The sequence below is a fragment of the Gymnodraco acuticeps genome, unplaced genomic scaffold, assembly GCF_902827175.1.
Source record: "Gymnodraco acuticeps unplaced genomic scaffold, fGymAcu1.1, whole genome shotgun sequence".
In the NCBI taxonomy this organism is placed as follows: domain Eukaryota; kingdom Metazoa; phylum Chordata; class Actinopteri; order Perciformes; family Bathydraconidae; genus Gymnodraco; species Gymnodraco acuticeps.
The window spans coordinates 113,957-184,369 of NW_022991953.1; the positions used below are offsets into that span (position 1 = coordinate 113,957).

Here is a 70,413-nt window from a genome sequence, read left to right on the forward strand (position 1 = left end):
ATGGCTTTAAACACTTACCCCCTGTAGGCGTAACCCTATGGCTTTAAACACTTACCCCCTGTAGGCGTAACCCTATGGCTTTAAACACTTACCCCCTGTAGACCTAACCCTATGGCTTCAAACACTTACCCCCTCTAGACCTAACCCTATGGCTTTAAACACTTACCCCCTGTAGACCTAACCCTATGGCTTCAAACACTTACCCCCTGTAGACCTAACCCTATGGCTTTTGATTGATTGATTGATTGATTGATTGATTGAAAAGTTTATTAACAGCTTGTATATTGGGTACAGTACAGTACAGCTCAAAACATACAATTGTTAAGGGGATGCAGACCAGAGAAAGACTTTCGTCTTGTTTACATCAGGGTCCCCCATTTCCAATTCATCATGTCATTTAAGACTTATAAGACATATTTGACATACAGATGGCTTATTTACAATTTACATACAGGTGGTTTTTTTACATACAGATTGCTTGTTTACAATTTTCATTTTAGATTTCGTTCTAATACATCCTAACCGGACATTTAAGACATACCAAGTCTACAGATATACAGTTAGTAACAGAGTCTAAAATGCGAGTATATACATAGATGGGGGGGGGGGGAAGCTGTCCATTGAACGACAGGTTGAGATTTGTACCATTACCGGGGCCAGTTTTGCAATGCTCTCCCCCGAAGGTGCTCTTTAAGAGAGGTTTTGAAGGTAAGTATAGTTTTACTTTCCTTTACAGTTGTGGGAAGAGCGTTCCACCTTGATGTGGCATAATTGCGAAACGTGTATTCCCCCTTTTTTGTGCCAAATCTGGGTTTCACATGATTTGTGGAGCTCCCTCTGGTGTTATGATCATGGTATTCCTTGACCTTTGGGAAGAATTTTGACATGTACATGGGTACCATAGAGTTGTAGTGGATCTTGTAGACCAGGCCCATTGCAAGTAGCTGTACTCTGTCGTCTACTCTAAGCCATCCTAGGTTGTCAAAGTGGGCAGAGGTGAGGTGGGTTCTAGATGAAAGGTCAAGCAGTAGTCTGACCAGTTTATTTTGCGATGCTTGAAGTTTTATTTTTAGCGCCTTGGAGGTGCTATGGTACCATGACGTGCAAGCATAGTCATAGTACCCTTGAATGAGTGCTCCTGCCAGAGTTTTCAGGGTGTTTTTGTTTACCAGAGAGGAGATCCGGTATAGGAATCTAGTTCTTTGATTGACTTTTTTTATTACATTGGATGCCATTTTGTCACAGGAGAGGTTTGCCTCAAGAATAGATCCTAGGTATGTAATTTACTTCTTACTTGTGACAATAATGTCGCCCACTGCAACTGAGAAGTCGTCGGATTTGCTGAGATTATGTTTCGAACCGAAGAGAATGGACTCTGTTTTACCCAGGTGTAATGATAATTTATTATCGGCGAGCCAGGTGCAGATTCTTTAAACACTTACCCCCTGTAGACCTAACCCTATGGCTTCAAACACTTACCCCCTGTAGACCTAACCCTATGGCTTCAAACACTTACCCCCTGTAGACCTAACCCTATGGCTTTAAACACTTACCCCCTGTAGACCTAACCCTATGGCTTTAAACACTTACCCCCTGTAGACCTAACCCTATGGCTTCAAACACTTACCCCCTGTAGACCTAACCCTATGGCTTTAAACACTTACCCCCTGTAGACCTAACCCTATGGCTTTAAACACTTACCCCCTGTAGACCTAACCCTATGGCTTTAAACACTTACCCCCTGTAGGCGTAACCCTATAACGGAATTCCAGCACAGATTCTTTACCATGAATTGCATTGCAGTGAAAAGGCTAAGATCGTTTTATATCCACCTAAAATACAAATAAATACTATATTTTCAACTTGAGAGTCATCATAGTTAATCAAATCATATTATTTTTGATTAACATGATCACATTGTTTAATTTATTGACAACAGAAGTACATTTATACATACAGAGTTTTGTTGAAAACTGTGAGAGGTCAGATTATATTGAATTAAATATTGGAATCGCCAGCAGGAGACATGGATTAGGATATTTTAGGAAGGTTTTTATTGATTTCTTTAAAGTTTGTTACCATAGTTGGGATTCATTGTTAATGTTTACTACAGCTACAAATCTCAGCTGGTCCGTACTCAGTATATTGATTTACAGTGAAGCTTTTCATCAAGGCAATATCACAACTCAGCTGGACCGGGGAACATGAATGTGTTGCGTTGATGTAAGTGCATAGTTTCAGTCTCTGCTCGAGCTCGGGCCACCATTTCAAAATGGTGAAAATTAAGTTCCATTCACTACCATGTTTAGGAGTGTTGACAAAAATATTGCAGAGACAAATATCTCAAAACTCTGCTTGGAATGATACCACTGGGTTTAAATTGTTTCAAATGTTCATAATCAAACTGATTTTTGTTTTTAGGGAAACAAGTTACAGCCTTGACAGATCAAAGTGTATTGTGGTTCTTTAACCCCGTCAACCCTGCTGCTGCTACTTCCTCCTGACTGTGCACTTAGCAGCTCACTTTGGTTCTGTTTTTTTCAGTTCCACATTCTTAAACAGCAAAACCCAACACTCACAGACAGATGTGTCATTTCAAAAATACTTTTTATTCAAACATTTGTACAGCACCACGGGCACTATGTACTGTATGCAATGCCAATAAATGTTATTGACAAACAGCAGATCAAATCGGTTTCAATAAATAATGCAATAAATCATATATAACATACAGCACGAATACTGTTGTAAATTAACACATAAACAAATAAATAAATACATAAATAGAATAATAAAGATAATAATAATAAATAAATTAATAAATATTGTTATGTTAAATAAATACAGTTAAAATCTTCTTCTGTCAGCTTGTTGTGACACAATAAATATGCAACAGAGCATTGCAGTACAGCAAAAGGTACTGGCACTAAGACAGGTACATAGTACATAACATGACAGCCCCATAGATATCTATGGTGCAACATTACAGCTATTGTGTTTACTGCTACAGTAACACAGCTCGGTTTTCTGACAAAGGACTTGCTAACGGTTTGGAAGTAAAGTATTTTCTAAAAGTCTGTTTAGTGCAGTGTAGACCTTTGCACATTGAACAGTGGACTTGGATTGAGGTGAGGCAGTGGGCTCAGCCTCATAGTGGAGCCCCCATCAAGGCCAGAGTCTAGAGCATACGTTCCCTAGCTGCCCTCAGGCCACACCTCACAATTGAAACATTCCGAAGAAAGTGTCCCCGTTTCCATCCTCCAGATCGGGCAAAGTCTTCTCTTCCGTCAACGTCCTAAGTCGGTCCCCTTTCCTGAGGTTGAACACAGCCCCCACGTTCACAGTGGAGTACCACCGCCCCTCCTCATCCGGATCACTGCTGGGTTTCATTTGGCAGGCGGTGCGGAGAGAGTGCAGGATGGTCTGGTAGGAATCCTCGTCGTCTTTCCCAAAAGTGTCTGACCAGCGCTGCACGATGTGACTCAGGTGGACCAGGGGCTGTGGGAGGCCTTCTTCAGCATCGCTGCTGAGGCAGTTGACGTGGAAAGACGCTTGGCTGTATACGAAGTAGAGGCCATGTCGAGGAATCACAATTTCATTTCTTTTGAGTTTCAGACCTCCTTGAGAGTGGGTCTGGTCACCATCGTCCTTCCATTCAATGGAGTTCATCCTGGAAGAGTTGTGATGTCCTAATGAAGTATGAAGAGATTGTGATGGATACGTCAAAGGTTTGAAATATCTTACAACAAGGACACAGGATCAAAAATAATGCATTAGAAATGTTTCTTTGAGAAAACTCAGGACACTTAATAACCCTTATTTTTATTAATTATATTAAGTCACATGAAAACCTTGTTTTGCTCGTGAGCCCTACTACATACTGTCCGAAAAAACAAGACTGAGAGTTTGTGACTCTGCAGACCGTTTACATGCATAAAAACCTTCATAACACACAAGGGGACGGGTAATAACCGGAAAAGCATGACATGGGACCTTTAAAGAACCTTCCTGAAAAAGGCCATTCAACTTCAAGAAACCCAATAACTTTCCCATATCCCCCAAAAGCTTCTCAAAGTTCTCAAGAACCTTCTGTATAAGTTCTAGAGTTTGATCCAGATGCCCTAGAACTTCCTTTAGTACCACAAATTCTAACCCTCGTGTATCAAAGGCCAATGGTGATACAACTACTTGACTAAGAAAACCAAAAGTAAAAATTCTACACAAAGATGATTATTTTGAAAAGGATTCATATAAATTCAAAAACATTTACCGACTAAATGAATGGCCGCTTTCTCGTTTGGAAGTTGCCTCAATGCATGGCGGAGATCTGGAAAAAGGAAAAGACAGAGGTTTAGAAACGTTTTACTTTCAGAATAAGGGTCTCAACAAGATTCAACTGTCCTTTAGTTTAACCAGCAGCTAAAGAAAAACTATGAGAGCCGCTTATTTCAGTTGTTATGTTAACAATTTTCATGTAAATAATGGAATAAAATACATATAGAATAGATTAAAATATAAACATTAAATATATGCATAACAACATGAAAAAAATATATATCAATAGTATCTAACAAATATACAATAAAAAAAATGCTGAATAAATGTGAGTACTAGATAGTATCACAGACCAATCTACTAGAAAAACAGAAGCATATATTTGCTATCTAGTATGCTGCTATCTATGACATCTTCTAGTATCGAACTTTTGAGAGAATTAAGGGAACTCACCAAAAGTGTTTTCATCTTGTCCTGGGCCCTGGATAGAGAGATAGAGAGACTGTTAGGGAACTGTTGGGTGACGGTGAGTTTCTGTCAGAGACATCCTGCACTTCATTAAATCAGAAGTTAATATAATCCATGTGCACCCACCTTGGACTGCCTGTTGAAGAGCAGCACGGCGGCGGCAGTTGAAGCGAGGCAGAGTGTGAACACCATCAGGGCCGTGGTGAGCTTCGACCACGGCTTCACCGATTGGCTCCTGGATCCTGGTTCTACTGTTGCTTCCAGCATTACTTTGCATTCACCTTCCATTGTTGTAAAGCTATTCAAGTCAAACTGAGCTCTTAGAAACCTTATCGAGAGTGTTCTTGCTTTCTACTGTTGCTCTGGCCCGTTGGCTCCTTTTAAAGGGCTACAGGGAAACTCCAGTGATGTCACAGTTTGTGAGTGGAGATTTCTGAATGAGGAAGAGAGAGCTAGGGAAGATTTAACACACTCCTACACACAAAGCATCAATATGACTGCTTTATCCCATTAGCACAGAAACACTAATACCTGTAGATACCTCTTTCACATCTCAGTGCACACACACTCACGTGTCAACAGATACTCACACACAGACAGGGATACACACATATTAAGCCATGCTCTCAAGTACACTAATTGTCTGGCAGAACACTTGTTATGCCAGACAATTACAAACACTACAGAAAAACATGAACATCATCTACAAAGACTACTGTATTACATTTAAAATGTACACGTACGCCGATCATACCACATCTGATGCAGAGTGTTTACGCATGTTGTGGTGTGCTGGTCATCTCTATGTGGGTCAGATATGGAAACGGTGTTGAGGTGCAGGGTAAAGCCAAAGACACATCATTCTGTTATTCATCAAGATATCTGCGGTTTGTGTCAGAATTGCCAAAAATGGGTCGGAATATTAATAAAGGATATTGCACTAGCAGGATGTACACAACTTTAACTGACGTGTCATTGTGAATATCTAAGTTGCATTGTGTCACTTCCCTTTTGTTTAAATATAGACATGGTTGTAATACAACTTTTAATAGTCATGGGTTCATCAAAAAACAAATACAATGTTAAAGAAGGAACATGTATTACTCTGCCCTTCCCATATCAAGTTTTGGATACATTGGTACATTTTATTGATATTAAAGAACTGTATATAGCTGACAAAAACTGTGATTGCAGAATCTTTTTCCCCCTAAATGCTCACATTGTAGCTATACTGGAGTTGTAGATCTTTAAAATGTCAGATTCTTTCTGAGCACTTTAAAAACGACTTTTCCATTATGCCATAACAAGAGATGTTAGTATTTACAGTACCATGTGTATTCAGGGAACTGACTGGCATGAAGGTCCTTGTGGGACAATACTATGATGATGCTGGAAAAATAGATTTGTTATTATCTGTAATTATCGTCCAGCCAATCACAGTTTGCTTTTTGAGTCTTCGCTCCTTGACCCCATACTATGAGGAGTCTGGCGTTGTATCAAAGGGAGTATACATTTGGTCAGGTTAACCTAAATCCCCTCTTACTCTTCGGCATTAGCCAACTTTTTGTGGTTAATATTAGTATTCTTTCCCCTTCCATATAAATGGAGAGAATATATGTGTGTTTAATATATGTGTGTGTATTTCTTTAAAACAATATTGCTTTATAACTTTTTTTCAACAAATGAACCCTTTCCCCGCAGAGATAGAGATATAGTCCATGTGAAAAAAAGAAATACAGCACACTGTCAAAAATGATATCCCTGACCCTAACCCTAATATAAAAGGAATATATTTATATAAAAAAAATACCTTTTATAAAGCTATAGGCACATTTATTTTGAAGTTGACAGAGGACTTAAGATCACCTGAAAGAATCAGTCAGTAACACCCAATCCCCTCTCAGCTGGAGCGGTCAGATTGAGATAATAACTGCAGGTTAGAAATTGTGGAAGTGTAGGGTTAGGGTCTGTAGAGAGTTAGGGTTAGGATTAGCTCGAGCAAAACTATTAGACCCAGACATCTGCTCCACAATATCCCCTCAGTGTGAAGTTGGATTGACTTCTTAAACCATGCAAATACACCCCCAAAGGTATCGAATCAAGTGTGTATCTCTTTTTGGTTTCAAATGGATCAAAAATGGTAATCTGTTGGCAGAAATTCCAGATTTGGAGCACCGCCAGTAGTCTAATCAGTAGCTCCCTGGCCCTGGGCCTATCTGTCCACATGTTTCATTGAAAGCTGTTTTTTCCAAGCCAGGAGCACTCATGGGAAAGATAATGCCAGAAGAAAATGTGTTTCAATTTCATTCGTCACAGTGTATGAAGATAAAGTTGCGCAAGATAGCAGTATTCGTGTCTTTCGTGAGTGTATGTGCTTGTATCACAAGCTTCATATCGACCATGACCACGGTATGAGACTGATTGAGATCACTGATGGTAGACCAGATAAGACGAAGCTGTGTCATTCTAAATATATCTGAAACTGACTACAGACAGACAGAACTAATGTCTCATAATACCACATTGCATAGGGAAACTCTGATAACTACAGCAAGGTCAATAGGGCACAATTGTACACGTTTATTTTATATTTCAATGTTAGCCTTTGTTTCTAAAAATAAGCTAGACTTTGCAGTTTGTTTAAAACCTCTTTGATCACGTGACTTGTATTTATTGCAAAGTCTCAATTACTGTCAATGTTATTATTACTGACAGGAATAACCCAACAACAAGGGTATGGGGGGGCCACAGCTTAATTCTTGGCCCATGGCCCCCAATTGGGATATATTTTCCAATTATGGAAAGATAAAGTCACCGCGTGATAGAAAGAAACCTGACAGATTAGTCGATTTATGTTGTGTCGTAACGTAGATAAAATGTATCATGAAACATTCTTATAATCAACTATCAATGAGGGCATTCTTAATGCCCTCATTGACTACATGCATTTACTACATGCATAAATGTGTTGGTTCCATCATTTTAAATGAAGTAGCGCAAAGTAACTCCATGCTGGTTATTTCAATACATTTCTGTCACTATATAATTTTACTCCACCACATTTTAGAAACGAACGTTGTACTTTTTCACTCCCATACTGTACGAAACCCTTTTCGAACCCAATCCATCTTGCAGCAACTCACAGTGCGTCCCAATACTGTTGCCTACTTTGATGGCATCATTATCCACAGTGAGACATGGGGACAAGGTGGGGGCCGTGCTCGAGTCCCTGAGGAGGGTGGGACTCACAGCCAACTTGAAGAAGTGTGCAATTGGGCAGAGGGAGGTACAGTATCTGGGGTATCACTTGAGAAAAGAGCAAGTGGGGCTCCAGGTAAAGTAGTAAAGTAATACTCTCTCCAGTGCAGGTTAGCTCTGAGTGTTAGCGATGCTTGCTAATGTAAACAAAGACCATATTACGGCCAAAACACGTCGTGCATTGTTTCTGATACAGCAACGTTTCTGATAGTGCTGTGGGTGTAAAGCCCACATCTCAGTAATGTCGTCATGACCGCAGCAAATCTGGATCAGCTCCGTTGACCTCCCCCGTTTTTAGAGATGTGGGTATGGAGGAAAAGAGAGAGGGTTTTATTTTCTGATACTTTGTGAGTCTCCTGTCACTCCGGTGACACATATTATAAAGGACATAAAAAAGTGCATTTTGCATAAAAGGTAACCTTTTAGAAGGTTAAACAACTGTGGGGAGCCACTACTCTTCACCCTTAATGTTTCTCTCTCTTTTGTTTTGCATACCAATGCCTTGAACAGGCTCCGTGTTTTCCCAGGAATTCAAGGTAGTCAGCCACCCTCTACTGTAAATCATCAGTAAGCTGGCTCAGCGAAAAGTTGCAAAGAGTCACTAGTAATATGTTGGGGGGTCAGCGCCCTGGGTTACTACCTCCTGTGGTGGCCTTTTACCCTCTGGTGGAACCACGCCCTGCTTCATTGCCCCCCCCCGCTGCATAAAGGATGCCAATACCCTGATCACTCATTGGTATCTGAGGGGTGTCAGCTTGGGGCCCATGAGATCCCGTGGGCCCCCAGTGGCTTGTCGAAATGAGAGAGAGAGAGGAGTCCAGACAGCTAATCAGAATCAAGGCATATGTCAGATAATAAAGGCGTGATGTTAACCTGGTTCTGGTCTCAGTGGGCTGGGTCCTCAGCAGGACGTATTTGGCCATGGAACGACCCCCCAGAAGCTGGGGGCTTGTGTTGTGTTCTATTTTTGTTTGACTTTTCGAGTTGAAGCCACAGGCTTTTTGGGGAAATGAAACCTTTACTTTAAACTTTTCTCTTCTCCTTCTGTCATTTCTAACTTGAGTTTCAGCAAGAAGATATATTAGTCTGTTTAACTGTAATCTTATATTTTTCTTTACTCCAATAACTGTATTCTCACCCAACCTGAGGGAAAAGCAGCTTCACATCTAATCGAACAAAGAAATCCTTAGAAATAGCCACTCATACACACTAGCTAGAGTATTTTTCACATTTACTGATGGTAAAATAAAGAAAGGGGAAACTTCTAGCTAGAGAGAATTACTTTTCCAACGAGGGAAGGAAGTGAGAAAGAGAATGTTCCCTCCTCTTTATTTGGTCTACATCCCACTTTCATTTTCATAAACTTAAGTTTTGCATTTTTGTATTTAAAAGAATCCCCACTGTGGCAGAACATCACTCTTGATTCTGTTTCTGTTTCTAAATCTATCACAAGAGACAAATTCCCTTTATCTATAAAAAACGTGATACTCTCCCCAAAGCCACAAAGAAAAACACAGAGTCTTTTTGTAGATTGGCTCATCGCTCAGCTTCCTCTTTACAAGATGAGAGCTCAGATCTCTATATCTCTCGCATATCTGTGTCCTTGGGCAAGACACTTCACCTGAACTTGCTCCTGTGGGTATTGTCCACAGTACCTGACCATATGATATGTGTAATGTGTAATGTGTATTTGTAAAGCGCTTTGAGCATCTGGAAAAGCGCTATAATAAATGTAAGGAATTATTAGGAATTATTATCTTTATTCTTTTGTTCAAATACAACACAGAACGCAACAGCTCAGACATGACATGACAAGTAAGTTGCATAGGTAGGAGTAAGAAATGAATCTTACTACGATCCTCAACCTCTACCATGCTGTACCTGTGGGAGAAAGGCAACGACATACAGAAATTGAAATGACAATAATTATTCAAAATGAATAAAAAATACAGATGAATGTTTAAAACGGTAACAAGTTGACAGGAAAAAATAAGTACATAGAAGCGAAAGGCTGAAGGATGAAACCCTCGCAGTATGGAAGATGACAGTTTGGGTCCAATATAGTCCAAGTAAGTCCATGAGATGTATTTGTTAGGGATATACTCCATTACAGGATTATGCCACAATTTATTTGGTCCAAAACATCAGAACATTTTTCGTAGTGGCAAAAGTCACAACGTTAAATAGCCTCTAGCCTCTAGTTCTTTCACAATACCAGACCAGTAGCACTGTAGCTTCATAAATGACCAGAACCAGTGAATAAGATCGCCAGTGTCAGAGTTTCATTTATTTCAGAGCGGAGCAGCATACATATTCATTTTGTTTTTGAAAGCAGGTGATATATGTGTGCGATGTAGGATTCTAAATGGTTGACAGTTTAATAAGTCATAAAACAATTTAATAAGTTATTAAACTGAAGAAATAATGATTTTCAGGCAGCACCAACTGGAACGACACCGCGCTGCTGGCTGAGAACAGCCTGGAGGATTACTGTATCCCATCTGGCCTGGGCCTTGTGTTCCCACTTCCAGACAGTATTTCCTTGAAGGCATGTGTGTTGCACTCTGTTGAAAACACAAAAAGAGACAGTAGTTGTGTGAAGAAAGAGAGAGCTTCAGAGAAAATGTCAAAACTTGGCTGCTATCACCTCAACAAACGCTGCGTTGACTCGGCATGATTTTCCTGTTGTCGATAACAAAAATGTGAAAAATCAGAATGGGGACCTGCTTTGTGTCCTCATATGAAGATCCAACCCAGTCTCACGGCATTTAGTGTTATAGTCACGAAATTAATTTAATCTATTGATTCGTGTTCACCAACATGATTTTCGCATTTATTTTGTGTCACACATCCATCCATCCATCCATCTTCTTCCGCTTATCCGTGGTCGGGTCGCGGGGGTAGCAGTTCCAGCAGAGAGCCCCAAACTTTCTTTTCCCTGGCGACATCAACCAGCTCTGACTGGGGGATCCCAAGGCGCTCCCAGGCCAGAGAAGAGATATAATCCCTCCACCTGGTCCTAGGTCTACCCCTTGGTCTCTTCCCAGCTGGACGTGCCTGGAACACCTCCCTAGGGAGGCGCCCAGGTGGCATCCTAACTAGGTGCCCGAACCACCTCAACTGGCTCCTTTCGACGCGAAGGAGGAGCGGCTCAACTCCGAGTCCCTCCCTGATGACCGAACTTCTCACCTTATCCCTAAGGGAGACACCAGCCACCCTGCGGAGAAAACCCATCTCGGCCGCTTGTATCCGCGATCTCGTTCTTTCGGTCATGACCCATCCTTCATGACCATAGGTGAGGGTAGGAACGAAAATGGCCCGGTAGACAGAGAGCTTTGCCTTCTGGCTCAGCTCCCTTTTCGTCACAACGGTGCGGTAAAGCGACTGCAGTACCGCTCCCGCTGCTCCGATTCTCCGGCCCATCTCACGCTCCATTGTTCCCTCACTCGAGAACAAGACCCCGAGATACTTGAACTCCTTCACTTGGGGTAAGGACTCATTCCCTACTTGAAGTGGACAGTCCATCGGTTTCCTGCTGAGAACCATGGCCTCAGATTTGGAGGTGCTGACACACAGAACGATTTTAAAAGCAATGTATTTCTATTGGTAGTATGTTTCGTGCCTGCACCACGTCTTTTTGTCCGGTCGGGTCTTGGAAGACCGGAAGCTGTGGGGTTCATATAAACATGTTCTTACACAATATCTTACCCTAAGCTTAACCCTAACCCTTTTATTTAAAATAGTATAATGTCAGAGTTTTTTTGCCGTCCGCGAGGAAAATAAATGGCTCAGAGCCTCAGAATACTGACATCTGTATTTTTTTAAATCTTTCAAATCATTTATATTCAAAATGTCATTTTTACTTTTGAATATTTCAGTACAAAGGATGTATGGAGTAATTTAAGTGATATATGTGTATACACATATAAATCATTAGTCAAAACAGGGCTACATTTGATTGAATTACAAAAGGTATATTTCGCAGATAAACCTAGTAACCCCGCCCCCTTAATAATAAAACGGCTCTTTTGAACGGCTCTCGCAAAGGAACGGAGCCATAAGATCCGGCTCCCTTCAAAGAGCCATAATTCCCATCACTAACAAATAAAGACGGCTCATTTTAATTCTCCCCAAATATATTGAGGCTGAACCTTTCATTTTGGGGGCCCCTTGGTGGCCGCGGGGGCCCCATGCATCTGCATAGTACGCCTATAGGAAAAAACAGCCCTGTTTTCACTCATGGCTTTCCCTTTAGCTTACCTTCTTAAGCTACAGGTAATAACTCAAATCCAGCCTATGGTCAGTCTCACAATGTGTCACATGTGGCCATAATGCCTCAAACACCTGCAGCTTTTCTTACATTCTATAGTAAACAAGCAGTGAATTACTATGCTTGGGGAGAAACTGATTACATGGAATGGGATTACTTTATCAGAATACAAAAAAAAGGTACCTGTACATTACATTAAAAAAAGACGTAAACAGATTACTGATACATTTAAAACAAATTGGGGATTACTAGTAGGATTACAATAACTCGAATAGGGGGAAATACAATACAACGATGTCAACCACAAGAAGGGTGCATGTGTGGAGGAAGGATGTAGGAGGATGATTTTGTGAAGATATCAGAGGTTGTTTGAGGACAGCAGAGGGAAACCCCCATCTTATTCCTTCTTGGTTTTTCAGTTTTTATCCCCTGAATAGTGAGAACAATTTCACCAAATATCACTAAAATGACTGTTATCAGTAATACAAATAGATAATGTCTGTACACTTCAGGACCAGTCGTACTTTGTGTGTGTTATATGTGTGAGTACAGTCTGGGAGTTGAACGTGTGATTGTGTTGCTATGGGTGGCGACCGTTTTGAACTTCACACGAGAAAGATACATGTAAAAAACCCTCCACATTCACACTTACTCATACTCTCAGGAAAACATCTACATTTCCCATTACTCAAAATGCTCTTAATTTAAAATAGCTCCAGAAGTCTGAAGTCAGTTCAAGAAGATCCTAGATGACTGCTGCAAATGTTTTGTAGTATTTATACAAATTATATTTGGTCATGACAACTGATTAGTTAGCCAAAGCAATATATATAGTTCACCATTACTTTATCTTTATTGTTTTTGTGTATTTATTGCAAACAACCAGAATAAATCCTGCATTGATTGTGTTTATCACTTGTTTTGCAGTTTGCCTTTTTAATTTGTATCTCGGAGGAACCACTTCTATCAGTGGCAGAAATTCTCTCTCTTATTTGGTTTTCATTTCAGCCAATTACATTTTCTCTATTTAATATCTATACATCTTCAATGGAGAAGGGAAAAGGTGTGTGGAGGCTGGGCTAGAGGGCTACTTTAAAAATGTATTCCGTTACAATTATTAGTTACCTGTAAAAAGGGTAATCAGAGGGTAATACCTAATCTGACTATCAGAATACACGTAATGTAACCTGATCACTGTATGTTACTTTAAGATTACTTCAATATCAAATGCAATGTAAATGAATAAAAGAGAAAATAAATATCAATAAGATGTTTTTTACTTCTGTGTATTATGTAAGGCAGAACAGAACAATGTGACTTTACAAAGAAGAAACCATTATAAATCCTATTCTGCTTTTTGGGGGTTTTCTCTTCCCTGGAGTGTGTTAGGTTTAGTGCATGTAAATGGTCTGCAAAGGCTAACATCCTGAAATCCTTTCTGGCCTCAAACAGTTTCTCTTCCACACACTTACGTATATATTTATGGGAAAAGCTGCCTTTCACTCAGCAGAGTCCGGCAGCAGCCTGTACACCAACACTGAAACACTTGAGCACATACTACAGGTTAAAAAAGCAGAAATAAAACCTGAGCTGACAGAAAATGCTCCGTTTTAGTTTAACACACACAGTTAAGCTCACACACACTATTTTATGAACATACAGGTTCACCTGCTGAATTAAAAACAGAACAAATGAAGCAAAGACAGTGAAAACCATGAAGCAGATTCAGGCAGTAGAAGTATAGAGATAACATCCTTTAAAACAAACACTATATGATCTGTTTAGTTTGACTAACATTGTAATCCTGCTAGTAATCTCCATTTGTAGAAATGTCACAGTAATCTGACACAATTCTATAACTGTAAGGGAATACAGTTCATTTGTTTTAAATCCTGTTTGCGTATGTGTAAACATGTAATCTATTACTCCCCAAGCCTGTAAACCTTTCTTTTCTTGTTGTTCCTTTAGTATCTGTTGGTATGTTACTTGGTAATTAAAAAGCAAATACAATATGTTTTTACCTTATATTCAGGGCCGTCCCTCCCACAGGCCGATCATGCAGACTGCATGGGGCCTCACCCTGCGGAGGGGGCCTCAACTTGCGGAGGGGGCCTCAACTTGCGGAGGGGGCCTCAAGAGGCGCACCTATGCGCTTATGCGGCGCAATTAGTGTGGCGCTCCACTAGCACCCCCCCTCCCTCGACGCTTGCGAAACAGAGGGCCTCATCACATAACTTTGAGTGGGGCCTCATGTTGGCCAGGGACGGCCCTGCTTATATTTCATATTTTCATGATATCAGATATAACAAATATGGAATAGGCCAGATGAAGGGTAAATCATCATCTGATGTGATTAATGTTGGTTAATGTTTTGTGCGATTAAATGTTACTCACACACTTCTCTGTAAGTGTGTGTTGTTCTTTACACACCTTAAGGGTTATTCTTAGAATTATGGTATACTATATATTTATATTGGCTCATGGCTCTGTGCAGTCCAATTCTTATCCTATTTTATTCTGAATTGTGTATTGACCTGGCTTTGTGCACAAGGCACTGTCATGTTGAAACAGGATGGGTAAAAAAACACTTAATGTTGACACAACTTTAAAAAAATACCATTGTCAAAAATATAATTTGATGCTGTAGCAATAACATTTAATTTCAATTTAGCTAAGAAGATTAGCCAAAACTATGACCTGAGCTGGCCCTGATCAACAGTGTGTCTACCAGTGATGGAATGTAAATAAGCACATTTACATAAGTACTGTCAATTCAGGTACTCAAAATACTACCTTGTACTTTTACTCCACTACATTTTGTATGGATATATTGTATGTTTTGTATTACTTCACAGATTCGGATTATTAATTACAATTTTTTTTAAATATCATTATTTAAAAACTGAAATTGGCTTAACCCTGTCATCATTTAAAAAGCCCTTACATGTATATGTTAGCCATAAAAACACAATCATAAAATATTCTAAAACAATATAATACTTTCAAAAGAGCCATTGTGCATAATGGGTACTTTTACTTTTGATACATTGAGTACATTTAGCTGATAATACTTCTGTACTTTGATTTAGGTGACATTTTGAATTCAGGACTTTTACTTGTAAATATTTAAGTTAAGGATTTGAGTACCTCTTCCACCTCTAGTGTCTACATGTCTTTTTATTTTTCTGTAATGAGGAAAGTCATCTGATCCAAACTGAAGCAGTAAACCTACTGACCTTTTTTCAAACGGAAGTAAGAATACAAACCATTAGAGAAGTTAGCACATGTGAGATAATGTGATGTGAAGGAAACACCAGAGTTATGCAACAGTTATGGAGAATGAGGCAACGCAGGATTCCCTCACAACTTTCTACCTGCCCGGGCGAAGCTGGTGGAGGCTCCGGATGGAGGGATGGAGGGGGGGGAAGTGGAGCTTTGTAGACGAGGTTGCAACCAGGTAAAGAACCTACGTGAAACCTGTGGTGTTGTGGTTTCCTGACTCACTTCTAAAGTAAACCAACGAGCTCTGCGTATGCAGAATATGTGTTCCTGTTTGTAAGTTGCAACACACAAGCATTTTCCACCTTCACAGAGGAGGGGTTCATTAAATAACAGTTCGACCCATATTCATAAACTCACTAGATTATTGTATTAAGAAGATTAAGATGGAATGCTACCTCAAAGTCAAAGTCAACTTTATTGTCAATTCCTCTCGTTGTGTAATACAGACAGATCGAAATTCTGTTTCTCATCATCCCACAGAATCAATATATATATATATATATATATATACTATATATATTTACTATATAAAAAGTACTTAAAGGTGGGGTGGGCAGTGGCGACTGGTCATTAGGGGCAGGTGCACAGCCCCACCTAGTGTCAGCAGAAAATATTAAAAATAATGATTACAAAAAAATGCTAATTAAATATATTAAAATTAGGGCTGTCAGTCGATTAAAATATTTAATCGCGATTAATCGCATGATGTTCCATAGCTAATCGCGATTAATGGCAAATTAATCTCACATTTTGTATCTGTTCTAAATGTAACTTAGAGGAATATTTTTCAAGTTTGTAATACTCTTATCGACATATGAGTGGACAAATATGCTTTATGCTAATGTTTATTATCATTTGAACAATGACAAATATTCTCATGAATATTAAACACAACAACCTCTGAACATTACAAATATTCGCCTCAATTCAACCTGGAACCTCTCTCATACAATAATACAATACAAATGGTGTATGTGTGTGTGTGTGTGTGTGTGTGTGTGTGTGTGTGTGTGTGGGTGTGTGTGTGTGTGTGTGTGTGTGTGTGGTGTGTGTGTGTGTGTGTGTGTGTGTGTGTGTGTGTGTGTGGTGTGTGTGTGTGGTGTGTGTGTGTGTGTGTGTGTGTGTGTGTGTGTGTGTGTGTGTGTGTGTGTGTGTGTGTGTGTGTGTGTGTGTGTGTGTGTGTGTGTGAGATGGATCGTTGGAGCTATGTGCAACTCAAGGCATATGCTCGAACGGGAGCTGCCTGGACGCTGCAATCATGTTGCGCACTATCCGTGCTGAGTGTGCTGACTTTTCGTACAATGTCCCACTGTTTGGCTGCCTGCATAAAGTCAAGTGCTCGGCGCAGTTGTCGGCGAAATGTCGCTCCTCTGTTTTCATTTAAACAGCTCCTTATATCCGTTAGCGCAGCTAGCTAGCACCAGATGCTAACAACAACAATACACGTAAAGTCTCTCTCTCGCTCGCTCGGGCCACACATACACACACCCTCCCGGTCCTCCCAACAGCCGGTGAGCATGGAAGTGTGGTCTCCCACAAGCGGGCGGCAGGAGCGGGCTGTCAGCATCAGCTTGTAGATGGTATTTTAAACTCGATGCGCTCTGAAACTACGGGGTGCCCGAGGACTACCCCACTTTTAAAGTATCAAAATTACTTTCCTCTAAAACCTAGAGTTACTCCAGTTACTATACTTGTACTAAAAACTAAACTCATTGTCCTAGACCTTTATAAGTTTCATTATTTTTTAACACTGGATGAATATTAATTGAATAGTCAATATTTGTTAAGCCACTTGATGCTCCAATACGCTCTCAGGTAACAGGATCAAAACCACACTTTTAGGAAAATGATGAGGTCAAACCCCCTCAACACAATTTATTATGTATTAAATAAACTCAAGTTATTTAATAAGTTTTTAAATGAACAGCTCACAGTTTCTAAAAATGAGGTCATGAGACCAGAATATGTGGGTCACAAAAACAAAACTACGTTCTAACAGAAGCGTAAAATCCCTTTGAAGTAGAGGAGTGTGTGGATGGTTAATACCTCTGAGTTTGACATACATTACACATCAATTTGACCCATTATTACTCTCGACTACAGCTTTGACTTTATATCCCTGAAAACTAAAGCTACATCAAGAAAAAGAACAAAGGCTGAGCTTGTTGGAACACATTATACACCCATTACGGTGTATCAGTGGCGAGCCGTGACTTTTATATCTAGGCCCTCTGACCCCCCCCCCCCCCCTTCCCTCGAGAAAAAAAAGAAGAGATATTATGTCACAGCATATGCTTCAGCGGAATATCAAAACCGCGGCCCGGGGTGCAAAACGCATCAATGACAGCGACCCTCTACCACAAAAAACAACATTATTTAAACACCTATCATGACGGGGCACCCACAGCCAAGTAACAATTACAAATGAATTCAGTCGGCACGGCGGCCCACATTGAAAATAACTTAGGCCTACCTTTGATGATCAAATCACTTAAACACAAAGTCCATCCTCCTCTCCTTTTGGATGAAGCACTTGCAGGTCATTCAGCTGATCCTTTGCCACTCCAGTTTATCATTGTAACTCAATCTTGAAAATGACTCGGTTAATAATTTCGCAACGATGTCATCACTATCACTGAAGTGAGCCATCATGAACGAACTTATGCTAATTATAAATCTATCGATCATAAATCTATCGATCATAAATCTATCGATTAGATTTATGATTCGAAAATAATAAAAGTAGGGAAGACATGTGGATATTATCCGACTGAACAAAACGTGCATTTATCTAACAGGTTCGTTTTCCACAGACCTTATTTCCAGCTATTTTCTAAAATCCTATGGAGAAATCCCATTGCTTTCTGTCGAGGGAATCCGAGCGAAGCTTACTTCCGGGTTTTAGGACGCGTCACTGCACCACTTGCATAGACCTCACAGCGGGCGGAACTTGTCATAAAGTCCGCGAAAATAATGCCCGCCCATTTAGAGGGAAGATATGATTGGTCAATTGTACTGTCATTTGACATTACTCTCTCGTTGAGTTACCAGCGCCATATAGATAGAATGATGTCTATATGGCGCTGTGAGTTACTATAGCTGGCCCTCTGTGAATGTAGAGAGGGACCAACAAGCCCTCCCGTCTTCACATAACTCGCAGAGACGGCATTTAACCCTTCACATTCCAACAGAAACTGAACAGGCAGATTCGAAGGATTTATTTCTTTGGAAATATTATTTTAAATACAATTAAATCCGTTATTTTGGTAAAACTAATGAAAAATGTAACAACAAAAAAATATTTAAAAAAATATTATATATCTTAGAATATCACAGAAGGCCTAGAGGGCCCTGACGGCTCGCCACTGCGGTGTATATGTTTGAGCTGCAGTGACAATGTAAAAAGCCAATTCCTGCTCCTCGCAACTCACATAGAGCATCATTTAGTCCCGCTTCAAATTTCAAGTCACCAATGCCAAAGTAAATGCACAAATAATCAAATTATAGACATGGTAATCAAATGTGATATACTTCATACTTCCATACATGATGTATTGTGTGGAAGTTTGGGGGAACACATATAAAACAAATACACATCCTACTGTATCTTCATCCTGCAAAAAAGGGCCATACGAATTATACATAAAACTACGTACACAGAACCAACAAATAAATCAAACTAAAAACACTAAAACTACAAGACCTGGTTGACTATAAAACTATTCAAATGATGTTCAAAGACGCAAATCAACAATTACCTCATAATATCCAGGGACTTTTCACACGGAGAGAAAGCATGCACATGTTGAGAGGAAACTGCATTTTCAAAAAACCACCCGTACGAACAAATGTCAAACTTCATTGCATCTCATCAAAAGGTGTTAGTCTGTGGAATAACGATGCACTGAAATATTGTACAAGCCTATCTAAACTGAAAGTATTATTTAGGAGCCAAATCATGAATGGTTATGAACAGGACCTGTAAAATCCCATTTGTTATTTCTTGTAATTTTAAAATTAATTTATTTCTGATTGTTTTGTAAAAAATATGTCGCTGATGACGATGACCTAATATTTTATTTATAAGGAAAATGTATGCTAGAGGGGGGAGGACCAGAAAAGCTTCTTGCCCCTGTTGAACATGACAGAGACTATTGAGAATTATTATTATTATCTTTTCTTTTTTTTTGTATTATAATTTTGTTGTACTTTGTTATAATTATTATTATGAGTGAGAAAAAGAAGAAAAAAAAAGAATATATATATAATTATTATTGTTGTATGTTTTGTTTCTGACATGTTCAATAAATTGACAAAAAAAAAAAATATACATAAAAACAGAATGTTCCAGTGTTTTCTGATGGAGTTACCGTAAAACAGATTTGTTTTTTGGCCAAAGCTGACATTGTAACAGGGCTGCTTTCTGTCCCTATTTCTGCTTTACACACTGTGAAGACCACTGAGACAAATGTAACATTTGTGATATTGGGCTATATAAATAAACATTGATTGATTGATTGATTTACAGAAATAATCAACCATAGAATGTCCAAACTGACCCATCAAGAACAGTGTATACTGTAAAAACTGTTACATTCTATATTCAATATTTACTCAACATATTGGCACTCTGCATTATTGCATCACGGTTATTCTTGTTCATATGTTACAGTATCTTAATTTGGTGCTGCAATCAAACCTTCTAAAACCTAACAGTGGAAGAGGAAGTGGTACAGGAAGAATCTTGTAAACACGTGAAGAAACACAATGAATACAGTTCCTCTATTTCAGTATTTATTAAGGGTCCTATATATAATATTTCAAAATCTGACTCCATGAATTGTATTTGTTGTAATTATCAACTAAAGGAATTACCACGTGTCTTTTTCTTCTCCTATTAAAATCATATCTATCTATGTATAATATAATATGTATAATATAATAAATGTGTTATGGACAACAATATATCTGAAACATTCAAAGATAATCATACAAGTAAAACATTTTGAATGGAATAAATGTCCAACAAAAGTAAAACTGTTAGACAGACAGAGAGTGCCATCTGCTGGACATTGTACACATTACAGTAACTGTACATGATGAGCCATCTATGCCATCTGTTAAACTTCCTGAAGAAATAGTAGTAGTAGTAGTAGTAGTAGTAGTAGTAGTATATATATAGACATTTTTATTCATTGGGATAAACCCCTTGAGATGCACCATCTCGTTTTCAAGGGGGTCCCGACAATAGCAACAACTTACAGACATACATAAACAAAAAGACAAAATGCAAAACATGACACACAAGACAACCCACGTACAGTCTGTTAAGTAAAATGCAAGCAATGCACACAGTCATTACAATTTGAGACAGTCGAGCAAATCAGTTTCATCAATATCAGTTAATAACAAGTAGGCCTACAGACCAGTTGAAAGTGAGATAACAATGCATGTTTAAACCTATGGTTTAAACATAGTAGTAGTAGTAGTAGTAGTAGTAACTTGTTCCTGTTCGCGGACGACTCAGCCCTGCTGGTCTCTGACAGGAGCAGATTGCAGGTTGAAAAAACCCTCAGCTCCGAGCTCGGCAGAATCTGCACCTGGCTCGCCGATAATAAATTATCATTACACCTGGGTAAAACAGAGTCCATTCTCTTCGGTTCGAAACATAATCTCAGCAAATCCGACGACTTCTCAGTTGCAGTGGGCGACATTATTGTCACAAGTAAGAAGGAAATTACATACCTAGGATCTATTCTTGAGGCAAACCTCTCCTGTGACAAAATGGCATCCAATGTAATAAAAAAAGTCAATCAAAGAACTAGATTCCTATACCGGATCTCCTCTCTGGTAAACAAAAACACCCTGAAAACTCTGGCAGGAGCACTCATTCAAGGGTACTATGACTATGCTTGCACGTCATGGTACCATAGCACCTCCAAGGTGCTAAAAATAAAACTTCAAGCATCGCAAAATAAACTGGTCAGACTACTGCTTGACCTTTCATCTAGAACCCCACCTCACCTCTGCCCACTTTGACAACCTAGGATGGCTTAGATTAGACGACAGAGTACAGCTACTTGCAATGGGCCTGGTCTACAAGATCCACTACACCTCTATGGTACCCATGTACATGTCAAAATTATTCCCAAAGGTCAAGGAATACCATGATCATAACACCAGAGGGAGCTCCACAAATCATGTGAAACCCAGATTTGGCACAAAAAAGGGGGGAATACACGTTTCGCAATTATGCCACATCAAGGTGGAACGCTCTTCCCACAACTGTAAAGGAAAGTAAAAACTATACTTACCTTCAAAACCTCTCTTAAAGAGCACCTTCGGGGGAGAGCATTGCAAAACTGGCCCCCGGTAATGGTACAAATCTCAACCTGTCGTTCAATGGACAGCTTCCCCCCCCATCTATGTATATACTCGGCATTTTAGACTCTGTTACTAACCTGTATATCTGTAGACTTGGTATGTCTTAAATGTCCGGTTAGGATGTATTAGAACGAAATCTAAAATGAAAATTGTAAATAAGCAATCTGTATGTAAAAAACCACCTGTATGTAAATTGTAAATAAGCCATCTGTATGTCAAATATGTCTTATATGTCTTAAATGATATGATGAATTGGAAATGGGGGACCCTGATGTAAACAAGACGAAAGTCTTTCTCTGGTCTGCATCCCCTTAACAATTGTATGTTTTGAGCTGTACTGTACTGTACCCAATATACAAGCTGTTAATACACTTTTCAATCAATCAATCAATCAATCAATCAATCAATCAATCAATCAAGTAGTAGTAGTAGTAGTAGTAGTAGTATAGTAGTAGTAGTAGTAGTAGTAGTAGTAGTAGTAGTAGTAGTAGTAGTAGTAGTAGTAGTAGTAGTAGTAGTAGTAGTAGTAGTCGTAGTAGTAGTAGTAGTAGTAGTAGTAGTAGTAGTAGTAGTAGTAGTAGTAGTAGTAGTAGGGGCTGCTTATTTGCACAAGTGCCTGAGAGAATCAAACTCTCTCACGGCTTTTTATTATTAATGTATTATGAATTGATTATCTACGGTGGCCGGCAGGTGCAAACGCGGAACAACGGCCAAAAACGCATACATTAGCAGGAAACAGCTGCAAATCCTGAAATGAAAAACAAACAAATCCTGAAAACAAATACAACCAAATACGCTGCATTTACAGAAATGATGCAAACTAAATACAACACACAAACCCCGAAAACAAACGCAACAAAAAAACGCTGCAAATACCAAAACGACATGCAAAGTCCAAAGCACGTACAAATCCCAAAACACATACAAAAAAAACATTCCGGAAGTGCTCCAGGCCTCTAGGGAGCGCGCTACGTGGAACAGATTGATGTCTGACCAGACATATGGCGCGTTTCCACTGCAGGCCTCGCTCGGTTTGGTTAGGCCTTATTAGGCCCGGCTCACTTTAATGCTGCGTTTCCATTACAGTTTAGGAACTGGGGCAGTTACTATAGTAACGCAGTGTAGGCGGAGCCGTGACGTCATCTTCAATGAGAGCCCCAGAAAAACAACACAGCCGTTAGCTCTTAGCACTCGAAGCTCACAGCTCTTCATATCTGTTCAGAAACTTGACAAAAGTTAAACAAGTACAAACCACAGACTGCCTGTGTCATGGCGAATACAGTCGCTGGTTTATTTATGTCTTTATAGGCCGTTGTTGTGAGTGTGGACGGTCGGAGCATATATAACGTTAGCTTAGCCAAGCTACATTTAGAAAACACGCATTTTAAAAGGGTTTTTCGCCTGACGTCTGTCTGCAGACTTGTCAAAGCATTAATTCATGGTTTTTACTAACCGGTATCAGTATGTTGTTACTTCGGCATCATTTTGAAACTTGTATTACAATTAATTCACGGTCAAATACGTTCATCTTGTTGTAGTTGTAGCCCCCTTGCCAGCGATTCTCTCTCTAGTTTAGCATACTCAGCCCGACTCAGCCTGGTTCTTCCTGGCCCTAGAACCACGATTTAGTCGGGCCAGAAAAAAGGTGAAAAAGTAGCTCCGGGCCAAAACTAGGCCAAGTGGAAACGCAACCAAAAACGGGCCCCGCACGGCTCGGCACGCTTAAAGCGAGCTACCCGCTGCAGTGGAAACGCGCCATAGAGGGAACGAACAAGAGTGCTGCAAATTGAAGCCGGAGGAAACAAAGTTGATCGAAGTGGAAAAAGTCGATATATAAGAAGGTAAGTTTTGTTTTGATACAAAGAGCTTCATATTTACCCAGCTAGCGTTAGCTTGTTTGGTAAAAGAGTTTGCAAGTCAAGAGACAGCACTGTGCACCTAAATGTAACTCGTGACATCATATAGATATATTAGGTGCAGAGAGGAGTTGGTTTATTGTGCTTCAATGTTAATCCTAATGTGAGAGTTAAAGGACGGTCAACAATATAATGTACCTTGGTCAGTTTGGATTTATCGTGGCATTTATTCTTAATTAAAGTTAATCTATTTTTATTTCAGTCAGTCCTTTGTGTGAATGCAGGTGTGGGACATTCCAAATGTTCCAAAAGTGAGCACTCCACGAATGGACAAGTTTGCCAGGGTAAAATAAAACATTGTTAACATATTATTTTGAGCCACAAGAAGCAGAATGTTTTAACAGTACAGTAGTTTGAATATATTTGTTGTTTACCTTTATCAGACCTCTCAGGCACCCACAACCAGCGTCTGATTGGGTAAGACTAATTAAACATGTAATTATACCATGTAGGTTTGAATTTCTGAACATGAAATCAATAAATACCTTTGTGTGCACTTGTTTCCTGGGTAAAAATAGGATGGAGCACCAACCCCATGCCAGGAAGAGGTCCAGTCTGCCCGGGTCAGAACCACTTCTAGGTAAACCATGTTGACAGTTGCATCGTGACACAGTTGTTTGGTGTGTATCTTTATTTGTACATGTGTTTGTTTGCATAGCCTCCAATCACAGTGGGTAACATTGCCAGGAAGCAGAACAATTATACTTTCATACATTTCCAAATGACACCCACAACATCTGACATCTTACTGAAGACGATACAAAAAACACCCACACATATTTTTCAAGGATCAGATATTGTTTGTTGCATCCATTTCAAATGTTTACAAGAATTGTGCAGGAGTATGACAAAGTGCTGTTGTCAGTTTAGAACCCAATGTATTAAAAACAAAACAGGAAGAGGATCGACATACTTTTGTAAATATGACTGTCATCCATATATTATGTAAGTAAGTAAGTAAAACTTTATTTATATAGCACCCCTCTCAACACGGATGTACAAAGTGCTTTACAGTACAGTACACAGGACACAATTCAAAGTACAACTATAACATGTAGAATAAAAGGCATAAAACAGCAGCAGGTAATACATAGGATAAAACATACGACAAAACACCAATAAAAAATGTATGTATTTGAAAATGAGAGAAATTCTTCTCACTGCAGCAACTACACAAATGTATGCACTTCTCATTATTGATAGCCAGTCTGAGCCAGAAGACAAAATGGAGCAAAGGTATTAATTGTTACTATTACCACTTAATTTTTCTGTTCTATACTGTAAATCTTATTATAGCTTCATCATTTAATATTACAATACATCACTTTGTCTTTCCCAGCACAGAATACCTGACAGCAGAGGACATTGTTGCAGAACTCTCTGCAAAAAGAACAAATACATCTTGCAGCAGGTTCAATATGAATAGAGCCAATGTGTGGGATGGAGCAATCCGCGGCTTCAAAGGTGCCTCATTCGACTCCTCTCATGAGACGTCAGTTAAGTTCACTGATGATGAGGGACACACTGAGGATGGAGGGGACACTGGTGGTCCCAAGCGTGAGTTCCTGACCCTCCTTATGGAACGCCTGAGAAGGAAGAAAACATCACGTCAGCAACTGTTTGTGCCCCATGGCGATGTGACTTCCCAGCCGCTCACTGTCTCAAAATCTGATTCTAAATGTATAATGTTCTCTATAAAGATACAACTAATACACAATTATGAATGTATAATATAATACACATGTTTTGTGTATTTAATAATGCATTGGTCTACAATTTAATGATGGCTTCTACATATTTCACATAAACAGACAATGAAAAAATGTGTCCTTCATGCTGATAACTAGTGTATGCATCTGCCAATTAGTATTCTAAACAGAGTAGTGTGTTGAATCCTTATTTCTTGCATTTGAAACAGATACAATAAAAAAAGTGAACTTACTGTTGTGTTCAACTTCTGCCAAAAACTGTACATGTTTGCCACAGGAGCCACAGAACACTTGAACTGTCCCCAGATGATGGCCACAGAAAGGACACAACATGGCGGCCTGAAAAGACGTACATTGATGTAGTGAATCCATTTAATCAAGTCAAGTCTCTCTCTCTCTCTCTCTCTCTCTCTCTCTCTCTCTCTCTCTCTCTCTCGAGCGGCGCGGTCCCGTGGGTTAGATGCGCGTTCATAATGCAGAGGGAAATAACTCAGAATAACGTTATTAGCACATTATTACATCTTGAGGAACGAATGTTTTTAATAAGGGCTATACAAGTGTTCATACTGGGTAGTTTATTTAGTTAAAAAAATTATCCAACGATTTACAGACCACTCTTTCCCCATGTAAGTCAATGGAAAAAAGTGTTTCCGGGCCTGGCAACCAAACGGAAGTGTAGTACCGCCGTTTGGCCAGCACGAATATTTTCATCTGAGTCCGGCGCACTTCCTGGGGGCTTGAGCTAAATGGACTATAGAGAGGCGAAGTCACGCCCATCTACTTCCGGTCCATGGGACCCCGGAAGCGGAAAATTATACATTGAAGTCAATGGAGAGAGAAAAGTTATCTTTTGATTCCGTTTGAATTGTGCCACGAATTACACATATGATGTTTGTCAATCTTAAACAATAATTTCCATGTAAAAAAAGTCACAGTTTGTCGTAAAACTGTTGAAATATAAGACTATGAAAAATACGCAACTAGAAAGACTACAAATCCCATTCTGGGTCGCGTAAGTGATGTCATAGGCCATAATGCTCCAAGACTGGTTGCGACTTGCAATTAAAGCAGAGAAGAAGAAGAAGAAGAAGAAGAAGAAGAAGAAGAAGAAGAAGAAGAAGAAAGAAGAAGAAGAAGAAGAAGAAGAAGAAGAAGAAGAAGAAGAAGAAGAAGAAGAAGAAGAAGAAGGAAGAAGAAGAGAAGAAGAAGAAGAAGAAGAAGAAGAAGGAAGAAGAAGAGAAGAAGAAGAAGAAGAAGAAGAAGAAGAAGAAGATCTCATAACTGATTTATTCCCTCCAATAAATATAAGAGATTGCTCCAATAAAATCACTTTTATAAGATGCCTGTGTGCTTTGTACCAGGTTGGAATCACAAAAGTGATCATACCACTTTTCGTTCTATCGCTTCCCGTCTGATGAAAGGACCAGGAGTCGTTGGACCAAACATATTAGGTAATATACATGTTTTGCATGGAACATAGTCAAGTTAGCTACCGAGCTAGTAGCGGGCACGTTAGTTAGCATTACATTACATTACTTAGCCTTGCCATTTGTATTAGCCTTAACATGAAGTAAACCCAAATGTTAAACAGTAAGAGTAGTCATGATGGTAAGTATTTTGTGAAACATTTGAAGAGTAGCCTATCGCCCCCTCCACCAGGTGCTAAGGGGGCGGGAGGTAGGCTAACACACATTAGCATCGGCGATCTTTTCTACTTAATGCTATCTGCACAAATGGTTAACATTGAACATTAAAAGATCAGGCAGTTCAGGGAGAGTCGAAGGAAGGCAGGCAGGCAGCTTTGCATGACATTCTTCTGGACGTGTTTCATTGTGATGATAGTGAGGGTGAGTCAATCTGTTTGTTGGAAAGACAGTAGTTGAGTGATTACTGAGAGAAAATTATTAAAAGAGATAATTATTCAAAGTGTTATTACTTTAAAGTGTTGTTACTGACCTTTTTCTCTTTTATTTTCTTTACCTCACCTGTAACTGCTGAGACCCTGAGGAACATGCACACTGGACTGACCTGCTCTGGCAACCTGATTTCCACTGTACGTAATAGTATTTGGTTATGGTATATTATGTATATACATCAAAGGCACAATGCACCCCCCAGAGACACACATGTATTGAGTGTGATATTTTGCAAAGGTCATGTGAAATCATCTTTACATACTAGAAAACTGTAGGAGCGGCAACTTGTTTTGAAATTGAATTTTTAATATCCGATACTAAAATCTATCGTTTCAACTGTTTCACTTTATAAAAAGGGAACAGGTGAGTAGAGCATCATTGAGTTTCTTATTCTGTCAGTAAATTATCCAAATGAAATGTTTTTCATTATGTTAGTCAACCCTAAACAAATTGATTGTACCTTTTTAATAATGTCGCCAAAGTTAAGTTAAGTTAAATTAACTTCAGAAAATCAAATCTGTTCTGAGAAAAAACTAATACATGTTTAAAGATAGGAACTTGCCATCCCACTGAAAAACAGTCCGTAGAGATTTAAAGGCGTAGTTGTAGTTCAGTCCAACGTTTCATTTGGATTCATTTCTCCAACAGTCAACTATTTTCATAAAGAATATATATATTTTTCAAAGTCAACTTTATTGTCAATCTTACTCAGTTTGTGTTTATAGACAGAGAGATCAAAAATACGTTCCCAACAATCCCAAATACGAAAAATAAAATTATACAATTTATAATCATGTATAATGATGGTGTATGATGTAGAAGGAAGTGTGGTAGATAACAAGTAAATATAGAGTTACATACAGATCCATGTTACAGCAAAAGATGGAATAACTAAGAAGCACGCAGTATAATAATTACATGCAACAATTAAATAACTGCTCAGCATCTCCACCACAATCCCAATCTGCTGTGTCCTGTTTTCCTCCCCCCTGCATAACACCCCATCACACATACGAAACACAACGCAGAGTCCGAGGGTGTTAAGAGTATGTTTATTTAAATGTCCTCCTCTCTACTGGCCAACACAGGGAGCATATGCTGGGTGTAGAATTTTTCCAGGAGGAGGAGATTTCCATGCCATGCAGGGTCTTTGGGGATGGGGATGATGATCGCCTCCTTCGTGGTCCACACAACAAAGTAGCATAGACTCCGGTCTGTGATGTGCAGCTGCCCTTGGACCTGGTGCCAGTATGGGTGATTCTTCTTGAGAATGTAAGACCCACCCTCCTCACGGAGACAGAAGGATGGTAACTGGACTGCCTCCGCGATGGTCATGTTCCTCTGGCTGTGTGGACACTTCACCTCCAGCAGGGCAGATGGCTGCACAAGTCCATCGGGTGATGCTCCCAAAACACCCGACTCACTCACAAAGAGACCAGACTCGAACACTGTCACTTGATAGGCCTGCACAAAAGCCTTCACCCCTTCGGCCTCGTTTACAACCCCCCAGTTGACAGCCATAGCCGCTTTCACACCGCAGGACTTGCCGTACTTTAGTGCCGGCACTAAAGTACCACGGCACTGAATCCGCCAGGGGGCTAGTGCCAATCGCATTCACACCGCAGTACTTTCCCTGAGGCAAGATTACGCTGACGTCGCTTCGTCTTCTTCTTCTCTGGGTTTACTGGCAGGCCGCAAAACCACTTCACGGCGAGTACAAAAAAAAAAACGAGAGAAGAAGAACTACACGGGGGAGGGGGTATAAAGCCCACCCGCTGTATGAGGCGTTTGTTTACTTTCCGACCTCAGACATGATGGAGTTCATAAGGGTAATTTACAAATAAAATACCCCATTATAACAATGGACTTTATCTTTATGTATTTATTATATATTACCCCCTCAGGCTGATTTTGGAAAAGGACATTAACCCTTGTTTGGTGTTTTTCCCTTATTTATCTAAAACAAATGACATGATAAATTACTTGTGTTTATGTGTGTAAGACTTGTGTTTCTGCCCCTGCCATTGCTGCACAAGGTTGCAACATTGTAGATAAATTCTCTCACATTCTTCTATTCTGCAAATTTGGGGTGGGACACAATAAATAAAGCTTCGCCAGTTTGTTTGTTTTATTGCACAGTCAAGACATAACAATAACGGCATCACGCTGTTCCAGGTGTGTAAATTGACGTAAATTGAAGTTAAATAAATGTGTGAAATGTAAAATAAAGTGTAAGTAGTTTCAAAACAATGTAACAGTGGCAATATATATAGCAGCAGACACACCTTAGTGCAAGTTAGGTGTCAGTATTAAAAAAACAGTGGCAATATATATATATATATATATATATATATAATAACAATAGAAAATCGTTACCACTCTTATTATTGTGGTCTTTAATTTTTGTATAGTCCTGCCTGAGTTTCTTTATTTTTACCCGGCATCCGTGTGCACTGTGCACGATTCCCAGCTCAAGTAGCTTTCGCGAACATCGCTCAAAACATTTGGAGTTGGGAACTGCTTTCTGTAGAAGCTGCTGCATCCCGTCCTCGGAGTAAATTGCCAGAAGCGCCGACACTTCCTCATCATTCCACCGCTCCGGTGTTGTAGTACGTGTGGTCATAACTGCTTTAAAGTACAAAAAAACTACTCGCTCAGGTGTGGATGTGGTTTTGTAGCGAGGAAAAAAATGGCTACCTAACAAAAAAAATTCAGAGTCTAACGGGGCGTGGTTTGAAATTCGCCCAGCCAATAGAAATAGAATAGAAATTGGCACTCTTTTATCACCAGGTTCGTACCACCTCTCTAGCAGGGACTACAAATGGCCGAAAGAGTTCCCAGCACTGAGTAGTCCCGGCGGTGTGAACGCGACATTATTGGTACTAACGGAACTAAAGAACCAAAGTACCAGGGAAAGTCCTGCGGTGTGAATGCGGCTAATGGTACTAACGGAACTAAAGAACCAAAGTACCAGGGAAAGTCCTGCGGTGTGAATGCGGCTCATGACTCCGTCCAAGTTGTACCCCCCAAGCACCCTCTTCATGAGGGACGCGCATGGTTCGCTGCCAGCTGCTCCCCCCGGACCCGAAAGTGGCGTATAGCCTGTACTTCAACATCAACGAAGGTGCTCGATATATGCTGTATTGATCCAATAAACTAACACAAACTAACTGTATCACTATAACATGATGATGATGATGATGGTGATAAATAATGCATCTAACGTTCCGCTGTTCATTATAATAAAAAAACAGCATTAAACAAACCATCATGCTCTTACTTTGAAATAATTCGGAAATGTCGTCATCAGCAGGCCATCACGTGGTTTCCGAAAATAACCGAGTGACACGAGTAGATTTTAGAAGAGACCGGCAGAAAATATGTCTCAAAATTCCGTGTGTGTAAAAAGACGATCCACAAGCAGAAATGTGAGATCCACGAGCAGAGATTTGAGATCCGCAAGCGCATTTTTGGTCGGCAAATACAAAATGGATTCACAAATGCCTGATCGAAAGTTGTAAATGTTAAAGAGATATTCACAGATCTTTTTTTTATTTGTGAAAATATTTAGCGTATTTGCAGATCCGTTTTACATTTGCAAATTTATTTGTGAGTTTGCAAATCTTTTAAATGCATTTGTGGATGTTGTTTTACATTTACAAATCACATATTTACACACAAATTATTTTTATGTTCACACAAATAATTATGAGACATATCTATGCCCATAATTCGACTTCAGCCTCGATGTCTGGTCAGACATCAATCTGTTCCACGTAGCGCGCTCCGTAGAGGCCTGGAGCACTTCCGGAATGTTTTTTTTGTATGTGTTTTGGGATTTGTATGTGCTTTGGACTTTGCATATCGTTTTGGTATTTGCGGCGTTTTTTTGTTGCGTTTGTTTTCAGGGTTTGTGTGTTGTATTTAGTCTGCATCATTTCTGTAAATGCAGCGTTTTTCTGTTGTATTTGTTTTCAGGGTTTGTTTGTTATTTCATTTCATTATTTGCAGGTGTTTCCTGCTTATGTAGGCCTATGCGTTTTGGGCCGTTGTTCCGCGTTTGCACCTGCCGGCCACCGTACAGCTCTCCCCTGAGATCTCCTCGCAGAGTTTCACATCCTCTGTTCATCAATTTTACCGTAAAACAGGTTTGCTAAACATTATGGTAAAAATACTATTGGGATAGAAGTTGACTAAGTAACTATATAATTTGTTCCCAACATGTGTACTCATTTTTGCCTTAAATTGTTTTGGGATATTTTTCAAAACGTTTATTGACGCAGTAGTTAATGCAGACTTTCTCCACTGTCTTTTCCACACATTACGGTTGATGTTGCCAGGGAGGGACTCGACCACAGACACAATGGAGCTGCAGTGACTGAATAGCCGGTGCCTGTTCTCACTACTCTCATCATTTACAGCCCCTCACATTCAGACAATGCTGAGTTGTAATGTTATTCTCTTCGGAATGCTATCAGCTAGCTTACTGTTGTTTTTGTATTAACGAATTATCTTTGTGAGATAGCATACAGCCCGTTTAGTTGGTTAGCTCGCTAGCTAGCAAAGCACCTGCTGCCCTCCTGCTGCTATTGTTTCTTCTGCAAACCTGGATATAACGGTCCAGGTATCTGTGAGATATAATGGAGTTTCCTTTTGATATCAACCACTTATTTCCCGAGAGGTTCTCCATCTTGGACCAGACCCTTGTTGCAGGACGTAAAACAGCAGGAATGTAAGTCGGAACATCCTTTTCTCTTCAGGGCTGGGAACTGTCACATTGTATTAATGCTACAGAGTACAGTCACCAACACAGTACTATATGTGGCTGTGCAGCTGTAGAAGAACAACTGGATAATATGGAGGAAGATACTTAATTTCAGAGTGTGTGTCACTTTGTATTCAGTGGGTTGTTGGGGGTGAAGTATCAGCAGAGATGGGAAGTAATAAGTAACCTCAGTAACTTTGAGGTACTTGAGTATTTTCATTGCATGCTACTTTGTACTACTACTCTAATACATTTAAAAGGGAATGTATTCCCCTACCTTTATTGTTAACACTTTTAATAAAATGCAACTCTAAAAATTAAACTAGTGGATAAACTCTTTAAAGGTCCCATGTCATGCTTTTCTGGTTATTACCCGTCCCCTTGTGTGTTATGAATGCATGTAAACGGTCTGCAGAGTCTCAAACCCTCAAAGTACACCCTGTAGCGAGTAAAACTCTAACACAGAAAAGACCTGTCTGTGCTGCCCCAGAACGCCTCGTTGGACATTTCTCTTTTTCCATTTCTTTCTTCCTGTAGTGACGTAACGATACCCAGGTCCAAATGGACCAATCTGTGGAGCTCCACACACACACACTTACACTCTCACTCACTCTGTGAGCTCAGGCTGAGTTCCGCGGTGTCTCGCTGACCCCACGCAGCAACCAGGAAACGACACCAGTAATCCAGCTCACACTGTCTGCTCCTCGAGCCTCAAAGTTGTCATTACTAGTTGCTAACAAACGCCGTTGTAACACATAAACACACATCAGAGCACAGTGTGCTCACAGGGGGGGGGGGCAGGAGCTCCAACAAGCCGTGTAGGACAGAGAGTGAACACACAGACTATACAGAGATGCTGTGAGAAACCAAAGTGAGTTTGGAACATTGAACAATGTCAATCTATTCTAGTAGACCTCAACAATGGAATCATCAGTAGAAATGGCCGTGACATGGGAGCTTTAAGTCACAAAAGAGTCTAATTATTTAAATGTTTTACTAAAAGTCAATCAGAACTTTTATATTATTATACTTGATGCAGCAATATTTTCTAGAAATGTCACATATATAGATATAATTATATACACACGTTCTTTTCTGCACAATGATTACTTTTACGTTTTATATTTTAATTACATTTTGGAGATAATACTGTTATGATGATGTACTTTTATACAAGTAAGATTTGAATGCAGGACTTTTACTCGTAACAAAGTATTTTGACAATTGAATAACTTGAATACTTCTTCCACCACTGATTCTTCTTCTTGTTATTATTCATGTTGCAGGCCACATCTTCAGGCAAACATAGAAACAGTTATCGATGAGCTTGGGAGAGCCTCAGCAAAGGTGAGTCTCTGTTTGTATGATTTGTTGGGGTTGGAATCAAAATAAAACTGACTTATTTAGAATTTTGAAAATAGTTGTAGTTCACTTTTAATACTTTTAACTTTCTTTAAATATTTATATCGTACTTTTCCTAACATTTATCACTATTTGTCTTTTGACATCAAAAGGTCCCATTTGACATCAAAAGACAAATGACCTGTTAACATCTTTTTCTTTTTGAAATGCTTACTCCACATAAAAGACCCAGAGGCTACATGACATGACTTCCAGCAGACTGCATTGAGAACCATTAGGGCCTAATGGGTCTCAATGCAGTCTGCTGATGATTAGGGCAACAGCATCACTGATCTGGTTAACCCAATACTCTGTGATCCAACATCTATCATCATCACAACAACACTCTATCATTTGAATGAAGTCGGTTCAAACACACAACACACAGGCATATTGCGTGTATGTACACCCACTACTAGTGTTGTCACGATACCAACATTTTGGTTTCGATACCGATGCCAAGTCAAGAATTGCGATTCCGATTATTTTTCGATACTTTTATTTTATTTTCATGATAAATAAAATTGTAGTTTATCTGTTAAGTGTTTTCTTACAACATGGTCTCTTCTTTATACTTGAGTTTATGTGATTTCTTTGATAGTTAACTTTATATTTTATTAACATGTAATAGTACAGTAATATAAATAATTATTGACAACATGTATATTGCAGATGTTAGCCACATTGGTAAGTTAGCTAAAAAGATAGCCATATTAGACAGTTATCATTGCCATGAATTGCCTCGTCAAACTACGAAAACGTTTGTTTGTCACAAAATAAATTACACTTGTTTGACTTAGATTTGAGGGCATGGGCATGATGTAATTATGTTATCACATTCACTAACCTGTCTGTCTTCAAATTATTTAAACAGCTCTGGATTCCGGTCGGCGGGTGCTTAGCCAAGTCTGATGTGTTGGCTCCCTTGGTTGCAGGGATCTAAAACATTTCTCACAGACAGGCCTCGTGGTGTCCATAGGCTTTGCCCTCACTGTCAGAGATATAGCTCAAATACTTCCAAATTTCGCTTCTGGCGTCTTTTTTGTCAACAAGCCGAGGCGCAGCGGCAGTTGCACTCCCACTTGCAGCTATGCTTCTCGTTTTCTCACATGCTCTGGCGCGTGCAAGAGAGAGGGGAGGGACTTAGAGCGTGCTTGAGAGGGGAGGGACTTAGTGCGTGCTTGAGAGGGGAGGGACTTAGTGCGTGCTTGAGAGGGGAGGGACTTAGTGCGTGCTTGAGAGGGGAGGGACTCTTAGTGCGTGCTTTGAGAGGGGAGGGACTTAGTGCGTGCTTGAGAGGGGAGGGACTTAGTGCGTGCTTGAGAGGGGAGGGACTTAGTGCGTGCTTGAGAGGGGAGGGACTTAGTGCGTGCTTGAGAGGGGAGGGACTTAGTGCAGTGCTTGAGAGGGGAGGGACTTAGTGCATGCTTGAGAGGGGAGGGAGCTTAGTGCAGTGCTTGAGAGGGGAGGGACTTAGTGCATGCTTGGAGGGGAGGGACTTAGTGCATGCTTGAGAGGGGAGGGACTTAGTGCGTGCTTGAGAGGGGAGGGACTTAGAACGTGCTTGAGAGGGAGGGACTGCAGGCACGGCTGCAGTGCAGGGAGTGGAAGCAGAGCGCTGAACACACACGGCTCTTATTAAAACGGCGCTTTCTCACCGGAGTACTTTCCCCCGTCATTCTTAAAGTACCGATACTAATGAAACGGAGGAATCGTAACGTTTTTAACGGCAGGGTATCGCGGTACCTTTCAAGTATCGGTACACCGTGCAACACTACCCACTAGTGTACTGACATATCATTTAGACATGTCTTGTACAGACAGAGGGCTGGAATATTATCCTTTGCAAAACTCAAACCACATGTTAGTACTAGTTTCCACATTCTTTGTGATAGTACTGATGATAAACGTAACAGTGTCCTTACTCTCCACAGGCCCAGCAGCTCCCAGCCTCTATAACCAGTGCCTCCAAGCTGCAGTCCCAGAAGCACCAGCTGTACCTGCTGAAGGACGGAGAGAGCAACGGGTACATGGCACACTCTCCTCTCATTACACACTCACTGACTGAGCTGTATTCATCAGCTGGACCTTTAATAGCTTCAGTACTGAGTCATAATGTGGTCACAGTGCATGTACTGTTGTGTTTAGATGTGAGCGTACTGTGTTTATGTTTATTGCAGCAGTAAAAAGTGAATTAGAGCACACAGTCTTTCTCACTACACCCTCTTGTATCCAATTCCCCCCCTGCCCCTCCTTCCCCACACACAGAGGCCGTGGTGTTGTCGTGGGGTTTCTCAAGGTTGGCTACAAAAAGTTATTTCTTCTTGTGAGTACCTTTTTTGTCTTGAATTCTCTTCTGGCTCTTCAGTTGGCAATTATTTCACATGCTTCCCTGATTTGATGTCTATTTAAACTTGCTTTCTGAGCTGTACAGGTGTGCTGGTTGTGTTTCCTCCACAGGACCGACAGGGTTCACACGTGGAGGCGGAGCCACTGTGTATTCTGGATTTCTACATAGCAGAGAACTTGCAGCGATATGGCTACGGGAGGGAGCTCTTTGATTTCATGCTGCAGGTGAAACTCCTTCCAAATGACTCGAAAGCAGATTTAGTGGAAGACGTTATGACATTCAACTCTCTAGGTTCTTGAGATCAAAACATGAGTAGTCTGTGGGCTTCCTAAGAGAAATGTTATGAAATACAGGTTCCATTATTCCTTCATGGTGGAAGTACTGCCTGTTGTGGCTTCCTTCCTTTGTTTCCTTAAACCACTTAGATGCCTTTTAAAGCTTTTAAACAGACATTTCTAACATTTTATCTTTCAATGTTGTTGTTTTACTTACACTTTTGATGACTTTTGGCTTCTGATGATGTGTGACTAAAATACTCGAGAGGCTATGCAACTCTTGGTAAATCAAATCAAATTCTTTCCACAGCCATTCAACAAACCAAATATGCCTTTACAGAGGTCAAACAAATACAAAAGAGGCACAACTCATCTTTCTTTCTATCATGATATTCGTCATCATGTGTCTTCACGGCCTCTTGCTCACAGGTTTCCCATATCTGTGACTATTAAAGACTGGCACTGTGGGAATTGTAGTCTTTTATAGTCCCTTGACTACAGAGGTCACCACTGTGGCAATATTAGGACCTGTTCACAAAAAACTAAAACTGGCTTTAACACTACCATACCTTCAATCCTAGTATGCCTCAAACAAACTAGTGTGTTGCCTTGTTGACGTAACACATCTAAAAGCACAAGTCACCACACTGAAAGGCAAAATGTTCTGCCAGTAGTAATTCTTGAACCTGTAGCCACATGTGGGATGTTCAGTAAAACTAGGAGAACATAGAGCGATGAGAAATACGTGCATTTTCACAAACAACACTGAATGGAACTTGGAACTCTCTTTTTTGAGCAAACTGGAAAAGATGTATTAATATATCTGCCAGTAGAGATGATGATCACAGTTCATAGCTGTGTGTTGTTTATTAGTCTCTTTCTGTTTCTGTACCGCAGCACAAGAAGTTAGAGCCCGTCCTGATGGCTTACGACAGGCCGTCGCCCAAGTTCCTGTCCTTCCTGGCAAAGCATTACTGCCTGACGCCCAGTGTCCCTCAGGTACAGTCTGTCCTTCACACTGTCGCTATGTATGTATGTGTGAGGCTTTATCAGCTGTCGCTCATCAGGCCTATTCCAGTAGAAACACTTTGTGTCTCTGTACTTGTAAAGGATCATTTGACAGTGAAAAAGCTCAACTCTGTAAAACAGTGTAAAAGCAAGCAGAGTGAGACTTCTCTATAGTACAATCATTATCACCTTACTGTAGTGCAGTGTCTCTCAAAGTGGGGGGGCGCAGAGGCTTGACAGAAAAGGTTTGAGAACCACTGCTGTAGTGTTAGAAGTCACATCTACCAGTTAAACATTCACCATCATTAGGTGTGACTCATTTAAGGACAATAAAGTTACATCTATTCTAGTCTAATCTTATCATATACATTATTTAAGGTGATCAGCACTTTTTGAATCAAGTAGATTGTGAAAAATAGGGCGTCAGATTGAATAGCTACAGCTTTTATTCCAATGCGTCAGATACACATATAATGTAAGAAGATGTAAGGATCATCCTGGATATCATTCATATTAAAGGACAAGGGTCAAGCTGTCGGACCAGATGTTTCACAGATGTTAGTCAGTGTTTGTACTAGCTTATGTGAGTGTGGATCACACTGTTTACATGTTGGCCCAGACCACCTGTTCTACTTGACCTCAGCAGGATGAATGCACACAGAGACATGCAGTTGAAGCAGAGATTGTTCCTCAATGCGTTAACTGTTCTCAAAGGTCAAGACGGAACCCCCTTTTCTGATGGCTTTCCTGATTCAGTAGCTTGCCTTGATAATGCTGCTCAGTCAATTGTACACGCCCTTCAACCTTTGTATCACCGTTTGTTTCATTGTGAAAAAGCTAACCACATCGATTGCATCCTTTCTTACTTTAACAGTTATGTTGTTTATCATTTTATTCTGTCCAGGCCAATAACTTTGTGGTGTTTGAGGGCTTCTTCGTCAACATAGCAGGTACGTTTTTCCCAATGGTTTTCTTTTTGTTGCGGAAAGGGGTTATGTGATTGTGAAAACGGGAACCTCTGATGATTCTGGGAATGTACCTCTCAACCCTGAATATGCCTCCTCATTTCTCAGCAAATCTGTGGAAAGCCCGAACACCCAAATACTTTTGTGAAAACATATTTTGAAGTTCAGTTACATCACATATTTTGCATGCTACAGTGTAAAGTGAATTCTTGCTTTTGACATCACTTTTTTGTTGCACATTTCTATGTACAATTCTCCTCATCATAGAGTGTAAGAGTAAAAAAGAGCAGAGCTCCAACATCTTTTGTTTCATCAAACTCTCTCAGGCTCACCCTCCTCTCCTCTGCCGGATCAGGGGATGTTCAGCTTTTTGTAAGGACTTCTAAATCTCTTTTCTTTTCTCATGTGTCCCCAGCATCTTGTCCTCCTCCTTTGTCCCATATGACATGTTTGATTCTCTGGGTCTTCTTGTTTTCCTCATCATTTCTCAGCCGGTTTTCACTCCCTTATTCCCGTCACTCTTATTTTTCTACACTTACAGGTATAGTATATGTTACATTTGATGCCTCAACCTGTAGATCCACCTCACCCCCCCTCCCTCTCACTGACAGGAGGATACCTGCCTGTTTCCTGACCCTGCAATGCCTCTTAATGCCTGTCAGATTGTTAAAGAGGCCCTATTTTCCTGTACTGTGTTGTATAGGTTTGAGTGCATGTGAATGGTCTGCAAAGGCTACAATCCCTGTGTTCCCCCCCCCTGCCTCCATTGGGGGGGGGGGGGGAAGTTCCCTTGTTTACTTCTGTAACATCATGCCATCACTGTTACACTCGTGTTTCTATTGGCTAGCGCTCCAACACATTGTACGTGATAGGGCTGGGACCCTACAAGAGGTTGACCTTTCATAACAGAGCCGGCCGGCTAACCAATCAGAGCAGACTGGCTCTGGTTTCAGACAGAGGGTGAGAAGAGGTGCTGCAGCAGTATGAGAAAAATAAAGAGCGAATAGAGAAACATGTCCCAGTAGAGACACAACATACTAATATGACCCTGAACATTAGCATAACAGGGCCCCTTTGAAGGAGGCCACAGTTACAAAACGCCTGAAAGAGAGGAGAGTTAGTTTGTCCTTTTTGTCACCAGAAATACTGTCTGCATGTAGCTGTGCACTGACCATGAATACATCAACACACGTGTTGGTAAGACTTACTTGCTTCGTTGCTTGACATTTATCCAAATAAACCATGCCGATTATGCTAATTGATGGTGTGCTCTTAGATTGTGGATTGTTCTAGTTATTGGGTGAGGGTTGAACCTGAGTGTCAGCTTGTCATTAATGGTGTCAAACACTCCTACACTTTTACTACATTTCAAAATATATGTTCAGGTTATCCTAGACTGAGATGATAACATGGCACAAGAACAACTATTTCACATGACTAGATAAGGTATTACAATTTGTGGAAGTTTTGAAGGATACTGTCAGGGACGGTCTGTCCTGTTAAGTTCTGCTAGAAATGTTGCACATGCTCACATGTCTGCTCTGAGTTTGAAATGCTCTCAAGACCAATACGTGAAATGTGTTCCAGCCTTCACTGATAAGTAGTTGTACAGTACTGGCAGAGGAAATACTGTTCAAATGAAGCTTGTGAAGGACAGAGGCCGTTTCTCAATCGCGAGTACACATGCTGCAGAGCAACTATTTCAAGTATACTACGTCATAGTGGCGCAGAATGCTGGGCATTTAACCAGCGTTTAAACAGTCCTTCGGCGCCACTCGATGACGTAGTATACTTGAAATAGTGGCTCTGCAGCAGTTTTACTTGCGATTGAGAAACGGCCAGTATGTAGTGTGAGCAGTCATGTTCTGTGTTTGTCCCCACTCTAAATGTGTTCTCCTCCACAGTGGCCCAGCTGAGAAAGGTTCCCCTAAGAAAGCCGGACGGAGAGATCAAGCCCTACTCTTTAATGGAGAGAGAAGGTAAACAGACAGACATGTGACTCTGTCAGGAGTATGAAAACGGTTCTGAGCCATACTGACAGCTGAGAACAAATCATAATGATGTGTTAGCTAGGCAAGCAAGATCATTTATTAAGCACAACACAAGGCAATTTAAAGTGCTTTACAACAAATAAAAAAGCATTAAGATATCGTTCAACAGAAACAAATGATCAAATGACTTTTAAAAACAATCATTAAAAGCTAAGAAAATAACGTAAAAACAAGCCAATTAGAATAATTCAGCTATAAAATAGAAAAGTTAAATGTACAGTGTAAGAACAGCTATTTGATTGAATTAAAAGCAGCAGCAAAAAGAAAAGTCTTCAGCCTGGATTTCCTCAGAGAGCGTAGCAGCAGACCTGCAGCTTCCTGCTTTGTTCCAGATGGAGCACAATAACTGCTTCTCCATGTTTAGTTCTGACAGGACAGAGAACCGTTCCAGAACACCTGAGAGTTCAGGATGGTTCATAATGTAGCAGATGAGAGTAAAGCATCCAAGTCAACGACCCCTAAAGACACTCTTACAGTCTACTTAAGGTAAATGCCTGGACATCAAGTTATTCCAAATCCTGCCGAGACATAACCCTTTAATATATATGGTGGTCAGGATTTGTAATTGGTACTTAAAATAGAAACATCAAAACACTACATAGTATTTGGTGAGGTTATGTATAATTAGCCTTCTACCATGACACAGGAATAGTGCTGTTTTATATGTAGGCTCTGCCTCTGCTCCTATAATGCCAAATAGAGATAAACTAGTTCACTATATTTGCATAACAAAAGCTTTGAAACAAGATTTGACAGTCCTCATAAACAGTCAATCTAAAAATACTTTTTTTCTGTGTACAAGTCAAATATCAGGGAAGTGGAACAAGCAGAAATGACATTAAAAACACATTGACAATGACAGGTGTTTTTAGATGATTAACCTTGATTGAAATGAAATGTTTTTCAATAAAGGGACACTCTTCCAATGTGAAACACCACACAGTTCAGTCGTTACAGTTTGCTCATCAGTACTTCCTCTCCCCTGCAGTGGTCCATCAGGAGCAGCGGGCTCGCCCCTGGCCGTTTGCTCCGCCTCACTCCCCGCAGCGGTCGGTATCCTCCCAGTGCTCCCCCTCCCTGAGCGGGGGGTCCTCCCCCAGCAGGCCCCGCCCCCAGGCCGCACCAGTTCCTGCCCTTGGGCGCAGCAGGGAGCAGAGCCCCCAGTCCCCCCTCCTCGAGCGCTGCAGGGAAAGACACAGCAGGTAGGACACACACACCATCCTTCTGACACAGTTACACACACACACTACCCTAGTCCGGACCTGGAGCATGTACATGCACATTTTACACATGAGTCTGCTAGGATCTGTGAATGGAAATGCAATCACTGAAGTGTGTTTCCCCATGCACAGGAACACTGATGCAGGCAGATGAGTTGACACTGATAGAACAGTTAGTGAGGGCAGCATCAGGAACATGCAGTGTGTGAGATTAAAGCTGTGTGAGGTCCCTGCAGCATCCAAAGAATACTAAACCTGACAAGTGTTGTAATTGATTGAAGTTATTGTACTATATGTAAACATCTGTTTACAAAGTCCCACACAAAGCTTGTGCAGTAAAGTCGTATTTTCACTACTTCACAAACACACACATTTTCACTGGAGCCCCACTATAGATGAACGTCCGACTCGCGTGGAATGTATTACTACGGGTTTAGCCAAAATGATACCATTAATGAACTAAAAGAAGATTACTCAATATTCTTAGTTTTGGAATACCTTTTCATTTCAGAAAAACATAATTGTATGTTTGAAGGTTACCAGGTGAGTCCTCCTTTAAGCTCAACCACTAATGTTAACCAGAACATTAGTGGTTGAACATTAGTGCCCCTCAGTAGTGCCCTAGTTTCTGAGGAGGGGTGTGATTGATGACTGATACATCTACAGAAGAGGGGTTGGGCCACTCATTTTTTAGGTCTGACAATTTTCCTTTAGTTTTTTTCATTCTGGTTGAAGTAAAATTCGGAGGAAAAATGTTGACTTTTATTTGACTTTTTTCCCTGAATTTTGAATTTAATTTCAGAATTCTGACTTTTTCTCAGAATTGTGGCTTTAATCTCAAAGCTAATAAAAACTCACTTTTGTTTGGATCTAAAAAAGAATTCACGTGGCCCTAATCCTCTTCCCTATATACCTTGCTGCATTGCTGCTTATGAATTCATGTTGAAATCCTATATAAAGTATTTAGCACACTTCATGTAAATGAGCTTGTTTAATTAACAAAGTAGAAATAGAATGGAGAGGGTCCTGTCAGAGCGACGCTACATTCCTGTCTTCAGTCTCTGATTGTGTCCTCTCTCCTTTATCTGTTCAGCCTAGTGTTCTAAACTCTGTCTCTTTCTCGTTCCCTTCACCTTTTAATTCTCCCATTTCAACACATGTATCTTCTTTTACTCATTTGACATACATTTTTGTTCACTGTCATCGTCCTCTTCTGTTCCTTAGTTCCCTCAATAGATCTCATCAGGGCTTGCATTGACCTCCTCGGCCTGGCACTGTGCCTCTTCCCTTTAATCGCCTGGCTTCTTTTAGCTCAATTTCTGATAGACAGTGTGTGACACGTGGAGTGCCTTTCCACGGGCACCAGTCTCTTGCTTTTCAGTCTTACAGTATGGTCAAATAGAGTGGTGCAGTGATGACAGATTTGTAGCATCACAAGAGCTCCCTCAACCAAAAGCTCTGGGATCTTTCCATTGGATTTCAGTACATTGCAGAAAATGGCAAACACGTTTATGAAACTTACATGTTTTGTTCAGCAGGATAATCTTCACATTTTAACACCACTTTGTAATGTTTTAGTCGTAAATGCAATCACCAGAAGTAAGCTAACTGTAGGCTAAAACCTAACTACATCACCGTCACATGGCTGTGCATCACCGTGGCTAAGCTAAAGGCGGCTAATGGTCGGCGTGATGATGTTTGGTAGACTTATTTAGACACTTCACTGAGGCTTCGGCATTCATGAGTGGAGAATTTACTGACATATTTTATTTTGTAGAACTAAATGTGAAAGTCTCTTCAGTTTGTGTTAACCACAGACTTCATTTCAGCCTTCGAACTACTACAATGAAAAAGTGGTAAAATGCTGACTCATTTCCAGGTTTCAGGACTCACTCCTGCACCGCTCTATTTGCAAAATCAGATTGGCATAGAACATTAAAACGCTGGTGGTTGATGTCCCCGTATACATGATCCAAACAGTGTTCAGGTTTCATCCGCCTGCCGTGGATGTGTTCCCACGGTTACTTTACCTCCACATTTCTCTCATCACAGAACCAGGATGTGTGTGTGAAGGCACTCCTGGAGAGTGAGGGGGGGGATATCTGTTGTAAGGAGGATTTTTGACTTTTAAGAATATAGTCCTCATGTTCCCAGCAGAGGAACACCATGGCTCTGTCTTATCTGCCCGCCTTTTCTATGAACCCATTAAACTGTCAACCAATCTCGTAATGTCAGACTGTGTTTTGTCACACACACACGCACATTTCTTTGTTTCCCTTTATGTGGCTTCTTTGAGTTTGATTTGTTTGCCATCATTTATCATTACTTTTTATTTATTTTATTATGTCAGTTTTTATTTATTCTCCTCCTATTTTTCTTTCTGTTGTCTCCCTAACTTTTCTTTGACTTGCACTGCCATCCCTTCTTGTCCTCCTTCCTCCCGTCGATGTGCTCCGTATGTTTGGGATGTCTCCTGCAGCGAGCAGGGTGGGGGGGCCACCTGCAGCCCGTACCGGGGGCCCCTGAACAGCAGAGCAGCTGGACTGCTGCACAGACCTTCCCCAGGTGAGCTTCAGTGAGGAACCTTTTTAGTACAAAAGTGTTGGGATCAAAATATATTTAAAGTACCAAAAGTAAAAGTAGTTGCTTGACCTAAAGGCCCATTTCAGAATCGTATAGAGTTTATCTAATGAGGTGATTATGATCATTGTTGCATGAGTGTGTTCATCACATGGCGTCTTCACCCAACAAAGAAGAATCAAGGGAGATGACAGACTTTACTTTGACTACTTTTATTTTGAAAAACAAATCCTCATGTTGAACCAAATCAGCTTTACTTTTGGGCAACCTGAAGAGAAATAACTTTGGGTCAATGTCTCGGTTCTTGTTGTCTTTGTCCCATAGATTGTGAAATAGCTCTAATTTAACTTTGAATTGTTCAAACAGACAGGTTTGGCAAAGCTATTAATGTATCAGCCACATGAACATCTCAGGATGATACATGTGCATCTTCCCCTTATGTGCAGCCGGGATAAGAAAGCTCCAACCTTCAACTCACATAAATATTTGGTCAAACAACTGAGGAAATAAATACAAGTAAATAGTAGTATGACTATTAGAATCCTCTGGAGCCAGGATCAGACTGTGAGCTCAGTAAGGGCCCGCCCAGCAGATGTGGAAGTGTTCCTGACATTTATAGGCCATTTATAATGTGAGTTCATCCGACTTAACCCAAACAGTTTAAGTAGCCAAGACTTTAATGAGAGAAAACAGATATGAATCATTTCTTGTGGTTATACACTCCCTATGGGAGGGGCAGACCAACCAACCAGCTATGCTGAGCTACACTATGCTAATCTATGATGCTAAGCTAGAAGTCTTGTTGGGCTTTCTTCAGCTGCACATAGGGTTACCCCTTCATCCTAACCCTCCCTTCTACTGATCCTGTCCTCTCCTGCCCCCCCACCCAGGTCCAAGCCTCTCTCACTCCCACCTCTGTTTGCATCCAAGAAGCCCCTTGCCTCCTCCGTGTACAGAGGGACCCAGCTGGGTGGAGCTGAAGAGGAGCTCCGGGGGTTGGATAGTCTGCAGCGTGCACCACGAGGGATGCTGTTCAACCAGAGACGCCTGTTGGAGAGGGAGAGCCCGGGGGCAGGGGGGGGTGGTGGTGCACTGCAGGAGAGAGCTGCCACAGCGCGCAGTGGGTGAAGCAGGAGCACCGGAGCACCCGGCCCTGGTGAACACGGGGACACACTCCCATAAGAGGGGTTATTATATCTGAAAGATGTTGCAAAAAATGTTACCCTGTAGTAGTTTACTAAACATGCTATGGGCCAAATATGGAGGTGTTACTACAACAGCCATGAGACAGAACCATCCAAATGAATTGGAAGTGTTGATATAAAGCCATAACAGAGCAGCAGTGTTGAAGGGGAATCATGTGTTATGTATCTTTTATGCATGTATGACAATGCAATACAATCATTACAATACAACATGATATATTACAGTTATATTGCAATGCTTAAGGAGTAATGCCGGCCTACTCCTGCTCTGGTCCGCATACTGCAGAGCTACTTTCACCCGAGGGCAGCATGTGAAGAAGAGGCCGAACGCCAGGGATCCACCGGAGATATACCAGAGTAAGAAGGAGGGGTTTGGTGTTAGGTCAGCTGGTCATCTTTTCAGGTCATCTCATTGGGAGACGCAACTCTGGCCAGCAGGAAACCAAACAGGCTCACTTTCCAACAAAAGGTCTCAAGGCCTGCATACCTACACCTCCCCCACAGAGCAATAAAACCCTGTTTACTCCAACCAGCCCAGAATGTTTATAGCCATTGTAGTCCTTACATTTATGAAAGGATAAAACAGAGAAATCAATATAAAACACAAACACAGGTATTGTTTGAACAGTATTCACTTAACTGCTACTGTTGATAAGCACCAGAGACATGCTCTCACCTTCCCCCTAAGTTGAATGCAAATCAGGACATGCTCTCACCTCCCCCATCTTCCCTTTGTCCTCAAAAACACATGTCAAACAGTCCCCAAATGCAGCTCACGATTTAAACACACCCAAATTATTCTCATTTTAAGCTTATCCATAGTTTGCCTAACATGAATAAATACAAATATAACTTCTAAAACAAAATGTCTGCAAAGTCACATGAAATCAACTTGAGCAACCAGTTATGGCGGAGTTACGGCAAATAAAAGTTGTAACAAGCAGTAGCGCTGAGCAAAGTGGATGACTCGAACGCAACCACACACTTTATAAGTCAGGCAACACTAACCAGGGCTTCTTGTGATTCTGTTTTATTTGTACCTTACTTTGACCATCCGTTCACTGTTATTGATCATTGTGGAGAGAGGCAGACGTTTTGTTTTGTATGATAGCAGCTATCGGATGGAATCAATACATGGGCTGCACAGGTTGTCATGTCGGACTATCACAAGTAGAATCATAATGAAAAATACGCCGCTAAAATGGTAGAAATGGCCATGACATGGGACCTTTAACAAATCACATTCCCAGCATTCTTAGCAGCACCACACTCACCTGTACTCTCCAGGGGCCATGTGAATAATATGTGGGTTAACCTCTAAATCTGTGTGTTACGCACAAAGACAGAAACATGCTTAAAGTCACACATGAGCCTAAGGGACATTTATACACATAGACCAGGGGTGCCCAACCTTTTGTTGAACCGAGAGCTACTTTTAAAGTTGCCAGTCTGCCGAGATCTACCAGTCCAAATAGAGAGGCGTAGCCATTACTGACAGCCTACTACCAGGTATAAATACACACTTCTACTTGTATAAAACTGACCTTTGTACGATTAATACTTCATAAAATACTGCAGATCCTTTATCTTACCTCTTTCTAATCTACACAAGTATTTAACTGAAGTTACACAACAGTGTCGTTGATACAGAGTTGGAGTTTATTCACACGTCACTACAGTGGGTAATGTTTTCAAGAAGCATTGAACAGTGCTGCCACATATGACACAGGAAGAAAAGAAAAGACTCTGAACCCTTTCTTTGCCATTATATAAAAATAGTGTTGCTACAAACGTATAAATGAGGCTTACTAATAAGACAAATCAGATCTGAAGCTACACAGGAATCTGCTGCCAACGTGCAATAAAAAAGACAAAATTAATAGAATCAAACCCTTTTTTGTTGCATTTTAGTAGAGTATAAAAGGAAAGGCAAGGCAAGCAAAACACACAAAATAATTAATTAAAAGAAAGAAAACCATGTTTAACAGTTCGAAAATTAGAACATTTAAATGTGAAAAGCCATATTAAAAAGAAATGCTTTTAGACCTGATTTAAATGATTCTAAAGTGCTAGCCATTCTCAGATGTTCTGGGAGTTTGTTCCATGCATTAGGAACATAGATGCAGAAGGCTGCTTTCCCACGCTTTGATCTCACAAATGGAACAGTGAGCTGGCCTGCGCCTGAAGACCTAAGGGGTCTGCTGGGTTCGTACCACTGAAGGAGGTCCTTGATATATTTGGGTCCTAGCCCGTTTAGTGCTTTATAAGTGTGCAATAAAATCTTAAAATCAATTCTCTCACTAACTGGAAGCCAATGTAGCGATCTCAGCACTGGAGTGATGTGATCTGTTTTCTTTGTCCGGGTTAAGATTCTGGCAGCAGCATTTTGAATTAGTTGGAGTTTACGGAGTGATTTTTTTGTGAGGCCTGTGAAGATGCTGTTGCAGTAGTCAAGCTTGCTAAAAAAAAATGCATGGACAAGTTTTTCAAGGTCTTGCTTGGACATAAGGTCTTTAATACACGAGATATTTTTTAGATGGTAGTAGGCTGATCTGTTGATTGCCCTGATGTGGCTGTTAAAATTGAGGTCAGAGTTTAAAATTATACCTAAGTTTCTTGCTTGACTTTTCGGTTCGAGTAATAGTGATTCCAGGTGTGCAGAGACTTTAATTCTTTCTTCTTTGGTTCCAAAAACAATTACTTCGGGTTTTTTTGTGTTGAGCTGTAAGAAATTACGGCACATCCAGTCATCTATTTGTTTTAGACATGTGATCAATAAATCAGTAGGACCGTATTCATCTATGGAAAGTGATATGTAGATTTGGGTGTCATCTGCGTAATTATGATAAGAAATGTTGTTATTTCTAATTATTTGAGCAAGTGGCAGCATGTACAAATTGAATAGAAGGGGCCCGAGGATCGACCCCTGGGGAACTCCACAAGTCATTTTGGTTCTGTCCGATGTACAGCTACCAATTGAAACAAAAATACTCTCGGTTTTCAACATAGGATGTAAACCATTTTAGGACAGTGCCAGACAGACCCAGCCATTTCTCTTTCAATTAAAATGTTGTGATCTACGGTGTCAAACGCCGCACTGAGGTCTAATAGAACTAAAACTGTGGATTTCCCACAGTCTGTATTACAATGAATGTCATTTAAAATCTTTAATAAAACCGTCTCTGTGCTATGACGAGACCTAAAACCAGATTGGAAGGTGTCTAAAATGTTATTGGAGGTCAACAAACTGTTAAGTTGAAGGGAAACAACCTTTTCAATTATTTTGCTTAAAAATGGTAAATTTGAAATTGGCCTGTAATTACTGATTGTCAGTATATCGAGGTTGTTCTTTTTTAGCAGTGGCTTAATAACTGCAGTTTTCAAGCCCTTAGGGAAGTCACCTGAATGGAGCGACATGTTCACAATCTGCAGTACATCTGAGGCAATATAGCAATAGACATTTTTAAAGAAGTTTGTCGGAAGACTATCAAGACTACATGTAATTGTTTTTAGATGGAATATAACGTCTTCAAGTGTTTTATGGCTGACTGGAACAAACTCTGACATGTTTGCTTCATTAATTATTTGTCCTTGCAATGGGAACATAGGGTCAAGACTCGGAATTGAGGAATTTATATCTTGCCTGATCATTAAGATCTTTTCTGTGAAGAATAAAGCAAACTCATTACATTTCTGAGTGGAGATTAGTTCAGGGGCTATTTCCATTCTGGGGTTAGTTAACCTATCAATAGTGGACAATAATAAACGAGAGTTATTAATATTTTTGTTGATAAGATCAGAGAAAAATGATTGTCTAGCTTTCTTCAGTTCAAGACCGTAGGTGAATAGTTTTTCTTTGTAAATATCATGATGTATCTATGTTTTGTTTTCCGCCATCTGCGTTCAGCTTTCCGGCATTCTGTTTTTTGAAGTTTCACTGATGGCGAATTTCTCCATGGTGCTTTCTCTTTTCCAAAGATTTTTTTAACTTTCACGGGCGCAATGGCGTCAATGATATTCGTCAGTTTTGCGTTTAAATGTATCCACCAGATTACTAACAGGGTTTGGTGTGAGAGCCGGCGCGGCTAAAAAGGCTTGGATAAATGATGTACAGGTATTTTCATTTATATACCTTCTCAAAGTTACATCTGACCTAGTGTGGATCACATCAGTGACAGACATCTCAAAGGAGATACAGTAATGGTCAGAGAGAGCGACATAAGAAACAAACACTTTACAGATATCGAGACCTTTGGACATAAGTAAATCCAGTGTATGGCCTTTAGAATGAGTGGGCCCTGAGACATGCTGAGTCAGACCAAAATTCTCCACATTATGGAGCAATTCTCTAGCATTTTTATCATTGGTGTTATCCACATGAATGTTAAAATCTCCAGCAATAATTAATGAGTTAAAATCAATACATATGACAGAAAGCAGCTGTGTGAACTCATCTAGAAAGTTTGCTGAGTATCGGGGGGCCTGTATATGGTTATTAATAAAACACGTGATGAAGATTTCAGTATTATTGCAAGATATTCGAAAGTGGTGAATGTTCCAAACGATATTTGCTTGCAATTTAGAACATCCTTGTACAAGGAAGCCACTCCACCACCTTTCTTCTCTGCTCTGACCTCACTCATAAAGCTGTAATTAGGTGGTGCTGTTTCAATAAGAACTGCAGCACTATTGTTTGTATCTAGCCAAGTTTCAGTAAGAAACATAAAATCTACTTGCTGTTCTATTATAAGATCATTGATTACAAATGACTTACCCGCTAAGGACCTAATATTATGTAAGGCCAAATTAATTGTATTCTCTCTATTTTTAGCTGAGGAAGCCACTGTATCACCATCAGTACAGGGAGCTTTGACTATTTGCACAACTGGACTGATCACTCTCGCACCACGACAGTTGTTATTACAGCAAGGGCGTGACCGCCGGTCAGTGATTCTGACCGGGATGTCGCTCGGCATTAAAGTGGGAGCTGAAATACGCACAGGTTGGGGTATAGTTGTAGGGGACCCACCAAGCCACAAGGGGGAGCTAGTGTGGTTTGTAGGGGAAACAGTGGCTTGAGATGACACCGCCGGAAAGGGGGGTGTGTGAACGTGGAGCGCGAAAAGTCAGGGAGACGTCTGAACAGCGTGCTGCATGTTAGCCGCTAGCGTGCGGCCATCCAGCCTGCTGGGGTGGATTCCATCAGTGCCGAAGAGTGCGGGTCGGTCCCAGAATAGATTAAAATTGTCAATAAAACCTAAATTGTGAGCTCTGCAGGCGGATTGGAGCCAAGTGTGGAGGCTGAGGATCCTACTGAACCGCCCTGCTCCGCGGGCCAGTGTTGGGATCGGACCTGAGATAAAAAACGACTTTTCGTAGCCCCGTAAAAGAATAAAAAGTTTCTTAAAATCTTTTTTTGTCAGCTCCGACTGCTGGCGGGCTGTGTCATTAGACCCAACGTGGACAATTAGTAGATTGACAGAGGACGAGAGTGAGTGCAGCAGCCCCGGGAGTTTCTCAAGGATAACCAGGTCTGAGGCTCCAGGAAAGCAGCGCGTGGTTGAAGAATCTGATGTTTCTAATTATGGAATCCCCGATTATCAATGTTGTTGGGGCGAAAAGGGGACGAGGTGTTGCCGGCGATTGAGGACGTGGAGACCGAGCAGGAGAGTGTTTAGGTGAGACAGCAACAGCTGGGCTGGGAGAGGATTTCCCCGCCGGCTCAGGGTCTGGAAAACTTCCCGAGTGTCTCAGCACGGCCTCTTTGAGGAGTCTACGACGTGAAGAGGTCGCCGGACGGGATGAGGGACGCCGAGTTGACTTCACAGTGGTCTGGGAAGAAGCACAAACACTGTCGGCTGCTGGCGCAGAAGTTGCAGTGTCGGCAGGGTGCGGGATGTGTCTAAAAATAGAACAACAATATTCTGTTTTATCGTTAATGTCCTGTAACATAATCTTCCTGTGCCAGAATAATGCACTTGAACGCATCAAAGCTTTGTGATTGGCCGGCCTCACCCCATGTGTGGGGGCGTGGCTGGTGAGCAGTGGGCACTATTTCGCTGACTTTGTCCGTGTCAACAGGAGTGACAGTCCGCACACACACAAGACCGCAAATATGGCAGAAGCAAAAAACCCCTAAATATATAATTTTCACTCCGAGTGGGAGGATGATTATTTTTGTATCTATTCCAATTCAAAGTCCATCTGTCTCATCTGCAATGCGAGCGTGGCTTTATCGAAGAAGGGTAATTTAGGAGCGGCATTTCAAAACAGTGCACAAACGCTACGAGATGGAATTCCCTCCTGATTCTGCCCTACGCTCCAAAAGGGGAGGGGCCTGAGAGGACAGCTAAATGCACAGCAGTCCATTTTCACCAGGCCCAACAACAAGAGCAAGGCTGCTACCAGAGCACCTTATCGTGTCAGTCACGTTGAAGTCTTTCAAAGACGGCGAAGTTGTGAAAGAAGCATTCCTGGAGGCTGCCGACGCGCTTTTTGGGGACAGTAAAAATAACAGTAGCATTTCAACAGGTTTTTGATATAATAAAAACTCAAGTTAGATACCGTTATTAATCAGCTGTAAGTTTTAGTTTGTTTGAACTTATTCATTATAATTATTGTACAAAAGGGTATAATAATGCAAACTTAAATTGATTATAGTCTATTATCAATTCAGGTTAAGAAACTAGTGTTGCTTGCATCCTATTTTAAAGGCATTTATTTTTATACTCTACTAAAATGCAACAAAAAAAGGGTTTGATTCTATTAATGTTGTCTTTTTATTGCACTTTGGCAGCAGATTCCTGAGTAGCTTCAGATCTGAGTTGTCTTATTAGTAAGCCTAATTTATACTTTTGTAGCAACACTATTTTTATATAATGGCAAAGAAAGGGTTCAGAGTCTTTTCTTTTTTTCCTGTGTCATATGTGGCAGCACTGCCACAAGTTCCTCTTCAGAGAGGGTCTTCAGTACAGGTGGCAATATCGTCCCCTGTCTGCGCTCATCTCTGAAACCAGACCATGTCAACAGGCTGGTGTTTCTTGCAAAAAATCTTTAAGAGATGACATGAGCAGCCCTACCAGCATTTGCCATGGTGGCCAAAACATTTTTATTTGGTCTTAAATTGTAGTTCAACATTTATTTCCTGTTACTTCTGGACCATGACGGTGGGCCAGCCTTCAACATTTAACTGAGTGGAATATGTTGAATATGTTTTACCAAAATGTTGGCTATATGTTAAGGAGTTTTCAGTAGGTTGTGACAGTGCACTGCATCATATTTGATTTAATTTATTTTGGTCTAATTTATTTTTATTTATCATATTAATATATGTTTAGTATGGTTTTGGAAGTGCGCTCCAACATATTTGTTGATCTTGTTTATTGGTAAAATATGATTTGTTTTAAAGTTCAATAGATGGTCAATGAATAATCGTCAAAATAATCGTGATATCAATTATTGACCCAAATAATCGTGATTATGATTTTTGCCATAATCGCACAGCCCTACTATAGGCTCTAAGTTGTATCCTATGCTTATGTTGGAACTATTTTAGCCGGTGCAACCATAGGCTTCACCTGACACTAATAGTCCGGTGATTATTTGTCTAGGATCCACCTTGTTCCTACAGTAGCTCAGAATGGACAAACCGAACTCCAGAGAGGGCCTTTATGTTTTCAAGTTACCTGAGGGCCACCGTAGTTCCCTGAAAGATTGCAAAACTGCTTTAACGCAGCCGCTGTCTGAATTCTGTTGCTGCTAAAGTTGTGTTATGGTTAAGGATGGCTTCAGGGAGGTGGAGGATACCACAACATTAACGCCATTTTCCACTTCATGGTGCGTTAGAGAAGTCTTGGTTCAGTTGGCATAAATGAGCTACCACAAATTTAGATCAGCACAGATCCTCACTGTCCCTGTGAGCATGGCCGTATCCACCATTGAGGTCACCGAGGTCCGGACCTCGGTAATATTTTCCGAGCTGTGTATACAAAACTTGTGAAATAATTGCACTAAACGGGGTTCTTTGTAGTAGGCCTACTTCCATTTACTGACGATGGGGGCGCTGCATAACTACGTAGCCTCTGTTAAAGCAAACAGAAGAAGACGACATGTATCAACAAACCACCGCAGCCCGGACTTGTATCGGAGCAGCGAAAGAGTGATGAGGTATCTAGAGATCTGAGTCCAGCGGGCTGCTTGTGTTTCTGTTCATCAGGACATCATATAGGACCAGCAGATCCAGTGTGAACGCTCTACGTTAGTCAGTGGACGTCCGACAACATGCACACTAACTTATATTGCAGCTATAGGCTATACTTTGATTTAAATTGCGTGAATAAACTAGCTAGAGAGCTAAAGTTAATTACATCCATCCAATGTCAGAAGGATTACCTTTTAACAAACGTTGTAATGCTTTTCTTTCATTTCAATTTGAGTAAGACATTGAAGATATAACATTGTATTGTTTTCTTTTTACACTGACTCAGATATAATGAAAAGACTACGTCAGTTGAAGCTCAGCTTTGGTAAGGAAGAGACAGGGCAGGCAGAGAGAGAGAGAGAAAGTGATGGAAGTCAGGGAGGAACTGCAGGTACAGTCACACAAAAGAATGTAGGCTTAATAACCCCATCTATTTATCTATCTGTTTATCTATAACAATAGGCATAATTTTAAAACAACATACATCTATTGCAGTTATGTCATAATAACACACAATTGTATAAAACACCGTTTGCTTACATCTTTGCTCTCTTTTGAGAATCAAACAAAACAGATTTAAATAAAATAAATAATGCAAACAAACAAGTGAAATGAACTAAATGGCTGAATTGCTTTTAATTCACTGGCAGGAGCGACAAGTGAGAAGGAGCAAAAAGTTAAAAACGAGGGAGAGGTTGAACAAAGAGAAAGAGTAGAGGACAGATAGACTAAATAAGATGGAAGAGAGGGTGCAGGTTATGGAAAGGAGAGAGACATGGAAAGTGAATGTTGACAATGTGTTGTGATCATTTTAGCCTCTTCTGCATGTCCAGATCGTAACGATCAACTGATTCTTATGTATTACACTTTCAAAAATAATTTATGCTGACATTGTCAGCCCACTGACATGATTTGAAATCAATATATTATCCAATTTGTGACCCCCCACAGGACTGAAAAATCACCTAACTAGATCATGAAAATCCCAAAAATCTCGGGGGGTGGGGGGTCCCCCGAACCCCCGAACCCCCCTAACATGTTTGGACCTCGGTATTTAGGAAATCCTGGATACGGCCCTGCCTGTGAGTGTTCTGCACCCTAAAACATGTGACCATTGGTTACTTCAAAACATGGTGGCAACAAAGTGACACGTAATATAATAATTAAAAAAAACTTGATTAAAAAGTATTGAATAAATTGATTACATTTAAGCAACAAAAAAATAGTTTTTTTGTTGATTGTTGATCGGTTTTGCCGATCTAGATCCCTCCACTTCGCGTCGGGCTCCTGATCAGCCTGTCAGTGTTATTTTCCCCATAAGGAACAAGTCGCTGCAAATTATCCCGCTTATTACATGGCCACATTCTCAACAAAGTAACGATATGACTCCCAATATTAATTAAAATGCTTTTGTGGATTTAGAAAATGATTTTATTGATTTAAAAAATAGTTGTATGCAGTGGCGTCGCCGTTTCTGTAGCCCCGGACAATTCTCCCTCAATAATATAATCCATTAACCGTGCTTTACGTGAACCTCATCATGACACAAGAGAGGACAGCAGAACTGTAATTTACCGTGTTCAGTGAATGCAACAGAGGCAAGACACCAGACCAATCAGAGAGTTGCATGGCAATAAACGTGTGCTTGTGTCATTCAAGCTCGGCTCTGTGTGTGTGTGGAAATAGCGCATTTAGTGTATGGAGTCACATTTGGGTCAATATTCTAGCGCGCAAAACAAGCTACTCACGAGCGGAAAATGTGCTTTTACACGCGCATGAAATGACCCTCGCACACAGATTAAACCCCCGCGAGCGGCTATGCGCTCGCGAGAGAGACAGCCCTCTTGCTCCCTCGCGGGAGTGTCAGCCTCACTCGCTCGCGGCGTCTGTCTACGCCATGGATGTATAATAAGAACTGGATACAGCATGGGAGGCGGGGCCTCATTAATTCCTATGAGAGTTGCTCATTAGCGCATGATGACAAAATGGCCCAACCCGTATGTGCACTCATAGAGCATGCGCAACTTTAACCACGCCGCCCAAAAGGCTCGTTCACATTAAGCACGTGAATTTGCGTACACGTAACAGCACCGCACGTTCATGACAGCATGGTACTGGATTTATATTAACGAGGCGGCAGTTAGCAGCTAGCGGCTAGCTAGTAAATTATGCTAAGTTACACATCAATCGTTATGTACTTTTATATTACGCTGACATCAGGATCTAGTGATATCCAAGCAACAGAGCTTCATTTAGCATGATACTTGTGTGGGTTGTACATGAAACCACTTGGTAATATATAAAAATGTATATGTTGAAGCCTGTTATGATCAATTGTGAGTTCAAACTTTATCTAAAAAGTAAAGCTGATGATGGATTACTGTGGTGGAGTTAAAATAACAATAGCCTATTTCTTTTTGAAATGTGAAGGAGTAAAAGGATAGTAACTGTGATTATTCATGTTAAGTAGCCCACAAGTAACTAAAACAATTGCAAGTGCAATAAGAAGCTACAGGAACGTTAATCTACGTCGGTAATATTAACTTTATTTAATACAACATTTACGGTACAAGATTTACATCATACAGCCCATGTAGTATAATATTTTACAAATGATGAATTACAGCAAACATGTGCAATATATCCATTATTACAGCTCCGTGGGCAGTAAGGCGATATGGTCCGTTGTTATTGTGCATCCATGGGTAAAGAGAAATTCATGTAGTACTGAACACGTAACATGAACGTGCTGGGCGGCGCGGTCCCGTGGGTTAGATGCGTGTTCATAATGCCGAGGGAAATAACTCTCAGAATAACGTTATTAGCACATTTTTACAACTTGAGGGAACGAATGTTTTTAATAAGGGCTATACAAACGTTCATACTGGGTAGTTTATTTAGTTTTTTTAAAAGTATCCAACGAGTTACAGACCACTCTTTCCCAATGTAAGTCAATGGGAAAAAGTGTTTCCGGGCCCAGCAACCTAAAGGAAGTGTAGTATCGCCGTTTGACCAGCACGAATATTCTCATCAGACTCCGGCGCACTTCCTGGGGGCTTGGTCTACGCGCGCGTGAAAAGTTTCTGCCACTTTGGGGCGGAGCCACTGGACTTTGATTGACAGCTGCCAGGAAGCCCGGAGTTGCCAGGTTTGATAAATGCCTGAACTACCAAGAGCCAAAGAGTGACAGCTGCAAGATCAGTTGGACGAGATTGAATGGTAAATGTGTCCATAAAAAACTATTATATTCGTAAAGTGTACAGCTAATATATATATATATTAATACATTTGATATAAAACCATATATTTTTGAGTGGGCTGTATCTGTCGAAAACTGCTAGCTACTGTCTGCTGTATGCACCTCCCTTACGAAATGAACTATAGTATTACTATAGTATACTATAAGAGTTGTATAGTGTCCTATAGTAAGTTTGTAGTGTTCTGTAGTATTTTTCACCAGCTATTGTATTACTATAGTTTTTTAGCTGTACACTTTACGAATATAATAGTTTTTTATGGACAACTTTACCATTCAATCTCGTCCAACTGATCTTGCAGCTGTCACTCCTCGGCTCTTGGTAGTTCAGGCATTTATCAAACCTGGCAACTCCGGGGTTCCTGGCAGCTGTCAATCAAAGTCCAGTGGCTCCGCCCCAAAGTGTCAGAAACTTTTCACGTGCGTGTAGACAGACTCCGCGAGTGAGGCTGACACTATACCGCGAGGGAGCAAGAGGGCTGTCTCTCTCGCGAGCGAGCGCATAGCCGCTCGAGGGGGTTTAATCTGTGCGCGAGTAATTTTATGCGCGTGTAAAAGCACATTTTCCGCTCGTGAGTAGCTTGTTTTACGTGCTAGAATATTGACCCAAATCTGACTCCATATTAGTGTGATAGAGGAGGGAGAGAGGGGGACCGGTGCCAGCATCAGGGACCGTGTTGTTAGCATCTGGTTAGCTAGCTGCACTAACCGACATAAGGAGCTGTTTGTTCCACAACAAGCTGGAGGAGAGCTCTCCTGACAGACTGAGAGACTCAGGTGAGCTAAAGGACTCTCTGAGTGTTTAGATAGTTCACTTTAGTCTAAGTTATCTCAGTGGGTCTCAAACGGTTTGGTCACAAATTATTCAAAAGATTATCTCCACGGCACACCTTCATATGATCATTATAGTTATAAAAAAAATAAGAGAATAAAGGAAAAACAGTTATGAAATCTACTATATGACAGTAAAACAAGAATAGAGTTTAAAAGAGGAGTGATTTGTAAAATATCCATGAAGAAAAAGAAAATCTGTTTACAGTTCTGTTTCATATGGGTGTTCCCGCCTGGAACACCACCACTAGTGTGCCCTTGAGTAAGGCACTTAGCCCTTAGTTACTCCAGGGAGAATGTCCCTGTAATTGGTAATTGTAAGTCGCTTTGGATAGAAGCGTCAGCTAAAATGTAATGTAATGTGTTGAGAGAGGTATCCATAGATCTTGTAAATGACGTAACGAAGTTGCCTTAATTAAAAAGAATAACACAATTAATGTCATAGTTCAATTAGATAAATAAATACTTTATTTCATGTTATTTTATAATCGTTAAATATAGCATGACTTAATACAGTTTGTTTTACATGTTAAACCGATATGCGTATGTGTTTCTTGTGCCTAGGAACTAATGTTTGTTCATGTGCTGGTACTGCGTGTTTTGTTGTTACACTATACAACTCAACGTGGGTTGACGTCTTTGTTTGAAGCTCTGCTGAAGTCTGTGACAAAGTTTAATGTGACATCTAGACCGGGTGACGACACTACCTATTGACTCACTACCTATTGACTCAGCAATCACTGTAAGTTATATTCTTGTTTAAATAGACTTCTCTGTTTCATTTATTCTACTCTGTATAATTGTTCTGTAGTTATTGTAGCTAAAACGGCGCTTTTGAGAGATTTTAAATCTCAGATCTGCTCAACTGAACCTGTTACACAGGTCTCAGTGGGTCACACATCTCAACCCTGCATTACAATAGGCAGGAACACTCTGCTGTCGCCCATCAGCTGTAGAGAGTTAACTAATTAGAGGGGCGTGGCCCCACAGCTGTGAGAACTCAGCAATCAGGCGTCCATTTTAGGTAGCTCTTTCCTGGAGCGTCAGCTTCAGTGTCGGACAGGGCGAAGACTGACAAAGACATTGGAGTCCTGCGGGAGTAAGACTGACAAAGACATTGGAGTCCTGCGGGAGTAAGACTTACAAAGATATTGGAGTCCTGCGGGAGTCCTGAGGGTGGCAAAGAGGAGGCAAATCCTACTCTGATTTGAGCTAAGTATCGCTGGTGTTTTCTTTAGTTTTCTAGTCCTCATGATATAATCGTGTATTTTCTCCATTCCTGTTCATCTGTCTTCTCGCAATTATCACTGGCCCCGTGTATCTCCTAATCGATATAACCGGCCTACTCTTGTCTATCCCACATGCTCTACTGAGATCCAACATCTAGTTACAGGCGGCCTGTGGAACTGCCAGTCAGCTGTTCCTAAGGCTGACTTCATCTCTGGCTATGCCTCCCTGCAGTCTCTGGATTTCTTTGCTCTCACTGAGACCTGGATTACTCCATCCAACACATCCACCCCAGCAGCTCTCTCCACAGCATATTCCTTCTCCCATACACCCAGACCCACTGGCAGAGGAGGTGGCACTGGTCTCCTGCTCTCTCCCAAATGGAGCTTTTCCCTCTTCAAGCTACCTAACTTCACTCCTTCCACCTTTGAATTCCATGCCGTCACAGTAACCCATCCTATACAATTAACCATTGTTGTTCTCTACCGTCCACCAGGCGCCTTGGGAGACTTATTGGAGGAATTAGATAATCTCCTCTCACACATCCCTGAAACTGGCCCTCCCACTGTACTTCTCGGAGACTTCAACCTCCAGACAGGGAAGATAGACGAACTAACATCTCTGTTAACCGCCTTTGCTTTCTCACTGTCTCCATCCCCACCAACTCATAAAGCTGGCAATGTCCTTGATCTCATATTCTCAAGGAACTGCACTGCTTCTAACCTCTCTGAAAACCCGCTCCACACATCCGATCACTTCTTCATTTCATTCTCCTCTACCCCTTTCCAAACATAACAACTAATCTCTTCTCATCCTGCACCTGTCCGCCGTAACCTTCGTTCCCTCTCCCCCTCTACCTTTGCCTCATCGGTGCTCTCAGCCCTCCCTTCCTCTGACTCGTTCCAACTCCTGCCTCCAAACTCTGCTGCAGAAACTCTCCTCTACTCTCTCATCCTCTCTGGACTCTCTCTGTCCTCTGACATCTCGGCAGGCTCGTCAGTCCCCTCCTGCTCCCTGGCTAAATGACGCACTGCGTGCTAATAGAACCATCCTTCGGGCAGCAGAGCGGAAACGGTGGAAATCCAAACACCATGACGACCTCCTAACCTATTAGGCTCTCCTCTCCTCTTTCTCTGCTTCGATCTCTCAGGCAAAAAGCACTTTCTTTCATGATAAGATCAAATCTTCCTAGTCCAATCCCAAAAAACTACTTTCAATCTTTTCCACCCTCTTGGACCCCCCCAAAGCCCCTTCCCCCCTCCTCCCTTCTGTCAAGCGACTTTGTTAACTACTTTGAAAAAAAGGTTGATGATATTCGCTCTTCTTTTTCTGACTCAGCTTTACTCACCGCTGGGTCACCAGACCCTCCCTTCACCCACACACTAATCTCCTTCTCCCCTCTCATTACCTCTGCCCGTCCTAACACCTGTCCTCGGGACCCTATCCCCTCAAACCTCGTTCAGACTATCGCTCCTGATATTCTACCGTTTCTCACCCATTTCATCAACACTTCTCTAACTTCTGGTCACTTTCCAAACAGTCTCAAGGAGGCAAGAGTAAACCCTCTCCTAAAGAAACCCACTCTCAACTGGCCTGTAGTTATAAACTACAGGCCTGTCTCTCTCCTCCCGTTCCTGTCTAAATCACTTGAACGCGCTGTCTTTAAACAACTCTCCTGTTATCTCCATCAGAACAACCTTCTGGATCCGCACCAGTCTGGTTTCAAGGCAGGTCACTCCACAGAAACTGCTCTCATTGCTGTCACTGAGGAACTGCACACTGCCAAAGCAGCATCCCTCTCCTCTGTCATCATCCTTTTGGACCTGTCTGCTGCATTCGACACAGTGAATCATCAGATCCTCCTTCGCACTCTCCAAGAACTTGGAGTTTCAGGCTCTGCACTTTCCCTCCTCACCTCATACCTCAAAGACCGTACCTACAGGGTAACTTGGAGAGGGTCAGAGTCCGACCCTTGTCAATTAACTACAGGGGTCCCTCAGGGCTCTATTCTTGGTCCCCTCTTCTTCTCCTTGTACATAAACTAGCTCAGATCGGTCATTAGCCCGCATGGTTTTTCATACCACTGCTACGCTGACGACACCCAATTAATTCTGTCCTTTCCCCGCTCAGAGACCCAGGTCGTCGCACGCATCTCTGCTTGTCTAGCTGACATCTCTCAGTGGATGTCTGCTCATCACCCCAAGCTCAACCTTGACAAGACTGAACTGCTTTTCCTTCCGGGAAAAGATTGTCCCACTCTTGACCTAACGATCAACATCGGCATCTCTGTTGTTTCCCTGACTCAGACTGCAAGGAATCTAGGTGTGATCCTAGATAACAAAATGTCCTTCACTGCAAACATCGCTGCTACAACCCGCTGTTGCAGGTACACGCTTTACAACATCAGGAAGATACGTCCCCAGCTGACCCAGAAAACAACGCAGGTTCTGGTCCAGGCTCTCGTCATCTCACGCCTAGACTACTGCAACTCCCTCCTGGCTGGTCTACCTGCATGTGCCATCCGACCTCTGCAGCTCATCCAGAATGCAGCGGCTCGTCTGGTCTTCAACCTTCCAAAATGTTCCCACACCACTCCGCTCCTCCGCTCCCTTCACTGGCTTCCGGTAACTGCTAGAATCCACTTCAAGACAATGGTACTTGCATACCATGCTACGAATGGATCTGGCCCTTCGTACATCCAGGACATGGTTAAACCGTACACCCCAGCGCGTGCACTACGCTCTGCATCAACCAAACGACTCGCTGCGCCCTCGCTGCGAGGGGGACCCAAGTTCCCATCAGCAAGAACATGTGGGTTTGCTATCCTGGCTCCAAAATGGTGGAATGAGCTCCCCATTGAAATCAGGACAGCAGAAAGCTTGCACATCTTCCGGCGCAGACTGAAAACTCATCTCTTTCGACTCCACTTCGAGCGATAGAATTACTAACAAAGAACTACTAACAAAGCACTTATAAATAAAGGACTGGCTTATCTAAAGCCAGTTGAGTAGCACTTGAAATGTTTGGCTCTATGAAACCTGATGTACTTATATGATTCTGTTTTCTTCAAGGTTGTGTCTTCCTGGTACTTATTGTAAGTCGCTTTGGATAAAAGCGTCAGCTAAATGCAATGTAATGTAATGTAACAAGAAGTCTGTGACAAAGTTATACAGAAAAGGAACTCGATTAATCTCCTTTCACGACAAGCAGCCAACGAGGTATTTGTTTTATGTTTTCATTTTCTTATTTTCATTCATATGTGTAGCACAATATGCTAATATGTTTGGCTATGTATTCGTGTCATTCGGTGTTGTAATTCCCACGGCGTAATGGAAGAGGGGAGGCTACAGGATGAAAACTCCAAGAAATAAACGCCCGTTTTAAAGAACCGACCTGTGTCTGTGTCGTGAAAAGATCTACAGATCTCTTAATGTTGCTCTCAAAGTGCACCAGATTGATGCTTTTAACTTCAATATTTAAAAAAAAATCTTCCCGGGGGAGCATCCCCCTGGACCCCCCTAGAGGAGGTGAGGTCCGCCCCCCACTCATAAAAAATAGCACTTTACCCCTGCCTATATGCCGTGAGCTGATTATCGAGCCTTCATTGTAACAGTCGCGGGTGTACTGTGTGTGCGCGTGTGAGGAGTGTTGCAGTAGAGCATTCCACTGTAGCCACTGTGGGCTAAGCCCCGAATGTTTTCATGTCCAGGTGACGCCCCTGGTTGTATGTATTGATTTAAATTGACATGCATCCGCTAAGAAAAATTGTCCGTTGTTACTGTTTGAACTAACGTAGCAACGGCAGCAGGAACTGCTTCGATAGCGTTTCTGAGGAGCTTTTTGATTACAGATTTGAAAACATTGCTGCTTGCTTTAAAAGTAGCACAATTCATGATGTCAAACCTTGGAAAGTATCTAGATATCCCTGCCCTAATGCCAAAGTAACTGGCAACTGAATATGTGTCGCCGTTTGATGTCTATGTCTGGATCGCTGCGTAAAAAGGAGGGTTTCTGCCCGTTACTTCTCCGCTGTCCGCTGTCGCTCTTGTCAGTTAGAAAAGCAAACTGCATGCAGTTTGCTTTTCAGCCAAACTGTATACAGTTAAATCGAACTGACTTCTTTGTGCAGATGTGAGCGTCCTTAACAACGGTCAATAGGTCCTTGACAGCGGTCTGTCTGTTCTGGGTTAACAACGTGTCACGTGTTCTGAATTGACCAATCAGAATCGAGTATTCAACTAAGCCATGTAATAAATGTACTTAATGTCTGATGGAATTAGATGTATAGTTAATGATTATCTTGGAGAAATGGTTTTCCATTTGCTCAATATCAGTGTGAAATGAATTGTTGTTTCCTGATGCATTTACTTAAAACCCGGGAGAACGTGATTCTTATTTTCTGATGTTGGAAAATGATTGGAATTCAATAATTTCAAAAAGCCTATTTAACTAACCGAAGTCAATACTATAAGATGTCACTTTGTTTCCATTTTTCTATGTGCACTAAATATCATGACGTCTTGGTGCCACATTTCCCCCTAAATTCAATCAACAGGTCTCCGTCGATGGATTTTCATGTGCACACCTCTATACAACTATCACAATCATTTTCAGGTGAGCTGTGTGACACGTGGGTTTGACAGAGTAGTACCTCAGTACGACTCTGTCAAACCACATGTCTTTACCTTGACCCAGAGTGCTTCTGTTTGCTACAAGTTCTTTTTGCCAGTGGCAGGTTTACATTCGGAGTGAATTAAAGTGAGATTGTGAACACTTTAGTGGGCTGGCTAAGTAGCTTGAATCAGCCAGGCCCAAGGGTTTCCATATTACTGTACAGGCACACAGCCATGGAACTACTTCTACTCACAATAACATAGTGCCAACAAAAGCTGTTGGCACTTTGGGGTTTCATAACACATGAATCTGAACTGGCAGTGCTAATATTCTTTTTGGTATGTTGGGTATACATTTTAACTTCTGGATAAGTTTAACATTTATGTATTCTGCCCATACTTCTTTGTGGACTTATTTGTTGAGTGGGGGTCCGTTCTCTGCTGAGCAGATCCAGATCTTTAGGGACTTTGGTGCTAAACAGAAACAGTTCTGCCATTCAAAGAAAACGTAACCAAATTCAGTGAAGAATTGGGCTCATATAATGTGCTTAAGCAATACAGAATACAAAAAACTCTGTGGTTTGCAGAGGCAGTTCCCCCAGAGGGACTTACTACGTTTACTGGAATGTACCAAATGGTGAGGAAAACCACAGAGGATAGGAAACAAACAAGAAGTGGACTCTTACCACTAGGTCTTTGTATTCCTGCATTGTTTCTGTGTTTTTACAGAGACAATCCCATGAGGAGAGAATCATCTTCATCAAAAACGAAAGGAAAAGCGGTGGATCCAAAATTGATGGTCCATTTCCAGGTTCCTTGTTTTGTTGGAGGTGCTACTTTGAGTTCATGACTTTGTTTGCCCTTCGATTCATATGCTGTCTTTGAACCACAATCATTTCAAAACATAGGCGGATTTTGCGGTGGGGGGGCAACGGGGGGGGCATTGCCCCCGCTAGTGGGGCATTGTCCCCGCTAGTGGCATTGCCCCCGCTAGTGGGCATTGCCCCCACTAGTGGCATTGCCTCCCGCTAGTGGCTGAAATATGTTACAGGCATTAAACTACGTCGAAAACTGTTCAAATACAAATATTTCGTATATCAATATTTTAATAAGGTAGGACACTGGTTAATAATATTGTAGCGTGTTCAAATAACCAAGGGATTTAGTAGTTATCAAATAAGTATAAGATGTGCACAGTTATGAAATGCACTGTTGTTGGGTTATGGCTAGAAAGGATCCGTCTTGTGTAAAACTCTCGCGAGAGATGTTTACGTTGGCAGGCAGCCTTTCAGTTACGATCGTTAACAGCAGTGGGCCACAGCAAATGATGGTGAGAAGCTAAACTATTAATTATGTCAATTACAAGTGAGTGTGATTGTTGAAATAGGGTGTTAGCGGTCTTGCTGTTCAAAGAAGAATGACAACACTGTAGATCACCAACACTAGGCTATGGTTTATTTTTTATTCACAGACAAGTCAACGTTGTCGCAGTAAAAGTCCCAAGATAGCTCCTGGTGCAATAAAATGTTCCCTTTTCAGTGTTTTACTATTATGTCTGATGTTTCTTCTCTGTTAATATTGCTGCTGTATTAATGTGTAATGTTGCATGTTACTGCTGTAAGATGTTTCCGAGCCGCTCCGATTACAACGACAGTTTACAACGAGAACGTGACGTCATATCACACAAGACGGATCCTTTCTAGCCACAACCCTGTTGTTTGGGGAGAGACCGCCCCTTATGAGTGTGTGGTGTGTACGGCGGGCATGAGGGCGTGCTGTGTTCGTATGTGGAAAAGTCATACTCAGTGCGGTGAGCGCTGGCTTTATTGCTACTGTATCCGTAGCAACCCACGCAATAGTAGGGACTGTGTACTGACATCAGTAAAAAAGGTTTGCCCCCCAAGCGCAATTGTCAAACTCCGCCTATGTTCAAAACGACATTTGTTGCAAAGTGTGTCAATGTTCCTGAACTGCCAACACATGGGAACACTTTGTCCACATGGAGATGTTCTCTGCTAGGAAAAACATTTGGTCTTTAGGTTGTGAAAAGGGTGCACAGTATTGAGCATTGTGCAATATTTTGCTGTGATTTTATGTCAGTATTAAACTACAAATGCAACTGACTGGTCCTCAGAATTATTTCTAACCCTGCTCTCCCTGTGCTGATCCAGGTCTCTGCTGGATGATGTCACATGTCATTAAAACAAATCACCATGCTGCATGTTAATCATTCTCCATGTATGCATGAATTCATGTCAATCCATCTGTCTGAAAGCTGGATAGAACGCCTGCCGTAACATCCTGCAAACCATTTCCTTCTGTATGCCCTTGATTCCTCTCCTCACCTCATGTCCTAATCCCGCCAACAGGAGGTCTGAGTGTAGGAGACGAGGAAGAGGAGAGAGCAGTCAGAATGCCATGAATCGAATGTGATGTGATGCACAGCTGTATTAGCTGTCTATGTTTGTGTTATGTGGCTTTATTTTATGTCAGATAAGCATCACAGTTTTAAACAACTTTTACTTCAATTCTCAACTTGGTGTAAAAATGGCAAGGTTAGGACCAAACAAGAAACAAGGACTAAACCTGAAATGAAATAAATGGAAGACTGAGGTCTTTACAATACAGCTTTATGTATAGAGCACTTTAAACCGCCAGACCAAAGTGCTGTATAGTCAGCTCAGCTCACACCACCATAAAACAAGTACAAGTAAAAACAATAGACAATTTAAAAGCACGCTCTAAAAAGATGTTACCTCTAAGTCTAGTCTAAGGGTATTTTCTCGATTTTTTAGATGTTTTCTAAATTAATCCTAAAATGTATTGGCAGCCAGTGGAGCGAAGCCAAAATGAGGGAAATGTGGTCATATTTCCGTGTGCCAGTTAAAAGCACCCGCTGCAGACGAGCGAGGGAGGACCCACTGACCCCCATGTAGAGAGAGTTACAGTAATCCAGCCGAGTGGTGGACAAAGGCGTGGATTACTGTCTCAAACTGCTGTCTGGAGAGAAAAGGTTTTACTTTGGCCCAGGGGCGGATCTACGGGGGGCACTGTAGAGCCTTGCCCCCCCAGCTGCCCCCCTAACTTTTGTTCCCTAATACTGTACTAAAACAAACCTACACTATTTCCACAAGCTTCTCAAGCAACAAAACAAGCATTACATTAGTTAAAAGTGAATCATTTTAAATATCATTTTAAGACCCGTTAAAAAAACGCACAGACTAACGGCCCTGCATTAAACTGCGGAGCGGCGTTCACACAGCCCGCGGCTCACACCGCTGCAGAGATGGAGCGAGCTGTTCCAGCACCTATGGATCAGCTTCCCCTTGGGAGCATTTCCCTTTCCACTAGTTTTGTTTTTACTAAGACGAGAGCTTGAAACTAAATATTAATAAAACGCTTTAGTTTGAATCGATAGCGTTTAACAGACGGGCGCTGTTTGGGGCGTTACGTTACAAAATACTACGCAGACAGCGTTAGCTGGGAGATCGATCACTTTGCTAAACTACGCGGTAGCCTACTATTAATCCACGTAAACTACACATCACAGCAATGAGGCCAGATCAATGAAACAGGATACATCCTTTACACCGTAAAACTGGATCCAAACACAGCTGCCTGTGTGCGCTTGATCAATACTTTCTGATGTTATGCTACTTATTAGCTAGGGCTAACATGGCCCTAACGTGTAAAGTTAACAAGCATTTGTACCAGTGCTTTTCACAAGTAGACTCTTGCAGGGCCAGAGTATAGGAGTTGATTCAACAACAACAAAAAGACATATGAGAAGTGATCAGGACGAACAGAAAGAGGAAAAGAGGGATGAAAGGACCAGGAGGGTCAGAGCAGGAGGAAGAGGAGGAGATGAAGAGACCAGGAGGGTCAGAGCAGGAGGAAGAGGAGGAGATGAAGACATTAGTGAAGAAGAATAAATATTGTGAGGAATAAGATAGAGTATCAGAAAGAGGGCCAGAGGCAGGGATCAGGAGGCAGATGAAACTCCAGCCTGGACCACATGGTATGTTCTTATTCTCCTTACATATTCCATTACAGCAGCACAATCTAGCAGCTCTTAGTATTGACAAATATTGATTGAAATGTGTTGCTGCACAGGTCACCTGTAGCTCTCTGAAGAGGGGGTGATGTCATTTGTGTACTTAATTATAATTAAGTACTTACAGTATGCAGAATTCTGAGTATTCTCTGAATCGGGTGCCTTTTGGGTCTTTATATATCTTTGAAAAATGAAACCAAAATGTTTGGTCATAACATCTGGTAGTAGACTACTTACATGTTCCCACCTCAGGCACAAAAATATAAATAATTACTAGGAATTTCCTTGAAAAAATTTAACAGGGTTGAAGTTTTTGACAAAAAGTAGGCATGAGACCTTGTTTAGAGTTAAGATATGGCACCACATGGAAATCAAGGACATTACAAAATTGTAATATTTTGCAAAACTATTGTTTATTTTGTAATAAACAATTATTTACTATTATTAATTCATACAACATAGTTGAAATGTTGAGCATGTCAATCTTAATCTGAAAATACAAAAACTGAAATATAGGTAAGAGAAGAAACTGACACTTGTGTGATGTAATTCCATGCAGATCACACATGGACTGATCCACACATGGACTGATCCATTATTTTAATAGGAGGGTAATGGTATGGCGTGACAGGGTTGAAAACAAACTGAGGGACAAATATTGCAATTTCATAGATAATTTAAGTATTTTTTTCAGAATTTATTTTTGATCAGTTAAAGTTGACAAGCATGTGATTATATTAGCAGCAACATTTTGGGATAATTGGCCATTTTGATTTGTTTAATATTAAATTAATATGTAATAATGCTTAGTGAGGACATGCAAATATGTCTGTCTAAGACAACCAATTTTTTTTAAAAACAAAATATATATTTAATTTGACATTGTAATGCAAAACAACCTGTTCCATTAATTCATTGCTTTAAAATACATTTGTAGTTTCCTTTCATTTAAAATGGTTGAGGTAAGCTTGGGGGACTCAAAGGGCACCCGATTGTTTGTCTGAACACCTTGTTTCTCTTGTGCATTAAGAACACTTGTGTTAGGGCATGAATTAACAATAAATAGGTTATATACAGTATAAAATACCACGTACTGTCCGCCCTCCTATGCCACCCTGGCATGACCTCTTGCCTCCTCATGTAAAATGTTCTAGAACAGCCACTGCTTTGGCCAGCTGGTTTTTACCCACAGATTTAAATCTGACTCAAGTCATTTTCCTTCATGGCAGGATAGGAAACAATAGGAAAATGGGACACAACAAATAATGATTACTTTACATTTTGGTATAATGGAATGCACATACGTTTGTGCTTTTAATGAAGTAAGAATTTAAATGCAGGACTTTTACTTCTACTACTTCTATTTTTTTACAAATTAAAAATGTTTCTTGAGATCAGAGTACTTCTTCCAACTTTTGCATATATACTTCTTGTACTTCAGTTTTAAAACATCTATTATGTGCTTTATCTATGTAATGTCTTGTCTTTGATCTGGACCCTGAGTCTGTAATAACGTTTTGATTGATTGATTGATATACAGCTATAACTATAGAGCACTCTGCTCTCCTGCTATTCTGGTTAGATGCATTTCGTTGTCTCAGTTCTCTGTGCAATGATGATTGCTTTGAATCTAAGGAGAGTTAGTGGATGTCTGAACAGTGATTGATCTGCCTCTGATGTTTGCTCCGGCACGCTGCGTATCCCAGCAACCTGCGCCATTACTCCACCTGCCAATCTAAATCCTTTCAACTCTGACCAGTACGACTGAACAATCACCACACACAACATGTCCTTCCTCATTATTATCACATTTTTTACAGGACCGACCATTGAAGAAACACTACTCGACATTGTCATTAACCTACTTAAATTACTGAGTGTTTCCTGGGGCTATTGTGAGCCTACACAGTTTGTCTTTGTTTGAATAGTACAGAACACTTCCCGGTCGTCATTATACCTGTCACGGAGATCTGCTCAGGTTTCCCATCTTTGTCATAGAAGTTACTCCCATAGTTGACCTTTTCCAGCAGAGCTCGTTCTTGCTGAACGTGTTTTTCCTTTCTGTCAGCAGCAGAGACTCACACTCACTGGACCATGGGAACATTAGCTGAGTTTAATCATTACAATGAGAGCCGCCTGCTTTCACATGGAGCTCAATCTGGGCCAAAAGTTTGGATCTTTCGAAAAAATGTATGTGTTTGAAAGTTCAAGTTTCGATCCTGAATTTTGAAGAATACAATGATATAAGCAAATAATTAGTATTTCAAAAATATGTTCAGGTTGAATATTATTTTGATTCAGTTTAACAATTTATTTTGAATACATATGTTTTTTTCAGTTTCGGATTTTAAGCTTTCAGATTTAGAAAAATTTGATTTGAAACTGAAAGAAAAGTCCTGAATCTGAAAGAATAAACAATCAAAGTAATATCCAACCTTCATTTTTAAATACGTCATAGTATTTTATAAAGTTCAAAACCATTTTATTTTTTCAGATGAAACTTTTGGCCCAGATTTCGCTCCATAGTTTCACAGGTCCTTTAAAGTGAGGAAAGCTAAAGTGTCTGGTATGTGTTTTCATATTCTCAGCGCCAAAAAGAGCACAAATATAAGAATGGTTAAAAATGTGTATGGATATCAATCTCTTGTCAATTATTTAATAAAGAGTTACGACTTGGTTAGCTTAGCTTCACATAGTTTAAAAAAAACAAATACATGAAATATAACTTTTAAATCTAGACATTACAATGTGAACAATATAATTTCACTGACTCCAATGGGAATTTGCACTGTGTACTTTTTACACAAACTTCCTGCACAGAAGCTCCATCTTATGAGACAGATTTATGGTCCACAGTGTTCCTCCCCCTGAGGCCAGGTGTGTCCCCATGGTGCTCCTAGTCGGCCTCTCGCAGTAAGGAGAGGTAGATGTCGG

At 40.9% G+C, this 70,413-nt stretch overlaps 2 protein-coding genes and 1 long non-coding RNA gene across 11 annotated transcripts; 2 read left to right on the forward strand and 1 right to left on the reverse strand.

Moving 5' to 3' along the window:
- Positions 1-2,863: 2,863 nt before the first annotated feature.
- Positions 2,864-5,072, reverse strand: LOC117535957 (tumor necrosis factor-like). The gene is made up of 4 exons (XM_034200636.1): positions 4,870-5,072; positions 4,729-4,756; positions 4,271-4,327; positions 2,864-3,689 (listed from the first exon to the last, which is right to left on the reverse strand). Exons 1-4 carry the CDS (start codon positions 5,029-5,031, stop codon positions 3,217-3,219), a joined length of 720 nt encoding a protein of 239 aa, XP_034056527.1. The 5' UTR covers positions 5,032-5,072; the 3' UTR covers positions 2,864-3,216.
- Positions 5,073-23,651: 18,579 nt separating this feature from the next.
- On the forward strand, positions 23,652-24,265 carry LOC117535955. The gene is made up of 3 exons (XR_004567481.1): positions 23,652-23,778; positions 24,056-24,137; positions 24,237-24,265. It is a non-coding gene; the product is annotated as an uncharacterized LOC117535955 (long non-coding RNA).
- Positions 24,266-26,757: 2,492 nt separating this feature from the next.
- atat1 (alpha tubulin acetyltransferase 1) lies at positions 26,758-45,472 on the forward strand. Of its 9 annotated transcripts, none has more exons than XM_034200639.1 (13): positions 31,106-32,210; positions 33,530-33,590; positions 35,579-35,670; positions 35,913-35,970; positions 36,105-36,218; positions 37,167-37,268; positions 38,182-38,227; positions 38,569-38,614; positions 38,734-38,783; positions 40,147-40,221; positions 41,282-41,495; positions 43,900-44,078; positions 44,984-45,472. In XM_034200639.1, exons 1-13 carry the CDS (start codon positions 32,119-32,121, stop codon positions 45,292-45,294), a joined length of 1,440 nt encoding a protein of 479 aa, XP_034056530.1. In that variant the 5' UTR covers positions 31,106-32,118; the 3' UTR covers positions 45,295-45,472. The 9 variants fall into 9 exon arrangements, with proteins under 9 accessions (XP_034056535.1, XP_034056530.1, XP_034056529.1 ...); XM_034200638.1 differs by lacking the exon at positions 38,569-38,614 and having other exon boundaries at positions 31,106-31,626; positions 31,819-32,210; positions 38,658-38,783; XM_034200637.1 differs by lacking the exon at positions 38,569-38,614 and having other exon boundaries at positions 31,106-31,387; positions 31,490-32,210; positions 38,658-38,783.
- The last annotated feature ends 24,941 nt before the right edge of the window (positions 45,473-70,413 follow it).

Excerpts from the sequence above, each read along its gene's own strand:
- LOC117535957 (XM_034200636.1), bottom strand. The coding sequence starts at position 5,031 with ATGGAAGGTGAATGCAAAGTAATGCTGGAAGCAACAGTAGAACCAGGA. Across the intron at positions 4,757-4,869 it reads TCTTCAACAGGCAGTCCAAG|GGCCCAGGACAAGATGAAAA; the intron begins GTGGGTGCACAT and ends CTCTCTATCCAG. Across the intron at positions 4,328-4,728 it reads ACAAGATGAAAACACTTTTG|ATCTCCGCCATGCATTGAGG; the intron begins GTGAGTTCCCTT and ends TCCTTTTTCCAG.
- atat1 (XM_034200638.1), top strand. The coding sequence starts at position 32,119 with ATGGAGTTTCCTTTTGATATCAACCACTTATTTCCCGAGAGGTTCTCC. Across the intron at positions 33,591-35,578 it reads TTGGGAGAGCCTCAGCAAAG|GCCCAGCAGCTCCCAGCCTC; the intron begins GTGAGTCTCTGT and ends TACTCTCCACAG. Across the intron at positions 35,971-36,104 it reads ACAAAAAGTTATTTCTTCTT|GACCGACAGGGTTCACACGT; the intron begins GTGAGTACCTTT and ends TTTCCTCCACAG.